The following is a 72089-nucleotide window of genomic DNA, read 5'->3' on the forward strand; positions in this document are numbered from 1 at the left end:
CTGTCATGCTTATATTCTTTCCATTTGTACATTAGGCTGTTTGTCTGTAGTTGGTGAGGAGGTATGGCTCAGGAGATAGAGTGCTATCCTTGAGCAAGAAACATATATATATATATATATATATATATATATATATATATATTCCAGATACTGTTGTGCTTTTCAGCTCCCAATAGCTTTACTGATTTACAAAATTACTACATTATGGTTAGAAAAAAAGCATTTGATTGATTCTGGTTCCACTGTATTCATTTTTCTCTGACATCCAGTTCACTCACATTAAGTACTATGTCCTACACATGTCCTATACATTTTTCCTAAAATAAGCTTTTATTGTAGTACCCAAAACATATACAGCCATAATTTACCCAATCAATGTAACTGACAATAGTGTATTATAATTTTGAAAACGTTTATACGTTAGTCAAGTTTTCACTAGAACTTGTACATTTTTGTCTAATGTATGTTGAAGTTATAATGCTAGATTGCTATTGATAAACATTTAGATTGTTTTAATAATTTTTATATTGTAAATCATCCTGAGGTGAATATTCTTGCACTTCAATTCTCAAACGCACCTGTGCATGTGACATTGGGCTACAATTCAGAAAGTTTTTGTTAAAGGCATTTTCAATAATCAGAAAGAACTTTACAAACACTATCTATCTTGGAGTTAAACTAAGAAACTGATGAGAATCACTTGATTTGTTAAACATTCCACCACCACTAATGACTATCTTTGAGGAATAAGGACTTGTGTCAAGCTTGATAAAAAATTTTTTTCAAAACTTTTTGCCTTCTACTTAACCAACTCCAATTCTTGGCATCCAGATAAGATGGCTGTTCCTGTCTTCACAAAAGGACTCTAAAATAGATCTATTTCCATTTTCACAAAACTTTGATTATTTTTCTGATACATATATATTTTTTCACCTGTTCTTTTGACATTCATGGTTGTCAGTATAATATTGTTGGATAAAAAGACTGAAAAGTCATATCTGCTATCTCACAAATCAGAGTGTACTTCTTGAAATGAGAGCATTAGAGATAAACTGCCCTTTTTACCAGTCACTGTGAAAAACACATAACAAGAAAAAGATCCTGAAGTCTTTGAAGAATATCCTCAATAAATTTCCGCAAGTTCCAATTTTCATCTTCTTGAGAAATATTACCAAGTTCTTTCTGAATCACCAGTATAACTTGCTACCCGTAAGTTCAAGCAGCCATTTGATCTACTCTAGGGCAAAGGTTAAAATGAAGGCATCCATATTGTACAAAATGACTGGTATCCTTCTGGGGGCTGGTAGCTGAACTTTTCTTGTTAAAGAAGGATGGTGCTTATCCTCAAGGCAAACAGTGCTTTCTGGGGAGTGCATCCATAGATTGAAGAGAACTGACTGAGTTAAGTAGGCTCAGTTAACTGACTGATTGAAGTGGAACTGAGTTAAAATTCTTAGGGCTGAAAGTTTGTGTGCCATCTTTCACTTATTTCTCTGTTTTTCCCATCTATAGAAATAAGACAAAAGGTTCACTTCCATGGTCTATGTGGACTTGGCTTATATAAAAACTCTGATTTTTGTTTACTGCTGTTAGTAGTGGAGTCTCAGCACCAAGGATAATGGTGGTAATATGGCCATTGAGACTTACTGTATCATCTGACCTATGAGACAAAGAAGCCATTACTGTGCTGCTTCAGTGGAAGTGTCCACTAAGATCCAGAAACACTAAGAAATATGCCTAAAACCCACTATTGGGTAGGTAGATCTAAAGACTGTAACCTAAGTGTGCTAACACCTTAGATATAACTCAAAAGTGTTAAAATACATAAAGTTAACTCAATTATGGATCTATGTGAGTGTCTAGATTATAGAAATCATAAAGCAGTTTTTTTAATCATTATGGGTGTTAAATATGGCCAACCTAGACACCAGTGACTCATGCCTGTAATCCTAGCTACCAAGAATGTTGAGATCTGAGGACAGCAATTCGAAGCCAGCCCAGGCAGGAAAGTCCATGAGGCTTTATCCTTTAAGAAAGCAACAAAAAATTAAGAAGAGGAGGTATGGCTCAGGTGATAGAGTGCTATCCTTGAGCAAGAAACTTCAAGAACAGCCAAAACAGTCATCACCAGCACTCTTTCTGGACTGTCACCTATGCTTGTCTCTGCTCTCCTAAATTCTTTTTTTTTCAAATTAAAGTTCTACACCATGTATTCATTTTAGCCTATGATATGTATGATGACCCTTCATAATTTTGCTTCTTTTCTCCCACAAGAAAAGTCCATCTTGACTCATACTTGTGAAGGTCAGAGCTGGCCAGCAACATTACTGGCCACATGCGAGTTGTATTATCTGTCATCATGTCTTGATGTGTGTGCCTGAATTCCTAGAGGAAGGGAAGTCCCAACCCCAGGTGATGGGTATTCCTGAATCCCTGGAGACAGAGGTAGGCCCTTGGCCTATGGGTTACTGAACCTGTCAAGTGCCTGGGACTGGGAGTTACCCAGCCCCTGACCTGATCCTATTTAGGGTCAGGCCAGTTCAGGCACCATGCCACCATGCCACATTTCTCCATGTTCGAGTCCTGTATCCTGTCTCCTGGCTCATCTACAGTCACCATTGCCAGGCTAGATTTACCTCCCCCGGTGCAGGGATGTTAAGCTTACTCCCTTATCAGTGCTCCCCTTTTCACCCTCTCCCTGGTGCACCTGACCAGCAGGCAGCCAAAGTGGAGTGAAGGGATACGGGCTAGCCTAAGGTGCAAGTGGCCTAACGAGATCCCCTTTTCCTCCCTCCTTACCCACCAAGGAAGCCAGGCACAGATGGATCTCGGAGATGCTTCGGAGAGCAATCCAATTTAATCGGGAGGGACTCACAGTAATATAGTAGTGATGACGAGGATTGAGCATGAGCTGGTGATAGGCTGGCGAGCTTGTCCATCCAAGAGCAGCTCCCAAGGACCTCCCTCATGGGCTAATGTCACTTCCCATAGTACCGCCCTGTGGGCAAAGCCCGCAGGAAAAGGGAGCACACGTGCTCACTGGCGCAAGGTGGGGGATGATCTCAAAGCTACCCCTTCTGGTTCCGGACCCAGAAGGAGATAGGTGTGGCTCACTTCCACACTGCCCCAGGGCTGGGGGAAAGGCGGCGTCTCAGGAGCACTCTCCTCGCCCTTCCCCCCTTAAGGCCAAGATGAATCCCCAACACACCATGGCACACCAAGGCAGCTCTCCATAGGAGCTGAATTGGTTTGTTGGTATTGTTTTTATTCTTTCTTTCCTCTCTGGCCTGTTTCCTAACAGTGTTAAGTGTATTTGTGGGCTGCAGGCCTTTGTAACAACTGGCTGCCTGCAGACTACTAATGCTCTAATAAGGACAACAAGGTTTGATCGTTCAAAATGTGGCTGCTTGGATGATCTCCTATATAACATATGGGCACTCATCTGGGACCCCAGTGCCAAGGAGGGCATCTGGGTTCCTTGAAGCCACTGGCCAATGGCCTCAGCTGGCCGGCTGCCAGGGGATGAAAACCCCTACAGGGGAGGTCCCCCCCTGAGAAGTTCCAGGGCTCTGTGGTCTTTCCACAGCTTGTTGACACTAGACATGCCATCCAAAAAATCTTTTCGGAGTTACTTGGAATTGATTTAAGTTATTTCTAATTGGCAGTTGTGATTTTCTAATTACAATTTTCTATTAAAAATCACTTTTTATCATTGATTGCCTATTACAGTAGGTAAACTCTCCTTAACAAGAGAAGATATATCAGATAGTAAACATTCAATATGGCCTTGCCTAATTTCATTAAATTTTATTTATTTTTTTAATTTTTATTGTCAAACTGATGTACAGAGAGGTTACAGTTTCATATGTTAGGCATTGGATACATTTCTTGTACTGTTTGTTACATCCTCCCTCATTCCCCCCTTCCCCTCCCCCTTTCCCTTTCCCCCCATGAGGTGTTCAGTTCATTTACACCAAACGGTTTTGCAAGTATTGCTTTTGTAGTTGTTTGTCTTTTTTACCCTGTGTCTCTCAATTTTGGTATTCCCTTTCACTTTCCTAGTTCTAATACCAGTATACATGGTTTCCAATGTACTCAGATGAGATACAGTGATAGTGAGGGTACAACCACAGGAAGGGGATACAAGAGGATCATCAAAAATAGAAGCTACGGTCTCACATGGCACATTGAAAGTGATTACAGCAGTGATATAACAGCCGTTTCCATAACATGGAGTTCATTTCACTTAGCATCATCTTATGCGTTCATAGGGGCATAGCTATTGGGCTCTTGTGATCCTCTGCTGTGACTTGCCTAAACCTGTACTAATTATTCCCTATGAGGGAGACCATACAGTCCATGAGCAATGTCTTCTTATAACTAAGCATATGAGAATTAAAGTCGAGATGGGGTTCCATCTCTAACCAAGGGAATCTGGCTTATTCTCTTGTTTTTTAGTTTTTCATTCTTGTTCCAATAGAAAACACACATGATAATAGTAATGAAACCGATCTCATAAAATTGTAGAACTTTTTTAGGACAATGAAAACTAATACACCTTAGCACACTAACTGGCCTGCACTGAGAATTTAATTTGTATTTACAGTTTTGTTCATTTGATCACGTGACATTTAAAACAATTCTTTGAAGGATTCCTTTCAGAAATATCACATTAAGTATCCCAAACAGTAATTCCTTGTCACTTTAACTCATTCCTGATGCTGAGAGGCTGTTAACCTGAACTTTTCTAGAGAGCACCTGAGAGTTAGCCAGGTCCTGAGCCTTCTGGTTCTTTAACATGTTCATGCACAATGAACTAGGTAAAATATCAAAGTAGGACCTTCTCATTGCCATAAAAAAGCCACCAGATCTATATAAGAATAGTCAATAGTTTGCTCACTTTCTAAAAGAAAAATGAACTGGAAAAAAAACTCTCATGCCTGGGGAAAAAATAAAAATGAAAAACATCACTACTGAGAACATCTATATGTAAGTGACCTCATCACCTTAATATAAACTATTTTCCTTGATTCTCATAGAGATTCTGTCTATGAAATATATGGGCATTTTTCAGATCCCCTTGAGAAGTTGATCAAATCTTTACAAGAAATGTACCCAAGGCCTAACGTATGAAACTGTAACCTCTCTGTACGTCACTTTGACAACAAATAAGAAAATATATATATACCCATCATGTAAAGAAATTCAGAAATCACATATACTAGATGAGAAACCTTTCTAAATTTCAACTTCTTTAACTAAAAGGATGACAGAAGTCATATTTCCCTCAGAGCATTAGAAGGATTACCAGTAATAATATGGAAAATGGCACATTCCCTTTTGTTGGAGAGATAGCACGTATAGTGCAGAGAACTGACTGACCAAAATGCTTATACACACCCAAGTACAATAAACCACCAGTGCATGGAAACAGACTGTGGCAATCTTCTACCTGTGCTAGCAAAAATGTTGGTTACCAAAGATCTTTCATTACATTAACATTTTCAGCTGTAAGGAAAGCAAAACTTACTTGTAGTTTTTCTTTGATCTACATCCGTGCCTACACATGTGGTCCATATATTGAATGTGGAGTTGCTCCACTTTGAGAATAACAGCAAAGGTCTTCAATTTTTACTTATTTCTATGATCTCCTAAATCAGGCTTTTCTCTCCTATAGTAAAATAAGATAAGTGGAACTATATCTAGACTTTTTCTGTTTAACATATAGCCAATGTTAATACTGAGACCTCTCTGTTATACATCCAACCTGAACTTTCCTCTCCCTGTCACAATAAAATTATTTAAAATGAACATTCATAGTATTTGTTTCCTAGAACCAAGAATATGGTTTATATCCTTCACATGGTGTAATATATCAAAATTCTTAGACCTTCCTATGACTTTAAAACACATTTGTGAAATAGAACATTGAGTGCTTATATTGGCCATTATCTCTGAAGCATTTTCCCATTTTCCCCTTTGTCTAAACCAGTTTACTGAGGTAGAACTGATTCACAAAAAGCTGTCCATATGTAATATGTGCAACACAATGAAGATAAGAACACATCCATGAAGCCACCAACATAATCAACATCTCAACTATTTATCTCTTCCACCCTGCTCAACTTACCTCAACTATTATTTATGTGTGTGTGGGGTGTGTGTGTGTGTGTGTGTGTGTGTGTGTGTGTGTGTGTGTGTGTGTGTGTGTGATAACCCTTGGCTTAGGATCACCATACTAACAAATCTTAAGCCTGCAGAATATTGTTAACTGTAGGCATGATACTTCAGTAATACTATTTATTGAGCATAAATGGAAATTTTGATATTGACCAGCATCTTTCTTTCTCAGCCCCTGACAATTCCCATTCTACTCTCCATCTATGAGTTTCACCACTTTAAGATACTCCCACAAGAGATATCATTTGTAGCTGTCTTCTGTGTCAGGTTTATTTCACTTAACATAATGCCCTCTGGCTCCATCCTTATTATTTCAAATAGAAAACTTTCCTTCCTTTTTTAGGCCGAATAGTATAATATTGTGTTCATGTTCCACATTTTCTTTACCAATCTGCTGATGGATATTTAGGTTTAGTCAATGTTCTGTCACTATGTACTGCTACTGAAAATAATGCTATAATAAATATGGAATGTAAATATCTTTACAGTATATTGTCCCATTTGGAAAAGCATAGAAGATACAAAGGCTGCATTCAGAAGTTCTTACTACTCTCAGCTACAAAAGAATTTATAACACATAAGTTAAGTAATTGCTGGATAAAGTATAACATTTCTTGAAGATTTTTTAAAATAGCAAGTTGAACACAACAATGTACATAAAATTTATGTGAGTATACATAAAATTATATAAGTATATAATTTAACTAATAACATATGGTCAAGTGATATTTTTCTCAAAAATGGAATATTTACTTTTTATGTGAAAATAAATGCATCTGTCATATTCCCAATAAAATAGAAAAAGGATTATGCCAGTAAGTACAAAATAAAAATTTGACAAAAATCAACACTAATGCATTCTCAGCATTTTAAGAACCCAGAAGAACAATTTAAAAAGCTAATGGAGAGCTTCTATTGGGAAACTTGTAATTACAATAATTCTCTTTTTAAAAAAGATGAAGCACTTTCCTTCATAGATAAGAAAGTAAGCAAAGTTTCTCACATGACTTCAGGATTCTTTTCCTGATATTATACACCACATGTTCATTATCGGTATATAGAGAAGACATTGGATTTCATATGATGATTTTTTTTTCTTGTTGTTTTGCTAATCACACCTGAGAGTTTTCTGACGGTATCTTTAGGGACTTTTAAATAGCAGATTTGGAGATATAAAAAGAGAGAACGTTGAAAGGGGTGGCACTGAACAAGATGTATCCATAAACTGCTCTGTTAAACAGTTAGCTTCTTTGTATAACTACTTAGAGATAATAATAAATTAAAAATCCACTGTCTGAAAAGTTTGACTGTAAGATGTTTACTAAGATAAACCCCTCCATATTTGAAATAGAATACAAATTAAAATTAGCAATACCTAACCTGCTAGCTTAAAAATTCTTAGCCTGTAGTCTGTGCTACCTCAAAAACCAAAGATTTCATGAAATCTGTATTTTATTTTTATTTTAGGTAGCACACTTTGGTTTCCTTATTCTTTTAAAAAAAAGTTTTGAGATAATAATAAAGTTGATATTACCAAAAACGTCACACAACACTCTTACAATGAAAGAATCAATAATCAAGGGAATCAAGCCTTTGTTATATCAGCATCCCAACTGACGGGAAAAAAAAAGTGTGCATGCATTGTCTTTAACAAGACAAGTGTGTTTGTGGTATGTATGATAATTTAACTCTTTCCATAAAATAATTTTATTCTAAAAGTTGAATAAGGAAGACTATATCAACTACCAGAAAACTATTGCTTATGCTCCAATTTCAGCTAGCCATGTGTATTCATACATAGTCTTTGGAAATACAGATATATGCTTTGTTGATATGTCATTTTTGGCTACTTCAAAGTTGAATAGTCACCACTCTGAGCATATGACCTATAAAGCCAAAAACATTCACAGAAGTTTAACAACCTCTGAGTTGGGTAGTAACAAATATAAATTTATTTTGTGTCCAACTACTATGTGTTACACACTATGTCAACAACCTTATTCAATGGACTTAATTTCTATTTGTAAAACTGTGTAAGATTGGTATTCAACTTACATTGAAACTCACACACGGATAACTAACCTAAAGATACCAGGTATGACATGTTTAAAGTCTCCTTTCTTAAACAATAAGTCTCCATCTGACTCTAGATATATTTGTGGAATGTTTATAAGAGAAGACATGAGAAACTGGAGAGTTGGAAACATAAGTGAAATGCAGAAGAGTTAAATAGGCTATTTGACGATGATATAATGTCTCTTTTACTTCCCCAGTAACAATCACAGAACTGTCATATAGTTGGCACCTACTAAAAAATGTATGAATGCATCATCTCTGGGCTTAAAGAACCTTAATATTGTATGAGATGGGAAAGATAATATATAACCATGATAGGAGTCAGACATATTATGTAGTACTCCTATAAATGACATAAGAAAAAGAAAATGTGTTCAAGGAGGAAGCAAAGTTGAGTCGCCTATAATGCCTTAGACTAAAGGAATATAGGTAGAAATGAAGTGAAGCTTGCCCTATCTAAAGAAGTTGTCTTCTAAAATGCAGCTCAAGCAATCAAGTTTATTCATCAAGGCATATAAACTTATTGTCACAAATCTAGAAAGAGCTAGAAAGATAAATTCTCAGTATTCTCCTTCTGTAGTACATTGTAAGGGAAATTATAAACAGGAAATTTACTTTCTAACTTAAAAATATAATTGTTGTCTCTCTGCTTTCATCTCCTTTAAAACACAAGCTTGAATATTCCCAATTTCTTATAGTATGTCTCTTGGTCTCTAAGAAAGGTGAGATCAAAATCTAATCAACAGGTATTCTAAATGATGTATGCATACAAATGTATTAGTATAAAAAGTACCCCCAAACAAGTAAGAGAATCCAGTGACTACTGGTGCTTGCTGTTTTGTTATTTTTTAAACATTCATTAGCATGAATTAATCATACAAAGTTTTGTTGCCACATATATATGTACATATATAATATTCTTTGATCAAATTCACTCTTTCCCCATACTACTCCTTCACAACTCTCCTCTCTCCCTATTCTCTAACCATTTTTTGTGAGTTTAATTTTGCTATTTTGAAATACATATACACAGTGTAGTCCTGTTACCACTGGTTTTCTGTTTTACCTTACATCTTATTATTAGTTACTTTTTAGGTCTATATTCTATGTATGAGTGAAAAGGTGTGATATTTTGGTTTCTGAGCATGGCTTATCACTTTTATTACAATGGTCTGTAATTCTATCCATTTACCAATGTAAATCCCTTTGTTACCATACTCTTACTAGCATTGGGAAGCTTCTCAGATTTTATAATAATAACTAACATGAACAAGTCAAAAAATGCAACAGCAAATACACTGAAGAAAACAAAGCCAACCTGATCTAAACTTGGAATTCAGATGCACTGACACATGTAAACAACCATGTAAACCCTGCTCTCTCTTGAAAGTTCCTTTTGATACCCTTAATGTCATTGTCTGCATCAGGTCTGCTGTCAACATGTGTTGACAGATGAGTGCTAGGTAAACCTAATGCTCCTTTGCTTTCCTTGACAAAGTCAAAAATGGTGATTATGACTCACTTTATTTTATTTATGCTAAAACAGTTCCACAGAGACTTAATAAGTCTACACCTAACTGTAATCAGAAAAACATATGTCTAAATGGCTTTTTTAATGTATTTATTGTCAAAGTAATGTACAGATAGGTTACAATTTCATACGTAAGTCAGTGAGTACATTTCTTACCAAAATTGTTACCTCCGCCCTCATTTTTCTCCCACCTTCCCTCCTCCCTAATTCCCTCCCCTACCCCTCGAGTTGTACAGTTGGTTTACAGAATACTGTCTTGTATGTATTGCTGTTCCACTGGTTTACCTTTTACCCTTTGTCTCTCCATGTTGGTGTTCCCCTTCCCTTTCCTAGTTCCCATAAATGTATATACAATACCCAGGGTACCAAAATGAGTTACAGTGACATCAGGGGTAAAAGCATAAGGGAGAAAAACAAGAGAAAAAGGCATAATTTCACATAGTACATTGAAAATAACAACAACAATGAGAAACCACATATTTCCATAAATTGGAAATCATTTTGCTTAGCATCGTCTTATGTGATCACATGAGCATAGCTATTAAGCGATTGTGATTTTCTGCTAACACTATCCTAGACATATATTAATTATTATCAATGAGGGAAACCATAGAGTCTATGTTTCTTTGGGTTTGGCTCACTTCACTTAGTATGACTTTTTCCAAGTCTTTCCATTTCCTTATAAATGAGTCAATGTCATTCTTTCTGATAGAAGCATAAAATTCCATTGTGTATAAGTACCACATTTTCTTTATCCATTCATCTACTGAAGGGCATCTAGGTTGGTTCCATATTGTAGCAATAGTAAATTGTACTGCGATGAACATGGTTGTGCTGGTAGTTTTAGTGTGGTCTTGCTTGTGATCCTTTTGTTAGATGCCCAAAAGTGGGGTCCTGGGTCATAGAGAAACTCTATGTTTAGGCTTCTGAGGAACCTCCACACTGCTTTCCAGAGTAGTTGAACAAGTTTACGCTTCCACCAACAGTGTAGTAGGGTTCCCTTTTGGCCAATTCCTACCAGCCTCAATTGTTATTAGTTTTCTTTCTAGTGGCCATTCTTACTGGAGGTGAAGTGGAATCTCAATGTTGTTTTGATTTGCATTTCTTTTATGGCCAGGGATGTTGAGCACTTCCTCATGTGCCTCTTAGCCATTGTCATTTCCTATTCTGTCTCTCTTTAAGTCTTTAGCCCATTTATTAAGAAGTGCAGTTGTTTCTTTGAGGACTTGTTTAAGGGGAGTTTAATTTAAATTGCTTTTTATATCTAAGGAAAGTGAAAAGGTAAGAACATCCAAAAGAAAGAGAATGATAAGGTGTGTTGGGTTTTTTTCTTAAATAGGACTTGAGAGTTATGCACTCATCCAAACCAAAGAATGATTCTCAGTGTTAAGTTTTGCCTGAAGTTCAGATGTAATTATTTTTACTTTTGAATTCTAAGTATTTGAGAAGGACTAATTATAGTTGTTAAAAAGAATCCTCTAAAGAAACTATATTGTGGCTGTTTTCCCATAACATTTCATTCTTTAATAAGCATATACTGAACACCTATTTGTTCTCAAGTACCATAAATTTAAATTTTAAAAAACTGTGTTATCCTTCTATTACAATATGGTAACCAGTATTTCAGCTTGCTGTAGAGTCTATTATACTTCAGTTAATACTTGTATACAGCTCAACAAGTTTACTTATAGATTTATAGGTACATTATATTCACCACAAATGAAAATCATTCAGTCTTTGCTTCTCTGGGTCTGGTTTACTTCACTTAATATAATTTTTCCAAATCTTTTTATTCCCTTATGAATGGTACAATATCATTGTTTTCTAATAGAAGAATAAAATCCCAAAATAAAGGAGGGTGTAATAAATATGGCAAGAAATGTAAAATAATTAAATAAAAATAATAAAATTCCATAAATAAAGTTCCCTTGGGCCACATCCTCACCAGTATCTGTTATTGTGTGTTTTCTTATTAACAACCATTCTAACTAGGGTGAAATAAAATCTCAATGTTGTTTTTATTTGTATTTCTTTTATGGCCAGAGGTATTTAGCTTTTCTTCAGGTGTCTATTGGCCATTTTCATTTCTTCTTCTGAGAAGTCTCTCTTTAAATCACAGGCCAATTTATTAATTGGGTCATTGTTTCTTTGAGGGTTTAACTTTTGATCATCTAATTGAATTTTAAGTATATTCTGGATATTAGGTCCTTGCTTGATGTAAAGCTGGTAAAAAAAAAAATCTTAAAATCAGCACCCTAAAATGAGTACATTTAAGTGGAGTGTGGAAGATTTACATATACCTGAGGTTTGGCCTGCCGTCTGTATGTGCCGGGGGCAATAGGGTTGGGGAGAATGCTGAAGGGGGGGCAACACTGATTAAGATGCATTGTATTTGTAAGTTGTTTTGTTATATGGCACCTCCTTTGTACAACTACTTAAAGAAATTTTTAAAAATTAAAAAAACAACTAACATGGCAAACATGTCAAAACATTGACCAGAACAAGAATGGCATGTTATTAGAAGAAAAGTGAGAGAAAACACTATAACAAAGAAGGAAGGGGTGTTTCTTCCATAGACAGTTAAATAAAGAGACATCTGTATCTAAACAGATACATCTAAACACAACAAAGTGTTTCTTCTCTGTTGAGAAGCTACCTGACCAGCCTATGGTGCCATTGAGAGATCATGGAACCTTTAGGAGGTGGGGAGGAGGTTAGGTTACTGGGATATGCACTTGAACAAGATATTAGAATCCTCTCCCTTCCCCTTGCTCCCTCCCTCTCCTTCTGCCTCTCTCTCTCTCTCAGCTGCAATGTGTTGAACAGTTGTGAACCTACTGATATGCCCTACCATCATGGCCTGCCTGACTAAACCCCCCCAAAATACCAGAGGAAACTGACTTCAGACTAACAACTCTGAAACCATGGAGCCAAAATAAGTTATTTCTTTTCTTCTAAGAGGACTGCCATGGATAGTTAAGCAGCTCAACAGAGAACGCTGACTAAGACAAGGGAATAGGGAAACTATCAGATAATAATAATCTAGATTTTATTTTTTAGTCTTAAAAAGCCCAGAAAAAAAACATAAATGAGTCCTAAAAATCATTCAAACCACCTTGCATGCAAATCCCTCACTAAGACAAAAGTGAGAGGAACAACTACCATGAGCAGGTGTTTGCTCATTTATCGGTCTTCAAAAAACTAGAAGAGGCAAAAAAGAGATACTACCAGCAGATTCCTAAAACACTCCAAATGAAGAATCAAGGTGACCTTAGTGAGTTGTTTTCAGTAGAAGGACCCAAGAGAGTTAAAATCACCAAGAGTCCTCAATGCCTTCTTGAGTCTACTAGCATTAATGTATAAAACATAAGTCATTCCTAGTGGGCAACAGAGACCCAGCCGGAGCAGAAGGAAAATATCCAGGGATTCAGAGAGAATGTTTGGCCTGGCAGACTTTGATGTGGCTGACCCAGAGCCAAGGGACATAAAGTGTTCCAACTTTACTCTCTTTTCTGTGGATAAAGTTTATTTTAGCTTTTTCCATTGATGTGGTTTCTTCTTTTTAATGCCATTCCATGTAGGAATACAACATATTCTTCAAACAGACCAAGCCTTAGTTCACTCCACAATGTAATTCTCCTTCTTCAGGTGATTCTGAAACATTGTCAAACAGTACAAAAAGAGTTTTAATGTCTGGCACTCTTCTGCATTATCTTCTGAAGGTTCATCTTTACATTGCATAGGCATTTTCCTCTAGCAGAGAAAACATCATTTTTTATTCTTTTGCTTTTATGGCGCCCAAGGTAGGAAAAGAAGCACTTCTAAGGGATATTTTTTTATCTCCTTCAATTCTTTTCCAGTGAATATTCTGTTTTGTTCCTCCTTCCTCCTTTCACAATTAAATAGAAAACACAGCAAAAGCATTTTGTGTAAAGGCTCTGACTTCTTTTCATTGAGCACATGCTGCATCAACTTTAGGATATTGAGGTATATAAATTAGGACTTCTGTCAACCAGAGCTTCTGCTCCTACCATCAAAACATGACTGGATTTTTAACAGAGCATCATGGGTAAGATGGCATCTTGGTGTCTGTTAAGGTATAGAAGATGCTAGGTATCTGTTTTCTTAATCAAGGGCCAAAATTAGAAGCATCTTTAAATAAATACTGTTCTGTTAGGGATGATAAATTCAATAAGGACTCTGAACTACTCTTAAAGAATTAAAAAGGGAGACAGGGGGAAGACGGCAGAGGAGCAGCAGAGCCCTAGCTGAGTTCCCTCCAACATCGCAGTTTTCCCATCCCAGAGAAACTTTTACCCATAGAAAGACAGCAAAAGTAAGTCATAACAGTACAGGGATTCTGACTAGGAAGGAAAAATGGACTTTGCTGGTCTGAAAACACAGATTTGAGCTCCTGGTGGCAACCCGCCGCCACGCCAGTGCTGGCACCATCACAGCGCCCCACACTCCATGCAGCTAAAGCACTCAACGGAGACCAGGGAGAAATCCTCCAGACGGTGACATACAGACAGATCGCAGGCTGAGCACGGACAGGCTGAAATCGCAGAAAAAGCATGAGTACCCCACGAAAGACATTTTCACTTGCACCCACAGAGCAGCTCCTTCCCCCACTGCCAGAGCAAAGTGCCATCTTTGACACTGGCATAGGGCCAGACCAGACTGGAACTAAAGTGGGCCTGGGGAAAGCGAGGACAAAGCAGCCATCTTTGAAAAGGGCAAGAGGGACCAATCAGTGAGAACCAGCTCCGCCAAGGAGAACGCCCCCTGCCCTGGCAGGAGGCTTGTTCTGGTCTGTGGCTCACACTCTCAGAGTTGCTGACTCCCACCCCCACGCCAGAATTTCTAAATTAAAACCCAAAGCCGCGAGCAGCTACCAACGGCACTGAATAACCAGACGAGAGAACAAACAGTTCCCAAGTCAGATAATCGGTCCTGTCACAGGGGAAGCCCAATTCCCAGCCCAAAACGGAGCTGAATTCCATAGCCAGCTCCACCCAGGTGGCCACCCAGCCCAGGAGAGAGGAACCTCCCCCAGGCAAGTGTCTCTAAGCCAGGTAAACAAGGCCAGAGGCGCACCGCCCTGCTGAGTCCACAGCGTATTCATAGCCAGGCATTAAAGGGAGCAGCCCCACAGCAGACTGAAGGAGCCACTGTTCCCAAGTCTGTTCATGTCCCCATCTACAAAGGACACCCAAGGCCTACCTGCAAGCTGTGCGAACCACAGAGACCCAGAATTTCACTAAAAGGGGAGAAGAGTCAGAACAGATCCACCCCCTGCAAACTGAAAGCAAGTCAAACCAGCCAAGCAGCAAAATAGACTGCAGATCATTGGAAGGAAACCAGAAACTGTGAGAAAGCCCACCCAAACAAGGAAGACTCCTTTCTTTTTTTTTTTTTAACATTTTTTAAGCTTTGTGTTTTGTTTTGTTTTGTTTTGTATTTCTCTCATTTCTGAAACATCATTGGTTTTTTGGTTCTCCATTTATACCTGTTTGTTTTATCAATTTTTTGTTTGTTTATTTTGTGTGTGTATGTGTGTGTGTTTTGGTTGTCCATTTTACCATTTTTTGTTTTCTCTCCTTTTTTAAATAACTTTTCTCTGTTTTGTGAACTTGTCTTCCAGTATTTTTTCTTTATTTCTCTCTTCTCATTCTTTTTCTATAAAAATTTACTTTCCACGATACCCAGTAGCAAAAAAGAAAAGACAAAAGAAAAATTTACTTTCCTATGAATAACTCCTCTACTCTTTTCTGCTAACACTCCATTGACTATCATTGTAACCTTGTTCTTTCTACTGATTCTACTCTTCTCCACATTTCCACGTCACTGAAACTAAACCAAATAATCACCCCACCCATACACTTCACTCTATTCTCTTTACTATCTCTAACTTACCCTCCTGATTTACTTCCAGGACCTCCAGATTCCATTGACCCCTGGTTATTGGTTAAAGGGTATCTCTGCTCAAACAGAGTGAATCAAAGGGTTCAAAGACAAAGCCATACAGTCCAAAAAGAACTTAATAGAAGAACAAAAATTGCCCATAGGGGTGTAACAGTAAATAAATATCTACTGAATACAGGGCTCAGGAGTGGTTGTTATATCAAAATTGTATTCTTTAGAAACACCAAATCTAACTTTATATACAGGTATACAAGGTATCTGAATGTAATTGTGAACTTCTAAGATTTAAAAAACAGTGCTCAGTAAGTTCTGCTTTGGGTCTTAAATGGTGCTCATGAGTGGTTGTAGATTGGTATTCCCAATCCAAATGGGCAGAAGAAACAAAAGAAAGATGGCAAACAATGAAGCCTCATCTCCCACTCAAAACAAGCAGGAAGCAGAGCAGTCAACCAGAGACATAGAAGAGAACCCTTAAAATGCTCTACAAAGTCTACTGATAAGAATGTTAAGTGAAAAGTCTGAATCTCTTCAGTCCACTATTCTAGAGCATGAGGCAAACCAAAAATTAATGGAGAATTTCATGGCCTCCACAAATAGAAAGAAAATTGAACTTCAAGAGTCAAACGAAAAGATAGTTACCCAGCTAAAAGATTTGAGAGATAACACTCAAAACCAAATCAATGAAGTAAATGAAGTAAAGAAGTCCATGCAGGACCAAACAGATAAGTATAGCAAGGACATGGAGATCATCAGGAAAGTCCAGTCAGAAGGAAAAGAGATTTGAAATCAATTAGCTAGCCTACAGTCCTGACTAACTGAAGCAGAAGATAGAATCTCAGGAGCTGAAGATTCCCTAGAATCTATGGAGAAAGATCAAAAATCAATACAAAACCAATTCAATCAACAAAACAGATCGCTCCAGGAGGTTCAAGATACAATCAGGAAGTCCAATGTAAGGATAATAGGTATTGAGGAAAACCTGGAGAAGGAAGTTAATGGAATAGGCAACCGATTTAACAGAATATTAGCCAAGAACTTCCCAAATATCCAGAAGGATAGGCTTATACAGATACAAGAAGCATTTAGAACCCCAAACTGACTAGACCAGAATAGGACATCCCACCAACACATTGTGATCAAAACAGGATCAGTAGAGTCCAAGGAAAGAATCCTTAAAGCTGTTAGGAGAGGAAAACAATCACATATAAAGGAAAAGAAATCAGAATTACCCCAGACTTCTCAGCAGAGACCATGAAAGCAAGGAGAGCCTGGATTGAGGTATACCAAACCCTAAATAAAAATAACTACCAACCAAGAATAGTGTACCCAGCTAAACTCTTATTCATAGCCGAAGGTCAAATAAACGTCTTCCACAGTAAGGAAAAACTGAAACAATATATCTCCACCAAACCAGCTTTACAAAAAAATCCTCAAAGATGTACTATACAGGGAAAACAATCAAGATCCCAATGCAGACAGAGAAATGAACCCTAAATAATAAACCAGAATATCAGATCAACAAATGGGAAGACTCAGCCTTTAACAAGATAGGAATAACGAAAAGAACAAATGATCAGCTCTCAATCCTAACTCTCAACATTAATGGACTTAATTTGCCAATCAAACGACATAGGCTCATAACTTGGATCAAAAATCAAGACCTATCTTTCTGCTGCCTCCAAGAGACTCATCTATCCAGCAAAAGTAAACATCTTCTAAAAGTGAAAGGCTTAGGGCTAGGGATATGGCCTAGTGGCAAGAGTGCCTGCCTGATATACATGAGGCCCTGGGTTCGATTCCCCAGCACCACATATACAGAAAATGGCCAGAAGTGGCGCTGTGGCTCAAGAGGCAGAGTGCTAGCCTTGAGCAAAAAGAAGCCAGGGACAGTGCACAGGCCCTGAGTCCAAGCCCCAGGACTGGCGCACACACACACACACACACACACACACACACACACACACACATAAAAGTGAAAGTCGGGAATCAAATCTATCAAGCAAATGGCCCCCATAAGCAGGCTGGAGTTGCAATTGTAGTATCAGACAAAATCGACTTCAAATTAAAAAAAGGTAACAAGAGACAAAGAAGGTTCCTACATACTACTAAAGGGATCTCTCCTACAGGAAGATATAACCATCCTAAATATCTACACACCAAATACAGGAGCACCCAACTTAATCAAACAAACATTACAGACTCTAAAAACACCCATAGCTCAAAACACATTGATAGTTGGGGACTTTAACACTCCACTATCACCTCTGGACAGAACAACACGCCAAAAACTGAACAAAGAAACCACAGAACTAAACAATTGCATAGACCAACTAGACTTAATCGACATCTACAGAATATTCCACCCTGCAACAACAGAACATACATTCTTCTCAGCGGCACATGGAACATTCTTCAAAATAGATCACATCTTAGGGCACAAAGAAAATCTGTACAAATTCACAGTATCAAAACTACTCCCTGTATTCTCTCAGACAACAATAGAATAAAATTGGAGCTCAACTCAAACAGCCTCCACAGAAAATCCTACTGTTCATGGAGACTAAACAACACACTGCTGAACCATCAGTGGATCATTGAAGAAATTAAAATGGAAATTCAAATGTTTATGGAATTCAACCAAGATGAGGACACAAAGTACCAGCTACTTTGGGACAAAGCAAAGGCAGTACTCAGGGGAAAATTTATATCTCTGAATACATACACCAACAAACTGGAAAAACAGCAACTCAAACACTTAAGGAAGCACCTTAATTTCCTTGAAAGAGAACAACAAGCCAAACCCCAAGTCAATCGATGGAAGCAAATAATTAAAATCAAATCAGAATTAAATCAATTAGAGACCAAAAAAAATCAAAAGAATCAACAAAACTAAGAGTTGGTTCTTTGAAAAATTCAACAAGATAGACAGACCCCTGGTAAACCTGACCAAAAAATGAAGGCAGCACACTCAAATAAACAAGATAAGAGATGAAACAGGTAACATCATCATAGAAACAACCAAAATTCAGACCATACTAAAGGACTATTTTGCATACCTTTATGCCAACAAATTCGAGAACCTGGAAGAAATGGATGATTTCCTAGAAAAAGTTCATATCCCCAAAATCAACCATGAAGATTTAAACTTTCTAAACAGACCCATATCCAGTATTGAAATAGAAATGGCAATAAGTGATCTCCCATCCAAGAAAAGCCCAGGTCCAGACAGATTCACAGCAGAATTCTACAAGGCCTTCAAAAGAGAACTCACATCAATATTTCTCAAACTCTTCAATGAAATTGAAAGAGAACATTCACTACCAGACATATTCTATGAAGCCAGTATAATCCTCATCCAGAAATGAACCCACAGAACTACACCTACTTAATCCTTGATAAAGGAGCTAAAACAATAGTTTGGAAGAAATATAGCCTCTTTAACAAATGGTGCTGGCAAAACTGGTTCAACACATGCAACAAACTAAAACTAGATCCTTATATATCACCCTGCACCAAAATCAATTCCACATGGATCAAAGACCTCAAAATCAAATCAGACACCCTGAAAACACTAAAGGAAGGAGTAGGAGAAATACTTGGGCTCATTGGCACAGGACAGAACTTCCTTAACAAAGACTCAGAAAGGCTACAAATCAAAGAAAGGTTGGACAAATGGGACTACATCAAACTGCAGAGCTTCTGCAGGGCAAAGGACATGGCACGCGCAAGATAAACAGAAAGCCCACAGATTGGAAGAAGATCTTTACTGGCCATTCAATGGACAAAGGCCTCATATCTAAAATATATGCAGAACTAAAAAAACTACCTTCATCCAAAACAAAACCACAAAGAACCAATAGCCCCCTCATCAAGTGGGCTAAAGACTTAAAAAGAGGCTTCTCTGATGAGGAAATGAGGATGGCAGAGAGACATATGAAAAAGTGCTTTACATCACTGGCCATAAAAGAAATGCAAATCAAAACAACATTGAGATTCCATCTCACCCCAGTAAGAATGTCCTATATCAAGAAAACTAACAATTACAAATGTTGGAGGGGATGTGGCCAAAAGGGAATCCTACTTCATTGCTGGTGGGAATGTAAACTGGTTCAGCCACTCTGGCAAGTGGTATGGAGATTCCTCAGAAGGCTAAACATAGAACTCTCCTATGACCCAGCAGCCCCACTTTTGGGTATCTATCCAAAAGACTACAAACAAAATCACAGTAATGCCACCAGCACAACAATGTTCATCGCAGCACAATTTGTACTTGCTAGAATCTGGAACCAACCCAGATGCCCCTCAGTAGACGAATGGATCAGGAAAATGTGGTACATATACACAATGGAATTTTATGCCTCTATCAGAAAGAATGACATTTCCCCATTCATAAGGAAATGGAAGGACTTGGAAAAAATTATACTAAGTGAAGTGAGCCAGACCCAAAGAAACATGGACTCTATGGTCTCCCTTATAGGGAACAATTAGCACAGGTTTAGGCAAGTCAGAGCAGAGGATCACAGAAGCCCAATAGCTATACCCTTATGATCACATAAGATGATGCTAAGTGAAATGAACTCCATGTTGTGGAAACAATTGTTATATCACAGTTGTAACTACTTTCAATGTGCTATGTGTAACTGTAGTTTCTATTACTGATGATCTTCTTATATCTGCTTCCTGTGGCTGTACCCACACATCTCTGTATCTTATCTGAGTATATTGGAAACTGTGTATACTGGTATTAGAACTAAGAAATTGAAAGGGAATACCAAATTTGAGAGACACAGGGTAAAAAAAAGACAAACAACTACAAAAGCAATACTTGCAAAACTGTTTGTTGTAAATGAACTGAACAACTCATGGCAGGGGGGGAAGGGAAAGGGGGAGTGGGGAGGGGGAACGAGGGACGAGGTAACAAACAGTGCAAGAAAGGTAACCAATGCCTAAGGTATGAAACTGTAACCTCCCTGTAATTCAGTTTGATAATTTTTTTAAAAAAGAATTAAAAATACATGTCAGAGAATACAAAAAATATATATTGCCTACTTTACAAAAATGTGTATCTTAAGGATGTAAAAATTATTTTATTTCTCTTCTGTTCACAGTTTAGAGGGTTGGATATATAGAAGCTATAGATAGTAAAAGAATCAGATATCTATGTATATCAGTAGGTACATCCAGTTATGAGATGAACTATGATTCCCTCAAAATTCACATTTTGAAGTCCTAAGTCCAGTGCCTCAGACTTTGACAGTATTTAGACATAAGTTCTTTAAAAAGATAATCACGGTCTTTAAAAAGATAATTGTGAAAAGTGAGAACTAGATTAGTCAAGGCATAAAGCTTCACTTCCAAAACAACTTCACTCACATACCTGCCATCTGGCTGAGATAACATAAAGGCTGGACACATTTTAGAATTTTCACAGGTACATGGCCTTTCCAAAGAGCAATATAGATTATTGGCAGCATGATGGCCAGTTTCCATAAGAGTATTTTAAGAGAGAATGTTCCAGAAAAACCTGATAGAAGTTGATAAACCCACCTCTCAGAATCCATACATACCCCAAGATTCAGAATAAGGGAACAAAGTCATTGTGCATTGAAGAAAATCACAATAGTCCAATAGCCATGCCTTTATGAACATGTAAGATGATGCTAAGTGAAATGAACTCCACGTTTTGGAAACAAGTGATATATCATAGTTGTAATTATTTTCAACATGCCATGTGAAACCATACCTTTTTTCCTCCTGTATTCCCTTCCTGTGGTTTTCCCCGCTATCACTGTATCTCATCTTAGTACCCTGGATACTGTATATACGTGTATTAGAACTAGGGAAGGGAAAGGGAGTACCAAAATCGAGAGACAAAGGGTAAAAAGACAAATGATTCCAAAAGCAATACTTACAAAAACCACTTGGTATAAACCAACTGTACAACTCATTGGCGGGGAATGGTGGGGGAAAATGAGGGAGGAGGTAACAAGTTGAACAAGAAATGTACTCGCTGCCTCACATATGAAACTATAACCCCTATGTACTTCACTTTAACAATAAAGGGGGAAAAGAGAAATACTGTCAAAGAATTTGGTAGCATAGTTTACAACCTCCATATTCTTCTTTCTGGTTACAAATTATTTACATTTCTTCCATGTGAAAAAATATATACTCACTCTCTCGAGGCTCTGTCTATGATGACATGAATCTTGGTCTCAAAATCAGAATGTGGATAACATAAATAAATAATGATTTGGATAATGTAAGCAAGGTAATTGACAATCCCAAAGTTTCTCAGTTCAAGAAACCAGCTGCCTTCCATCCACTGCCTTATTCATAGTGGGGAGCACAGAGAGACAAACATTATAAATTCCTTTCGGATGAGAGGTAATGAGTGACACATGGACATTTCCATAATAATTCAGAAGTTCAAGTGCCCCTATTGCCATTTCCTAGATTGTTAATTCTGCCCTATTTAATGGAAGTTCTTCTCTTTTGATCTCACCTCCAGCCTTTAGATGCAATTTTTACCTTTAATAACCCTTCTTTTGCTACTAACTGACTTTGTTTGCTGGGAAGTTTCCTTAGTCTTCTGCATGGCCCACTGAAATAAAAGAGCCCAGGAGTATATATCTCTTTGTCTCTTTTTGTTGTCTCTCTTTTTTCTATTTCTCTCTGTCTCTCTCTCTTTCCTTTTCTTTCTTCTGCACATCTCTATCTCTACAGGTTGATGCTGTTTCCTAATATAGTTCCTTCACATCTCCATCAGTTTCTTCTCTACCAATTTATATATAATCCATCGCATTGCATATAAGTCAATCCCACACACCTGTTTAAAAGATAATTTCCACCTGGAGTCCTGTCTAAGGGTGCAACATTCTTAAAATTCCTAGAAGCCTATTAATAAACATAGGTCTTTCAGATGAATCTATAAAAATGCTTTCTTGACTGAGAAGAATTATGACACGGAACCTTTAAGTATTTTTGAGGTCCTAACAAAATATTTTATAGTCCCTCTCTGACTTCTTTACTGACAACCACATTTTCCTGACAGTGCCCTGGACTTATTTTATCTGTGCTAGGAGAGACTGAGGGTGAAAAACAGTTGTATTTTAAAACATAAAGGTTTGGGGGTTTTATGCTTGCTTTAAACACTGCTCAAAAATGAATCCCCTTTTCTTTTCATAGTTTATTTCCCTGTGTGCTATCTTCTAATATGAAAATAAAGGAACCAGCTAACATGATTAACATGTATTTGAAAAAACACAAAAACAGATGAATCGTTTCATTAAAATATAATTTTATTTTTTAATTCCTACTTTCTGTTAGCTCTTTTTTGCCACAAAGAAGAATGCCTGATGTAAACAATTTAAATGAGTATAGGTTGGCTACAACACAGCATCAGACCATGGCCGATGGTCCCATGTACTTGGGCAAAGCAAAGTGGAAGCCTATGGGAAAAGAAGTTCTTATCTTCATGGTCAACAGGAAGCAGAGAACAGAAATATAAGAAATTAAGGAAAGGCATCCATTTCATAGACACACCCTCATCAACATTAAAAATAAAAAAGGATATATACAGATACACTAACCTATACATTTGTGATGTGTAAGCCTCATGGCTTTGTTCTTCACCTTGAGGAAATCATATTTATGACATATGCCCATTTTAATAGAGTGACTTGTTTCCTTGCTACTGTTTGAGTTTTTATTTAGTTCAGATGTTAATTGATCTTTCTCAGATGTAGTTTGCAAATGTCTGCACATATTCTGCAGATTGACTCTTCGCTGTTAGTTCCTCTGCTGTGCAGAAGAGGCCTCCAAGTGTTAATGCAATTCTATTTGTCTGTTCTTGCTTTTCAAGTGCAAATGGATAGGTGAATAGGAAGGTAGGTGAACAGACAGACAAATAGATATGAAGAAGTGATTGCTTAAAGCTAGACGTGCAGGGAGAGGATTAGGGAAAGTGAAGCTGAAGGAACTAACGATGGTTATAGAATTCTTTTATGAAGTGATGGGTTTTTTGTGGAATTGATGGTGGTGATGGCTGAAAATCTAAACAACCTAAACAAGCCATTGCACTGTACATTTAAATGAATTGTTACAATGTGTGAATTATACCCAGTAAGGTGTTTTTAAGCTAAAAAGAATTGAAATGATCATAATTATTTTAATAGCTAAGGATGTAATACAAAGAAAGGACAGGGAGGTATGCAATTGTCATAATGAGCATTTTGGGTAGAAAGACAGAATGAAGGCAGAAAAATGATATAATTGAAAATAGATTGTTTCTAATGTCCTAGCCTGTTTGACATGGCATGCATTAAACATGTTTTCCCGTGTATATAATAAAATATTAAAACTTAGTATAATAAATAAGGAGTATGCATCTACAAAATACTTACTAGAATCTTCCTTTGAGTATGATGTGACTAGGCAGAGCTATAACATTACACAAATAACCATCACCAGCCACTGATCATGATCTAGATCAGGCAACAAGTGATTTCAGTTTTGAGAAAAGTTCATCCGTCTGCCTTGATGTAGCAGCTTCCATTGCTGCATGTACTTCAAAGGAACAATTAGAGTCCATGTTTCTTTGGGTCTGGCTCACTTCGCTTAGTATAATTTTTTCCAAGTCCTTCCATTTCCTTACGAATGGGGCAATGTCATTCTTTTTGATAGAGGCATAAAATTCCATTGTGTATATGTATCACATTTTCCTCATCCATTCGTCAACTGAGGGGCATCTGGATTGATTCCATATTCTAGCTATGACAAATTGTGCTGCGATGAACATTGTTGTGCTGGTGGCTTTAGTGTGTTCTTGTTTGTGGTCTTCTGGGTAGATGCCCAAAAGTGGGGCTGCTGGGTCATAGAGTAGCACTATGTTTAGCCTTCTGGGGAATCTCCATACCACTTTCCAGAATGGCTGACCCGTTTACATTCCCACCAACAATGAAGTAGGGTTTTCTTTTGGCCACATCCCCTCCAACATTTGTTATTGTTAGTTTTCTTGATACAGGACATTCTTACTGGGGTGAGATGGAATCTCAATGTTGTTTTGATTTGCATTTCTTTTATGGCCAGTGATGTAAAGCACGTTTTCATACGTCTCTTGGCCATTCTCATTTCCTCATCAGAGAAGTCTCTTTTTAAGTCTTTAGCCCACTTGATGAGGGGGCTATTGGTTCTTTGCATTTTGGGGGGGGGGGGAAGGGAAGGGGGGATGGGGAGGGGGGAATGAGGGAAGAGGTAACAAACAGTACAAGAAATGTATCCAATGCCTAATGTATGAAAATGTATCCTCTCTGTACATCAGTTTGACAATTAAAAAAAAACAAAGGAACAATTAAATAATTTTTACCCATAAAGAAAAGCAAGGCATGAAAATTTTAAGGCACCTCACATCATTCTTAAGGTTGCATAAGCCTAATAAAATAATTGAAGAATTATGTGACACCATGGAGGTGCATGAAATCCAGCTAATGAATTATGATTCTCATATCCTTTCTTCATTCTCTGTGGCTGAGGCTGCATTTTAGCAAGTTAAGTACAGAAGCATTTAAACTGAGAGCTCAGTCATGTTCTCTTGTCTGGCAGAGGGGATGGCTCCTGCATAGATGCCCAACATGAAACAAAAAAGGGAAATTGGATTTTGGAAGACATAGAAGGATTTTCTTGTTTTCACTTAGAGAGAAAATGTCCCTGTTTATTTTATCAAGTTCATCAGCACCTAAGAATGTTTTATGGAGTGAGAACAAGGCTGTCACCTGGTACATAATTCTACTCAATTTACTTCAGATGATTCCACCAACCATGTAATCTTCTCCAAGGGAAGGAAATTGCAGTACCACAGGTGCCCAGGAAGAAGGTGGAGAGGGAGGGCAATTATTTCAGTGAAGAAGCAAACCTGCTTAGGTGGGTCAGAAAGCCACTTCTGGGCTCCTTTTTATTACACTATATTGGTAAAAGGTAAGTGTCAACTGTCTTAAAAAATTAACAAGTAACAAATAATATTTAAATATGCACCAGGTAGAAAAAGGGGCCCTAGTCTTTATCAGTGCTCAGACTTAGTCAAAGACACAAATTGATGGCCTTAAACTATACATTCTCCATGGATGGAGAGGAAAAGTAACTTAGTATACTTCTCCCAGGATAAATAAAAGAACCACAACCTGATAGAGAAGCAAGATGCCAATGGCTATAAACTGATGGACTTGGCAATGAAGAGTCAGAATAAGTAGCACGATTTAAGTCAAGAGCAGCCATCCAAATATATTCTTAAAGTGGTTGCATTTGTTTCCCGAGGCTGCTGTAGCAAATGACTGTAAACTAGATGGCTTGAAATAACAGAAATGTATTCTTTCCCTGTTCTGGAAACAAAAAGTCCAAAATAAAGGTGTTGGTTGACTTGATTTCTTCTGCAAGTCTGAGGGAGAGTCTGTGGCTGGATCTGCTCTTCATTTCTGATGGTTGTCAGCAACCCTTCTCACCCTCTGGATTATAATATACTCCTGACTCTATTTTCTGTTTGCATCTTCACATCCAGTGCTCTCCTAAGTTCCATCACATCTCATTATCTTTGTGGTGTTTATCTGGGCATTTTCTCCTCTTCTCACAAGAACACAAGTTAATGGACGAATCTCTCCTCCAACCCAATATGACCTCGCCTTCACTTGACTACTGTATGCAAGGACTCTATTTCCAAATCAGGTCATGGTCACTTGTCCTTGGTTCACATGTGGGCATATGTTTTGGAGAACAAAATTGAATCCATAATATTGATCCATGGGAAATTTTAGAGAGATAAAATGAGAATTATTATAAGAAACTAAAATCCCTACTGAGAAAGTGTGATCTAATCTGGGAATTAGAATGCCTCCACACACCTGACAAGATGCCCAATTGTGTGGAAGTCCATTCTTAAGAAGCTAAAAGAACAGCAGAAGTATACCTAAAGAATTGGAAAACACTAAGTTCTCACTTTCTTAATTTCTTCAAGGCCAAGTATAAGCATAATGTCTCAAATTCCCTTTTAGACACACCAACTCAGACTTTCTTAGGATAACAAAACACTGAATCTATGTAAGACGTTTTTCTTGTGAGGATGCCAGATGAGAGCATCCTCACACAGGTGCACCTTGCAGAGGCACAGGGACAACAATGGCTCCAGTTGCAATGCATAGTGTGCAGCATCTCAGTCTTGGTAGTACCAGCAGGGATGTCTAGTACAATGGGTAATGTTCAGTGGCAGTACCCAGCAGGACTTTTTTGTTCCATAACATAATCTCAAGTATTGTTGCTACTGTAGCACTTCCTAATGCTAATACTCTACCTATCCAGAACTTTACAAGAACTTTTCTGTATGTACAGAAATTCTTATTCTGTTTCAAATAATGAAACTTGGGGTCTGCTTCTGGAATCAAGGTTCTTGACTTAAAAAAGGACAACTAAGTAAATATGCTGACAGTTTCAGTATTTATCACATGTTTGAAAGCATAAGTCCCAGCCATCCCAGAGGACCATGCGGAAATAATCACAGGAGAAGAAGGTTCATAAGGAGGTTTATTAGTGGGGCCATATTTCCCACAGGAGAGGGAGCTACATGGCGACTGCTTCTGTCTAGGGAGGTGAAGGGGAAGTAGTTAGGTAGTGAGTAGGAGTGGCTCATTAGGTATGGGTGGATCTGGGGGCTAGTAGGAGGAGCTGAGGACCTGAGGTTAGGGAAATGCTAACATCCCCCCATTTGTTGTTTATTAATAACAGAGGAGGGGTACCAGGCTGGGAGTATGGGCAGAGGTTGTTTCTTCTGGAGCTACTTCCTGCTGTTATGGGGTGAGGTAGTCAGGGGTCCCTGATTCGTCATTTGACCTGGTACTGTCCAGTTTGGCTGGTAAAAGTCCTCATCATTTCCACAAGAATGGTTATCAGGGCCAATGGGTGTCATGGTCTCCACTGGCTACCTCCTGCAGCTTGGGCACATCAAGGAGTCACTGGGTCTGGGGTCTTCAGGGCCCAGATCTGCACTGGGCAGAGCAGTGTAGTAAGAGGATGGCCTTGAACTGCAAGTTCCCAGGTGGCATCCTGAGTGAGGGATGTTATACTGTTAAAAGAGACTTGAAAAGGGTCAGGCAAAAGGCTGACAAGTTCACAGGACCAGTTAACATGAGCGACATGGGAGAACACACCCTGGGCACAAGCCAGAAAAGTTCCATTTGGAACATAAATCCAATTGTGGCCCATTACAAGGAAGGAGGAATAACTGGACTGGGGGCAGGAAGGAAGGAAGTATTTAGGGATAGTGTCCTGGTTGGCAGTAAACAGTCAGAGGCACATATATATACACACACACACATATATACATAGCAAGTAACAAAGGCAAGAGTGCAAGTTTCTGTCCAGATGGAAAATGGACAGGTATGGACATTAGGTGGGTAAACAACTATTCCTCTTGATCTCCCGGCTCTGATTAATTTGGGAAGGGCAAGTTTAAATTGACTCCATTTAAGACGAGACTTCATCTCCTCTTACTCCGCTCCATGGTTCCTCATTGTCAGGATTGACCTCATCCTGAAGGTCTAGGTGCTCATTGCTTAGCTTGTCCCAGTTGGCATTCATGGGGTTTGAACTCAAGGCCTGGGCACTGTCCCTGAGCATTTCTGCTCGAGGTTAGCGCTCTACCACTTGAGCCACGGTGCCGCTTTCAGCATTTCAGTGGTTCTCTTGAGCCAAGCTTACAGTCTGGCTCTTTGCTGGTTAGTTGGGAGATGGAGTTTTAGAGGGATATTTTTTCTGACCGGCTGGCTTCGAACTGTAATCCAAGGAGTCTTAGCCATAAAAGCCCTTTTTATTTCCAATTACAGCAACAGGAGAACAATAGGAGTAGAGCTTACCTGTAACTTGTTGAGAATTGACCAACAAATACTTGCCAGAGTTCTGCTGTAACACTTAGAGAACAGCAGACTGAATGAGATCCATGTGCCACCAAATCAAATCATATCATTTAACCTTGCTGGCAGGTAGAAGAGAGCACAAATGAATAACAATCAAGAGGGCAAAGGGTTGGGACAATGTAAAAGTCTCAGCTTCAGCAGATCCAAAGTGGCTGTGTTTTCCATCCCGAATCAGTAGGCCTTGTTAATCATGTGAGATGGAGGCAGGCAGGAGAGATGGGTTGGATTTGGGTGAGGCTGTACTGGCATCTCAGAGTTCCCTGGATAGATTGTCTCACTTCCTGCTGGGTTGCCTGCAAATTTCTACACAAGACTGGTTAAAGACATTTGAAATCTCCCAGTATTCCCTGGTTGCTTACTCTGAGTACTCTGGCTATTGTAGCCTGGTGCCCTACTGGTTTAAGCAGGGTGACAACTTTAAACAGATTTTAGAAATCCACACAGACCAAGGGCCAACCAAGTCTGCTCTCTGCAGCAGCCACGACAGTTTCTGAGACATAGAGGGGGAAGACACCAATGCTACCCCAAGGCAACCCTGTGGCCACCAAACACAACTCGGATCGAGGTTAACAGCCACATTTGCACACTCATTCCAAAATGACTCTGGTACCTTGATCTTAAAGAGTTTATGAGAGCACAGGAGAGAAAAAATGGAGAAGCAAAATCTTAGTCTATACCAAAGAATTGTCAGGATCAGATGTCTATACCAAAGAATTTTCAGGATCAGATGTACACTTGACTTTTAGCATAGATGGACATAAAGAATAACATGCTGGTTTTACATCTTAGACACATTTGCTTACACCATTTGCTTGTATCAGTTTGGGTTTAAAACCTGTTGGTTGTTTTTTTTTTTTTTGGCTTGGAGTCTGGTGATAAGAGTCAGGATTGCCTCCAGGCTGTTTACTGTGGCTCTACCCACAGGCTGCAAAGAACAGTTTAAGACAAGAATTAAAGTAAGTTAAAATAGTAGTCAAAAAGCAAGTAATTTTGAAACCATGATGCCAGTTTTTACATATTTTACCAACAGACATACAGACAGTTGTGCATAAGCTTTGGGGTGTGCTTAGAATTTTTTTTTTAATTGGCCATGTAAGTTTTCTGGAATTCCAGTGGCAAAATGATATTATTTTGCTCATATTTTAGAACCACGTGGCCAGTTAGAAAACAAAAAAAAACTTTTCTTAGGAAACAAAAATTTTCACAGATTATCTGGTGCGGAAATGAAGAAGCCACATTTTGAGAAACCAGTTTAGCTCCAATAGGGAGCTGAAGTGGTATGCTAAGACCAGAGAAGGTCCAGGAGATGGGAGACAGAACACAAACAGAACACAGACACCTGACAAGGCATAATGGCAGCTGAGCTGGTCAGAGCCTTAGCAGGCTCACAGCAAGACACCTTCACCTCTGAGCATTTGAATTGCAAGGCACATTTGAATTGCAAGGCCACAGTTACAGAGTTTATGGTGGTGGGGCAGGTTTACCTGGAGCTTGAGTCTCCAAGTCCCTGCCCTGCCTCGAGGAATTCAAGGAATTTTGCATGCCCATTACCTGGGGGATGGGTGGGCTCCACCTCCAAGAGTTTTTGGAACCTTGATGGAACCAAGATGGCACTTGCTAAAACCAATTCTATTGTCCACCACGTGGTTAATGCTAGAGAAAACAGGATTTAGCCAACAACAAGCAGAACTTAACCAAATCTCCAAGCTTAACAAACATCAATCAAAGCAGATGTTAAGCAAATATTGGTACCTTTGGAAGCCAGTACCAGCCCATCCTATCACAGCCAGGCTGGCAGAGTTTAGAGAGGCAGAAAGCGAGAGAGAGAGAGAGAGAGAGAGAGAGAGAGAGAGAGAGAGAGCTTATAGAATTTATGTAAGTCCAAATTTGTAAGATTGGGCTCATACTTGAGCAGCTTTAGACTGTTCCCCACTTGATGCGTGACCAGCGGAGCTGAACTAGAGAAAATCCAAGCTCCCGGCTAATGGTCCCTCACCCTGGTTGGAGTTTCAAATCTGTTGTGGTGGATGATTGTGCCCCTCCCATGGTAAGTGATTAGCAGAGCTGAAGAGTTAATACCAAGGGTCCTCGGTATTACTCTGGTCAGCTGAAATATGAGAGACAATCAGCGATGGAATCATCACCCCAATCACTGTGTCTCAGACTGAGGGCGGAGTGTGGCTCTGAAGCCATGGCCCTGTGGCCCTATGCTACGGTCATTGAGTGGGGCTCAGAACTTGGCGCCAAGATTTTTGGTGTGGCCCTGAAGCCACGGCCCGGTGGCCCTACGGTAAATCAGAAAATTGAATCTGAGCCCTCGTTTATATGATCACTTACTCTGGGTGTGAGGGCAAATTTGTAGATTGTTATGGTGGATGAAAGTAGAGCGCTCGATCAGGAGAAGTTACCTCGGTGGTCATCTGGGTGGGCTTAGGACAGCAGAATAGGTCCCAGGGGCAGCTTGGACCCCCCAGAAATGGGGGAGCAAATCCACCGGAGAACCTATCCCAGGTTCGGCACCAATGAAAGCATAAGTCTCAGCCATCCCAGAGGACCATGCGGAAATAATCACAGGAGAAGAAGGTTTATAAGGAGGTTTATTAGTGGGGCCATAGTTCCACTGGAGAAGAAGTTACATGGCAACTGCACCTTATCCAGGTCGCAGCTTCTCTCTAGGGAGGTGAAAGGGAAGCAGTTAGGTAGTGAGTAGGAGTGGCTCATTAGGTATGGGTGGATCTGGGGCAGGCGGGAGGAGCTGAGGACCTGAGGCTAGGGAAATGCTAACAATGTGGTCCAAACATTTTTTCTCATGAACCAGTTTTAGACCATTGCTCCAAGAACTATCAATGTTAGTACTTAAAATTATGGATCCTGGTTCAAATCCATTGACCCCAATATTTCCTACTTACATGACTATATGCAAATGATTTCACTTTTAAGAGCTCTATGTCTCAGTTCCTCCATCTATACAAAAGGCAAATAACAATTAGCCTCCAGCTCATAGGATTCTTTGAGAATTATGTTGGGACAAACTGAACACTAAATAAATGCTGCCCATTGACTTTATTTTACCCATGAGCTATGTCAGAGAGGAAATAAGTCCACACTATGACACAGTAATTGCTCTTGGCATACCATTCCATTTGCATGACAAAGAAAAAGAGTCAGAAAGGAATCTCAAGACTCTGAGGCTGCAGTACCAGATCTCAATCTCTAATCAAACAATGCTAGAGTTGGATTTGCCAAAAATCCTAAGAGAGATTCTACAGTTCAGATCGCTTTGAATCTTAAGCGCCATGAACACTTGTAAGACCGTCCCCACTTCCATTGAAACAAGATTCTCAAGTCTACTGTCCTCCCAAGTGAATAAAATGGAAAGATTCTTTTTCTCTCATAGCTTCTAGAATAGACTCAAAATATATAAGTGAATTAATGATAATATGAGAGATCAGTAAACTGTATAGTTTGTGATATGGAAAGATGAGTGCGCTCTGGTGTGCCTAGTGGGGGCTCCAGCATGTTAAAATAGGCAGATCCTTTAGTAAAGGTGATATTTGATAGGATTAAGGGAAATCATAAAGTTGGCCACATGACAATCTACAGGAAGAGCACCCAAGCAGAGGGAACAGCCATTGCAAAAGCTCTAAGAAAGGACTCTAGCAAGTACTTAAAAGCGGTCTTTTTTTTTTTTTTTGAAAAGCATTAACTTCTCACTTGGTAACTAAAAGCAGAATAAAGTCTGATATTTCTGCTTTCATTTTATATCTGTTTCCTCTATTTGGGGTGAGATTTCTGCCTAACTCTATACACAGGCATATGAATCGCTCCAGGAGGACTGGCTGCCTGAAAACTAGTGACCTTAGACCATCTCATACTTCTTTAAGGCAGAAGAGGAAAAACAGCAGAGGCATCTTGCCACCAGTTTTGATAGTGTTCTAACTTAGACCCCTTTACAAAGTACCTGAGAGTCTCCAGGCATTGTCCTACATCTACAGGTATGGATTCTAAGAACAACAGAGCCTCACAGATAGATCTCATCACACCATGATCAGATCATCCCCAAACAGAATCCATCATCTCATAGGGAACAGATTGTCACATCAAGTGATAAGGATTTCCTTGAAACCACCTTGCAGAACTTACATTATTCACATCACCCTTTGACCTAGACTACATAATTATGCATACTTCTTGCCCCTTCCCCAATTCTTCCTCTATTTAAATCTTAAGTTCACACCTGTACTCCCAAAGGTGGGATGAAATACTCGCTCCCTATCTTCTTATAATAAATAATTTAAATAAAATCATTTCTTCTCTTTTCATCATCATTTTAATTTGCTTTCTTTAAATGCTGGACCTGATTTCTTACAACACCCAGTGTCGGGCCTCTGGCCTACAACTTTGTTTAATCTGGGAATAGTGTATGCCCAACATTTTGAAAAATAACCCATAGGTGGTAAAGTTGAAGGAGAATGAGCAGAGAGAATTTATCAGGGACTATCACAGTTTGCAAGAAATTATTTTGTCTAGGGCTTTCCCACGTAAATCCTTAGGTACTTCATTGACTTGTTCAAACCAATATCTGTTCCGGGTGGTTATAACATATAACATTATGTCCTGTTAACCAAAGTAAACATTTCCCCAACTTCTGAAACTTTTCTACCTTGTACCTTCACTAGACAGGAGTTAAACTTACTACCAGGGCCTGCCATCTTCTAATATGCCCAGTCACTAACAAAACTTTGGTCAATCTATACTTTTAACATTCTTAACACTAAAAGAAAGAAGGAATCTAGTGATCAAAAGAACAGAAATTATCTATGAATGCTTTCTAAATCTATATAATGATCAAAATAACTTGTTCAAAGTACAAATCCCCAAATGTACCCAAGACCCACTGTTTTAGATCTCTCCAAGAGAAAAACAGAAACCTATGCTCTTACTTTTATTTTGTAACAAGTTCCACCCCCCAAGCTATCACAAAGTTTTAGGCAATACTTCCTTATCCCCACCACAAAGAAGGGAATAAAAAGCCCAAAGTAATTAAATAATTCCCCCAAATGAAGCATTTCTCCTCCTTCAACTGAGAAGGAATTTTTTTCTCTTTATTTCTTCCATTAAGTGCTCTCATTTCTTTCTAATATATAGGAGTTGTCTGCTTTTGATCAGTGTCTAAGAGGGCTCTGGTAATGCTTTCTAATCATGTCTCCTAGGACAACTGACTTTGGAAACCTAAAATCATCTTGGGGACGACTCTATGCTTTTCCTCATGAAAAGCTCACCTTGAAACAGTAGCGACTCAATGCCTGGAAGATTATTATATCTTCTTAATTGGGACCATCTAGAGAGGCCTGGATCCATAGAGGCTCTCTTTGCCGAGTTTAAATAAAAATGGTGTCCCTTTGTCCTTATTATTTTCAAGATGATACATGTGATCTAAAGGCTCTCACACACTGAGGTGCTCCAGATGACATCAATAGGCATTAGGCAAGTGATGGGGCAGCAGGAATGGGCTCATTATCTCCAGCCCAAGCCGAGAGAAAGGCAATAATAATCATTCTCTGCTTTCCTCCAAGCTTTTAACTGGTGTTGGAAATATAAGTAACCTTCCTGCTTTCAGTTACAGTGAGTAATACCTTTTCCAATTGGTGGATAGACCTGAATTCTTACTGGATAGACCACAGGGATCAGGGAAAGGGAATACTGAATGACAGACATTATATCTCTACATCTGATATGGTTGATTTACCTACCAGAGAGCAGTGACTCTCCAATAATACCTTCTACTTCACCCCAACTCTTTCATAAATGAGGGATGTATGTATTCATAGGAGCCAAAGTGACTAGGTCAAAAGAAATGGCCAGAGACTATGCAGTACCAACTCCATGAGCCATTTTGTTTCCCAAAAGACTTTGCTCTTCTTCCTACCAGGGACATTGCATTGATGCACCTGTGCATTAAAATCCTATGAATCAACTGAGTACTAAGATATAAGGATCTTGGTTAAAGGCCAGAGTAGGCAGAAAATTCCATGAGACTCTTATCTCCAATTAAACAAACAAACAGTAAAAAGGACAGAAGGAAAGTTGTGGCTCAAGTGGTAGAGTACTAGTCTTGAAGAAATAAAACTCAGCAACAGTGCCCAGGCCCTGATTTCAAGCCCCATGATGGGCATAAAAAAAGAACAATAAATCCACTGACATCATTTTTTTTTTACCAAACAGTTTGTAAGTATTGCTTTTTTAGTTGTTTGTCAACTGAACAACTCATGGGGGGGGGAAGGGAAAGAGGGAGGGGGGAGTGGGGAATGAGGGACGAGGTAACAAACAATACAAGAAATGTATCCAACACCTAACGTATGAAACTGTAACCTCTCTGTACATCAGTTTGATAATAAAAATTTGGAAAAAAAAAAAAGAAATGTATACAATGCCTAATGTATGAAACTGTAACCTCTGTAATTCAGTTTGATAATAAATATATATATATATCCATTGACATAAAAGGATCCAGAGAATCTAGAAATATGTTTTTGCAATCAACAGAAAAAACACACACATTCATACTGAATGGCAATATGACAATCATTCTAAATCTCTCTCTTTTCCAGTTTCTTTTCTGATGCCACCGACAAGGGAGCCATTCATCAAACATAGTATTTTTAACTATAGTCATAACCTCCTATGGTAGACCTCTAGAATTGACCCATCTTCTATATCTAAAACTGTTACAGCAGTGCAGACCAGCAAAGATCAAGGCCATCTTTTAGAGAGGATAAAGAAATTTATTGCCAGCAATAGGAACCAGACTAGTGCCAGGAAGAAGTTCTGGAAGGAGGAAGAAACCTTGGGTTTTACACAAGCTGGATACACACAAAATACGTATTAATCAGATAAAATTCAGGCATGCTGAGGTCAACTTCTGAGCATGTGGGAAATTCCTTCATAATTGTGCAGAAATAATGACATCCTGTTACTACCCTCTCTGTATTGTTATTTTAAAAAAATGCTTTGTGGGCTTTAGAATCACATAGCCCATTTGCCCCTGACCCACATTCCAGCAACAGCCCTAAGACCACTTTCCAGCAACTGGGTGGGGGCCATATTACAACAACCAGATGCTGGTCCCTTCATCAGGAGGAGTAACTAATGTTGTCTACTTCAAAACTATACAGATATTGAATAGTAGTGACTCCCAGCTTTCTCTCTAACCGTAGAATCCACCATGCTACTCTATGTCCCCGAGTTTGACTACGTTACATGGCTCATGTAATAGAATTAGACAGCCATTATACTGTGCCTGGGTTATATTATTTAGCATGATATTATTAAGGTTTATTCATGTTGTCACATGGAAAAGGATTTCATTCTTTTTTAAAGACAGCATAATATTCTACTTTTTGTACATATACCTTGTTTTCTTTCTATGTTCTCCCGCAAAACTTTTGATTGATTCTGAGATCTTGTCTCATGTGAATCATGTTGCAATAAAAAAATGAGTAAGATCTTGATTTAATTTTATACAGCCAAGTACACAGATTGCTAAACCATGTGGCTGTCCATTTTTTATTTTTTAGGATGTTTATTCTGTTTTCCATCAAAAGCTGGGTCTCTTTTCCTTACTACCAAGAGAGAACAAGACTTCCAATTTCTTTTCATCCTAACTAGTACTTTTTAATTTACTTTAATTGTCGAGGTAATGTACAGAGAGGTTACAGTTGCATACATAACATAGTGAGTACATTTCTTATCAAACTAAAACTGGTATTTCACATTTGAGGTTTTCATACATATGGTCAGCCTTGCAAATGTAAAGTGATACTTCACTGTGATTTTGATTTGCATTTTCCTAAGGAATAGTGATATGGAGTGTCTCTTCCTGTGCCTGCTTAACATTTCTCCGTGTCTTTGGAGAACTGTCTTTTCAAAACATTTCCAATGATTTGATTACATGTTTGAGAGCTAGATTTGAGAAGCAGATTTATTGTGAATACTGATAAAGCCCTGTTGCGGTAACCCAACCACTTATGACCACAACACACCTTCCACAATAAGGTAGATCTACCAACCACTTCACCAACCACAATAAGGCACAGGATCTATATTAAGAAAGTAGAGATTCCATTGTGTATATATACCACATTTTGTTGATCCATTCATCCAATGAGGGGCATCTGGGATGATTCTAAATCTTGGCTATGGTAAAAAAAATAATACTGCAGTGAACATGATAGTGCTGGTAGCTTTAGTGTGGCCTGGTTTGTACTTTATTGGATAAATGCCCAGGAGTTGAATTACTGTGTCATAGGGAAGCTCTATGTTTAGTCTTTTGGGGAACCTCCATACTACTTTCCACAGTGGTTGATTAAGCTTACATTCCCACAGTAATGTAATAGAGATCAAGATATATTGTACAGGGGCTGGGAATATGGCCTAGTGGCAAGAGTGCTTGCCTCATATACGTGAGGCCCTGGGTTCGATTCCTCAGCTCCACATATATAGAAAACAGCCAGAAGTGGCACTGTGGCTCAAGTGGCAGAATGCTAGCCTTGAGAAAAAAAAAAAAAAAAGAAGCCAGGGACAGTGAGTTCAAGCTCCAGGACTAGAAAAAAAAGATACATTGTACACATAAAATGCTTTATTAAATGGCAAAAAATTCAATACATAACTTAAAATTAAGATAAATAAGAGAGTGGTGGGTAGGGAAGGGTGAGGGAGAAAGTTGAAAGGAGTGGAATTGATCAGGATGCACTGTATTCATGAACTATTTTGGTGAACAATAACTCCTTTGTACAGCTACTTAAAGATTTTTTTTATCAAAAGACATAAAGACAAAAAAAAGCACATGGCGATTACAAAAATTGCTATTTGTCTAAGCTTTGCATTGAGAATGGACCTTCAATTTTTTGCCTTTGTATTCTAAACCTCAGTTGCTTGTACACTGTTTTATTTTGGTTTCATTTCAGGTTTCTGAAATACATTTTGGCTACAGCCTTTTCAAATTTGATGAAAAATGAGAGCAGAGTCTGGCTGATCCTTGCTTGCTCTGCTCTGGCTATTTCTAGAATGCTGACTCAGCACTGACCCACCACCTTCCAGGCTAGTTTCTCTATGAGAAGTATAAACCATTCAGCTACATACCCATCCCAGGTCTCACAGCTGGCATCTGTCGTGCCCTGCTGAAACAGGCCTTTAACCCATCCTGATTTAAGACTCACACCTGTGCATGAAAAGAGAGCTAAAAGTTAAGGATCCTGCTCTCTCTTGTAGCTGGTAGAGCTGAGAAAATAAAAGCCAAAAGATGGTGAGGATTCTTTCCAGATTCAAGTTGTACTTCAAACCTATGATGGCTACTGAAACTCCTCTTTTTCTTTTCCAAACTGTACTGGTCTGAGCTGGATTATTGCCCATGGTCAAGAACTGATTAATGCTTCTGTTCATCATTCTCAGCCCCTTGCTCGGTGCCAGTGGTGCAGTAATGTTCAACTAATTCTTTTTTTATGGACAGAAAACTTGATAGAGTTCTGAGAGCCATATAATTCACACCCTCATTTGCAAATAGTCAAACTGTCTTCTGACAATGAAATGTATTCTCTAATATTTTGTACATAACCAACTGGTGATCAAAGTTGGATAAAACCTACTGAACCCAGACATTTCTCTCCGTCATACTTTGGCTTTTCTAATGGGATCTTTGTGCCTAAATTATATGCATAGATGTGGCTCTGATTCCACTTCAATTTAAATATCTTCAGCATTGATCCATCTGGGAGTACTCTCCTGTCAGACATATCTCTCATTTCTCACTCATGGAACTGATTTTGAGTATCTCATTGTCCTGAAAGATGTTGCTCGGATGTCTCCATTTCAGTAGATGTGAGTGTGTGTGTGTGTGTGTGTGTGTGTGTGTGTGTGTGTGTGTGTGTGTGCAGGCCTGGGGTTTGAATTCAAGGAACAGGTTCTGTCCCTAAGCTATTTTACTTAAGGCTAGTGCTTTACCATTTGAGCCACACCACCACTTCTGGTTGGTGGTTAATTGGAGATAAGAGTTTCATGAACTTTCCTGCCCAGGCTGCATTTGAACCTTGATCCTCAGATCTCAGCCCCCTGAGTACCTAGGACTACAGACAGGAACCACCGGCTCCTGGCTTCAGTGGATTTTTCCTAATAAATTACAAAGGATTTTGAATGTTATCCTCTAAACAATGGAAATCACTGAAAGATATTTTAGCATAGGAAGGACTTGATTGGATTAGTGGAGAATTAGGGCAATGTGGCAAAGTGAGGATATTCATAGCCATTTTTGTTCTTGTTTTTATTATAGGTGCTGGGTCTCAAAATCTGGGACTTGGTACTGACATTGAGCTCCTTTTTGCTCAATGCTATCCCTCTATCACTTGAGCCATAGCTGCACTTCCAGCATTTCAAACTGTGAATAACTGGGGATAAGAGTCTTAAGATGTTCCTGCCCCAGCTGGTTTCTAACCATCATTCTCAGATCTCAGTCACCTGTGTAGCTAGGATCACAATTGTGAGCTACCAGTGCCTGGTGCCTGTAACTGTTTACTAGAAGAAACAGGCCTGGATATATATCGTAGAGATTTGATATAAGGATAAGATACAGTTTACAGAATCTGGTACCCAATTAGATTTGATACTTTTGGGTAGGTAGAATAATGGTTCCCCAAAGATAACCACACCCTAATGACCAGAATCTGTGAATATATTACCTTATATGGAAAAAGACCTGCAGATGTAAAGAGGATTATGACCTTACAATGAAGAGAGTATACTCTATTGCCCAGATGAGTCTAATCAGATCACAGGAGACTATAAGAGCAAAGGACCTTCCCAGCTTTCCATTTATAGTCAGAGAGATGGGGTAGAAGCAATAGACATTCAGGGTGTGAGAGAGATCCATTGGTAGATTTGAAGAGGGAGGAAGGAGCCCATGGGCCACAGATTCTGGGTGACACCTAAGAGTTAGGCTCAGCCTTCAGCCTGTAGCCAGCAAGAAAGCAGGAATTTCAGATCTACAATCATGAGACTGGATTTTGTCAAAACACAGATGACTAGAGAAATACTTCTTTTTCTAGAACCTTCAAGAAGGAACCAAATCCTGTTAACACCTTGACATTAACCTAGTGAGACTCATATCAACTTCAACTTAAAGAGCTACAACATAAATCCATTGTTTAAAGCATAAATTCTGGCAATGTGTTATGGCAACAATAGAATCTAATATAGATTTGAAAGCAAAGACAGGAGTAGATCACTCCAGTGTAAGAAGTAGAAGGATGAGGACTGGGAGTATGGCCTAGTGGCAAGAGTACTTGCCTCCTACACATGAAGCTCTCAGTTCGATTCCCCAGCACCACATATATGGGAAACGGCCAGAGGGGGTGCTGTGGCTCAGAGTGCTAGCCTTGAGCAAGAAGAGGCCAGGGACAGTGCTCAGGCCCTGAGTCCAAGGCCCAGGACTGGCCAAAAAGAAAAAAAAAAAAAGAAGTAGAAGGATGAAGAAGAATCTTCCATAGAAATTGAAAAGGATCAGGAAGTTTATTTTTTTTAAGTGATACAATTTAACACTGCAAGGGACCAAGTACTGAAACTTAGGTTCTCTTAGAAGGAGGAAAGCAATATGGTCCCTAGAGCTTATGTGCAGGTGGAATGATGTCCTATAAACTAAATCTCTCCTTTCTTACAAATAATCTCTACATTTTTTTGGTGCTACTCCTGGGGCTTGAACTCAGGGCCTGAACACTGTCTGTGAACTGCTTTTGCTCAAGGCTAGCATTCTACCACTTGGGCCACAGTTATACTTTCACCTTTTTGGTAGTTTATTTTGTTAGGGCTGACCTGAAAACTGGAGTAACTAAATATAAATTTTAGTGTTAAAATTAACAGCTTCTAAATCCTGGTGATGACTCCATGATAGAAAGCTGCACCCCCACCCATGAGACTAGTTTCTTGTAGTTTGACATTTAAAAATGTAGGAAGCACTTGTTCCCCTCTGTACCTGGGTAGCAACCATGGTAACAGACAGTAAAATGATCATAGTCATAGACTATAGAAATAACCATAATAGTGGTAGAAATGCCATGGTAACTGTCAGGTTGGTTTGCTTATGATTGAGTACTGGATTGTTTTAGCCCGCTCAAGCTTGCTTAGTGGTAATGGGAAAACATGGTCACAATTGTTAAAATAAAGTTGGTACTAGGTCAGCCTGACCGCAATATTCTGCTTCTATAAACGGCTTGCTTAACTCATTTGTGACTTGCTGTACCCCCTGCACAAACCCCCTGCATCAGTGCTACATGACCACCTGTTGTCAATTCCTGATATGGAGGCCAGTTCCCAATATCAAAGCCAAAATAGATAACTGAAAGGGTAGATAGCCAATAGAAATAGGACAAGACTTGCTTGCTAAATGCCATCCAATCAAGCATCTGCCAAGTTGGAAATACCCTGCCCCTGTTGTAATCACAATAAAAACCCTGCCTATCTGAGGGTCGGGCCTTTCAATCCATATCCGATGCATCAGTGACGGGAGTCCAGGCTCGAGTTTACAATAAAAACTCTTGTGCGTTTGCATAGGAATCGGTTCCTTGGTGGTCTTTGGGGACCGGAAATCTAGGCATAACAATTTCAGGTAACAATCTTGCAAATTTTCCTGCTTTTTTCCTTTCTGGGCTGGCTTCGAACCAGGATCCTCAGTTTTCAGCCTTCTCGGTAGCTAGAGTTGCAAGGGAGCCACCAGCACCCCTTTTTTGTTTTGCTTTGTTTTTTGCCAGTCCTGGGACTTCAACTCAGGGACTGAACACTGTTCCTGGCTTCTTTTTGCTCAAGGCTAGCACTCTACCACTTGTGCCACAGCGCCCCTTCTTGGCTTTTTCTGTTTGTGTGGTGCTGAGGAATTGAACCCAGGGCTTCATATATACGAGGCTACCACTTTACCACTAGGGCAAATTCCCAGCCCTCCAGCATCCCCTTTTAAGTAAAAAAGAGAACCGTGCACATAGTAACTATGGACAGGTAGCATGGTTGCTTTCCCTTCTGACTTAAAGACTTTATGTTTTGTGAATGTGTATGCTGGTAGGTGAAACTAGTTAAAATTTCAAAGCACTTTAAATACTAGCTACAGAGCCAAAAGAAGTAATACGTTTCTTTCCTCCAGAGAGTCCAGTAGCAGTAAGTGTGGCTGCCAACAGAGTTCAAAAGATTATGTTAATCGACTCACTTCTGAAAGCATGTACACGTTTAAGTGACCAATAGCCTTTGAATTTGCACAGGTGTTCTTGTGGGAAGCTGAGTGGTTCATCTTTGTCACCCAGCACCTAATGCAAATGCATTATTTCAGAGGTATTTATTTCCTAAGCATATTGAGGAATAAATGAGATTTGTAATAAATTGGTAAAGTCACTATAATATCCAAAACACAATTTCTTACATGACTTTCAAAGACTCCCACTGCTATGCATAATGTTCATAACATGGAAACTTAATTCTTTAAAACTTGTAACAAAAATATCCATTTACATTTGCATAGAGATAATATTCAAAGTACTACATACTCCCCCCCACACCTCTCAGAGCTTTGTTCTAGGAAAGAATTGTTCCCAGAAAGTACCTTATCCTGACAAGGCTGGTTTGGCATGCAATTATGATGTATGTCCTTGACTCTACTCAAGTTCACAGAACAGTACATATTTTCTTTTCTTAAATAACAGAACATTGTCTTGTTCCAAGCATCTCTGGGAATACTTAGGTGTTATTTGAAAATCACTTTTAGCTTCATCATGCAGCTTTTTGTAATATTTCCCCAAGTAGGTCTTCGATTATCTCCTTTGTGCCCATGATCCCACTACTGCTTCTTTCTTTATATCACACCCCACTCAAGTCTCCAGAGATCGCCCCCCAACCCACGCTGGCAAGAGTCTAAAATCATCAATCTCGCTTTTTGGAGTTTCTGGGCTGAGACATAACTCAGAAACCAATTCAGCTAAGACTCTAGAAGACAGGATAAAAATAAACGGTGACCAGAGGTGAAGAAAGTAAATCTGGGAATAAGTCTGGTTAATGGCAGAGTGAGACCCCCACATACTTGTTTTGAGGTGACAGCACTTCCCACAGTGGCAGTGCCACATTTCTGATAGGAAGCAACCAAGTTAGGTAATGCTTATATTCCTGGCCACCTCCCACCCTCCAAACAATGGCTCCTTGTGTCCTCAAAGAAACAGGCTGTGATTTGTAGGTTATGAAATCAAATACATTATGCACTTGGAACTCAATCCAGGACTTCTTCCAATTTTTGAGTTTAAAACTTTATTAATTTGTTGTATTATCTTCAGGTAGGTGTACAAATGAATTGCCATTTAGCAAAGAAGTTTATGAATACAGTGCATCTTTTTTTAATCAGTGTCACCCTTTTCAACATTCTCACCCATTCCTCTCTATTGTTTCCTTACTTTCTTCAGTTTGTAGTATATATATTGAATTCTTGACTGCATTCTCTTCCTTCTTCTTCTTTCCACTTGTCTATTCTTCTCCTCTGGGCCCCACCCACCTCTGGCAAGTACTCATTTCCTGGTGCATCTTTTGTTGGGTTTGACAGTTTTTCTAAGGAATTATACTATTTGAGTTATCCCTTGAATCTACCACATTTCAGTTAATACATTTGTATATACTTGCATATCACCCAATGTATTTACTTATAGATTTATAGGCTAGTTCTATATGCAACCTTTGTCTCTCTGTGCCTGACTTACTTTACTTAATTCCCTTTCTTTCAAGTCTTTCTGTTTCTTTACAAATGGTACAATATCATTCTTTCTAGTGGATGAGTAAAATTTGGTTGTGTATATATACACCATGTTTTCTTGATCCATTTGTTCATGGACAGTCATGTAGTCTGATTCTTTATCTTGGCAATGGTGAATAGTGCTCCAGTGAGCATGATTGTGTGATGGTAGCTTTACTGTGATCTGGTTTGTGCTCTTTTTGGATAAATGTTCAGGGGTGGAATTGGCAGGTCAAAGGATAGTTCAACATTTAGTTTTTTGAGGAATCTCCATACTACTGTCTAGAGTGGTTGAACAAGCTCACATTCCCATCAGTAGTGTAATAGGATTCACATTTGACCACATCTTTGACAGCATCTGTTATTGTTTGCTTTCTTGATAATGGCCATTCTAACTGGGATGAGATAGAATCCCATTTTCAAAATTATTGTCCTTTCCTCATTCATGCCTTTCCACCTATACCAAAATATGCCATTAGGCACTGATTTTTTTATTCCTCCTTTATTTTATTTATTTCCTCTTCTTTGGTTCCTTCACTTACATAAGCATTTGTGCACCATTTTATATCTATCAATTTATGTATGCTGTTATCGTTTTACAGTGGTATGAATCATGGGTTCTACCACTGAGCTACAACCCCAACTTCTTTGCACTGCTGTTTTCAATGATGAAATTGATATCTCTTGTCTGGTAAGTTTGGAGGCCTTCATGTATAAAGAGTAGGGAGAGTTCTGGTATTGCAATCCCAAGATGCAGAGCAAACAAGAGAAGTCTCTGCCTGGACATAGAGCACTAGGTGATAAGTAGACCTCAGCAGCTCATGCTCGGGCTTCAGTTTCTCCACAGGAATTAGGTGATTTAACTAAACTGTCTCATATTCCTTTAGCAACAATATCCCCTGGCTTTGCAGCTTATTTGAGTTTATCAAGGAAATAAGTTAAAAAAAAAAAGTTATGACTATCATGTTTTCATTTCATCACTCATCAACTTTGTTTCCTGAGGACATTTATGAATGCAGAGTTTTTTGTTTGTTTCTTGTTTTACACTTTCAGCTCTGTTTCCCTGGGGAATTGTATCCTTTCAAAGAAGGAAGCATAAATACACCTAGACTATTCATGAGTCCAATACTTGTGTCTTTACAGATACTTCCTCCTTACAAATTCAATTTAAATAAAAGCACAGTGGCAAGGAGCCCAGCACACTGACACACAGCCAGACACAGAGCACTGGTACTCACCTCCTCCCACCCCCAGCGTTCATGGACCTCTTCCCAAAGGCAACAGACAGACACATAACATGGTACAGCACAGTTCGGGAATATGTCACCAGCGAACATGATTTTTGCAAACTGGATGCCTGATTGGAGCCTGCTCTGGGGACAAGAGCAGTAGCACTGCGCCTCTGGCTTTTCCACCTGCTAGCTGCTAGCTTTCCTCTGCAGCCACTCCACGTCCCACTTGCCTTCTCTTCACCACTTCCAATCATCCTCAGGCTTTCAAGCCATCCTATTCATCATCTAGTTCTTTGTTTCCTCTTTTACTGGCAGGCCTCAACCTTATCTGCTCTTTGGTTTGATGACACCTGTATGACAAGCGGAGTGACACAACCTTTCTCTGCTCTGATTGGCTCACAAAAGACCTAGGGTATCAGCTTACTCCTGGGATAAATGAAGGAGTTGCCATCACATCTCATAATGGGACATATAATGTATGGTTAAAAATATGCACTTTGACTACATACAGGCATGAAAACATGAAAATAAGAAATGAAGAGCTGCTCCTCCCCCTTGCCCCAACTGGATCTTCAGCTTCACTCCCACACAGACGCTAACTTGATTCTTGCACATCCTGAGGTTATAGAGAACCTGATTCCCAACACTTTTATGTACAGAGCCTGAAGATGGGACTTATGTGAAGGTATTTTGAGTAATCCTATTGTCTTAAAGTCCATTGGGGTGCCATTGGGTCTAAAGACACTGGCTTTTGGAAGCAATTTTTTTTTGTGGAAAATGTGTTTTTGGAGTACTGAACTATATATGGCTTTAACTCTAGTAGTTTCAAGCTATATGTGCTATTATTTATTCTCTGTGTTAAAAATCTTAAAATATTCTGTATAGACCCTCCCCCAAAGTAGATAAAATGGAGTATAGGTAGAGCCTAAATAAATAAGATAAAATACATAACTTTAATATGCCTAAATAAATAAGCTGAATGCCTAAATAAAACTACCAAAAGAAAAGAAAGAGAGAGAGAGAAAGAATGTGTACTTTGTGCCTGGCACTGGTGCTTTATGCCTGTAATCTTAGGTACTCAGAAGTCTGAGATCAGAAGATCATGGATTCAAAGCCAGCCTGGACAAGTAGCTCCATGAGACTCTTACCTCCAATAAACCATCAAAAAAATAAAGAAAGAATATGCACTCTGGAATCGATAGACATAAGTTCAAATTGTGACTCTGCCACCTACTAAAGAGATGGGCCTGACACGGTTTTATAACTTGTCTTCATCCTTGCTTTTTTTTTTCTTTCTTTCTCTCTTTATGCGCATGTACTCATAATCACACATGGGAGGGTGGTTGAACTTGGGGCCAGAGCACTGTCTCTTAGCTTTTTTCACTCAAGGTTTACAATCTACCACTTGAGCCACACAGCCACTTCCAGCTTTTTGCTGGTTAATTGGAGATAAGAGACTTTCCAATTTGTCTGCCTAAACTGGCTTCAAAAAGTTATATTTACATCTCAGCTCCCTGAGTAGCAATCAGCTACTCAGACTGAGCCACCAGCTTCAGCCTTACCCTTGGTTTTGATCAGTGAAGTAAGGTTGTCATTAGCTGACTTAGATCATTTTTTAGTATAATGTTTGTGAGACATCTGCCACACATTAAAACTTCAATAAATTAGCAATATTATTATTATTATTTTATCATGATTGTCAGCTAACTATAACACATCTAGCAGTAAGGCAACCAGAATGGCCAGAGTCAAAATTACATCATAAAAGTGGCTATATCACTGGTGTTATTTAGCATGGAGAGAGAAGCAAGCAGGGGAACGGATAGCTATTTCAAATTTATGCTCCTCCTACCACCACCACCACCCCAAAAAAGATTGGCAGTTGTTTGGTGTACCCAGTAAAAACAGAACAAAAGTCAACCAGGGAATTTTTTTCTCACGATAACAAATAATTTTCTACCATAGCGCTGTGGGGAAGTAAAATAAACTCCTTTGAAAGGTAATGAGAATCCCATGGCTGAAAGGATCCAAAGGGAGCCCGCCTTGTAGCCTTTGGGTGGAAATAATATATAAGTGATTCAGGCAATGGATGAACTATTGAATTTTTATGACTTTAAAAATCTCTTACAAGTTCAAAGACGATGGCTCTATAATCATTTTCAGCCCCCAACTCAGAAGCAGGCAGATATTTTTAAAAGGTGAAAGAGATCCAATCAATTTGGCTCCCTGCTAGCAATACTTGAGAGAGATAGATGTGCTGAAGATGTTTACGGCATTAGTAAAACTAAGGATTGGGGACTACAACATTCTGTGTTTTCTCATTTACCATGGCTCTGAAAGGCACTTTTCTCAACTACAATCCTGTGATGCCAGATTTATTATGTAAAATTGAGTGGATGGCTACATTGTGAGAGACTTTTGAAAATGTAAAACGCAATGGCAAAGCCTCTTACATGGAACTGTGTTTACTTAATTAGCTCAATGTTTAGAGGTAGTTAAAACAGGCAAACCATCTTTTCTCCAGCTGAGATCATAAAATAAGGTGAAGGATGATTTCACAAAAGTGTGCAAGGATTTGTAAAATGTCAGGAACACAGAGAGGTATTGAGTTTTAAGAAGTAGATATTTTTGAAGTCTTAATAAAGATTCCTTCTCCTCAGAATGGTTCAAAATATCTCATAGACAAAGGAAATTACCAGTCTCATAATTTAAAAGTAGTTGCAGTAAGAACTTTGGAAAACATCTAGGAAAATCTGACAGTTGTTTAAAACAACTGGTTTATTTTGTATATGTATGTATAGAGACACGTCATAGACTAATCTCTTATATCAAAACTTGCTAGGCACAGATGGCTCACATCTGTAATCATAACTGCTCAGAATACTGAGAAATATGAGATCTGGTGGATCAGGGTTCAAGGTAAGCCCACTTAGAAAAGACTGTGAGAACTCATTTCATCTCCACGTAATCAGCAAAAGGCCAGGATGGAGTTGGTGGGGGGGAAGAGGGGGGATCTCGGTAGGATGTCAACCAAGCAAGAAAGCCAAGTGAGAGCATGAGGCTCTTAGTCCTGAGTTCAAATCTCAGTGCTAAATTTATTTTTTTTATTAATTAAATTTTGTTGACAAGGTGTTGTGTGAAAGGGGTACAGTTACATAATAAGGCAGTGAATACATTTCTTGTGATATCTTACACCCTCATTTTTCTTTCCCTTCCCTAGATCAGCTAGGCATATATACAATATCCAGTGTACCAAAATCATATACAGTAACCATGTAGCGTACACCAAAGGAAATTCACCTAGAACTTTAAATGTAATGTCAACAATAGAACGCTCCTGTGTCCTTCTTTTGGAGTTGTTTTTGCTTATACATATTGTAAGGTCACTGAACCAAACTTGTGGAAATACCATTTGAAAAGAAGTTTTTTGTTTTGCAGACCTGGTCTCTACAGTGCCCCCCACCACCACCCTAACAGTCATATATCAAGGAGATCATGCCCCTTTGTTCACTCAACATTATTTGTTCAAGTTCTGACCATTTCCCTGCGAATACCAATATTTTATCATTTCTAATTGCTATGTAGTATTCCATTGTGTACCACATTTTTTGGATCCATTCATCTATAGTAGGGCATCTGGGTTGTTTCCATATTTTGGCTATTGTGATTTGTGCAGCAATAAACATAGATGTGAAGATGTCTTTTTGATATCCTGAGACCTGTTGTTCAGGATAGATGCCTAGGAGTGGTATGGCTGGGTCATAGGGTATGTCTATGCTGAGCTTTTTGAGGAACCTCCATACTGTTCTTAAAAGTGGTTGTACTAATTTGTACTCCCACCAACAATGGAGAAGGGTTCCTTTTTCCCTGCATCCCCCTCCAGCATTTGTTGTTGCCTGAGTTCAGAGTATAGGCCATTCTAACTGGAGTGAGGTGGTATCTCAGGGTTGTTTTTATTTGCATTTCCTTTACTGCCAGGGATGTTGAACATTTACTCATATGTTTCTTTGCCATTTTTATCTCTTCTCCTGTGAAGTCTCTCTTTAGCTCCTTTGCCCATTTAATAATTGGTTCACTGGGTTGGAGGGGGTTAGTTTTTTGAGTTCTCTGCAGATGACGGATATTAGGCCTTTGTCTGTTGCTGTGCTGGTGAAGATCCTTTCCCATATGGTTGGCTGTCTTTCTAGTTTGGTGGCTATGTCTTCAGCTGTGCAGAAACTTTTTATTTTGTAGTAGTCCCATTTGTCGAGACTCTCCCCTATCTGTTATACCCCTGGGACTATATTCAGCAAGTTCCTATCTGTGCCTATGAGTTCTAGCATCTCTCCTACTCTGTCCTTCAGTAGTTTCAAGGATTCAGGCCTGATGTTGAGGTCCTTAATCCATTTTGAGTTGATCTTGGTGCATGGTGATACGCTAGGGTCTACTTTGAGTTTTCTACATATGGCTGCCCAGTTTTCCCAGCACCAGTAGTTGAAGAGGCTATGTTTTTTCCATTGTATGTCTTTAGCTCCTTTGTCGAATATCAGCTGACTGTAAGAATGGGCTTTATTTCTGGGTCTTCTATTCTATTCCATTGGTCTTCAGGTCTGTTTTTATACCAGTACCAGGCTGTACTAAATTTAAAAGAAGACTATCAACACTAGATGTTATTCTCAGACCCTGAAATCCGTGCTGGAATAGACTTCCTTCCACAGCTCAGGACCTATGATAGAAGAATGCAGAGCAATAACAAAACATTCGAAGTCTAATCATCCACAGACACGGATAAATTCTTATTGTGTCAGACAATGATGTGGAAAGTGCATTTGAAACATTGAAAGATGTCAGAGGGGCCACGAATCCAGAGAATTTAATAGCCTTTCGGGGATGATTCTACCAATAAACATGTATACTTTTGGAAGGAAAAAGAAATGTCTTTGCGTATGATAATTAAGTGGAGGGAAAATGTTTTCCACTAAACACAAGTTACACAGTGAGCATTTTTAACAAAACCTTTACAAAGAACTTGTATGTAATAATCCACATACAATAAAAATCGACCCCTTTGAGCAAGGCACAGTGGTAATCTTAGGAACTTAGGAGGCTGAGGCAGAAGGATGGAGAGTTCTAATCAGGGCTACATAGTGAGACCTTATGTCAATAAAACAACATGGAAAAATGCAAATCAAAACCTATCCATTATCCCATGGCTATTAGTAAATGCTACTATAAAGAGACCTGACCAACATCCTCTGACTGAGAAATCATGGAGCTGGACACCAGATCCTTTGAATTTCATTTAAGAGATCAGACTGAAACCAATTTAGTCCTTAAACAGAGACTAACATTGGATTGCTAAAATAAAATGATGACTGGTAATAGTGCTGAGGAAAACTGGAAGAGTGTAGGCACCATGCTGAGTTCTGCATATATAAGTCCTTGAGATGGACAACTCATCTACAAGATTAGTCTGATTTGACTCGTGGCTGAATTTTGGGGATGAACAGCATAATTCATGGAATCTAGAAAGGCCTGAACTTCACCCAAACCTTCAGACTAATTACTAACGGCATTTGTCAGGTAATGAGCTAGAATCTAAACCTTCTGCTTTCTTCAAAAATGCCTTCCTTTTAAACTAGCATGTTGTGTCACACTACAACAAGCCTTTACTACCACCACTAACAATAATAATAATGTTTAGCCATGATTAAGCATACACCATATTTAAGGATCATGAAAAGACAAAAGGCTGAGACCTAAGCCACTGTTCCAGGTTGTCAAAAAGCAAACATGGCAAGGCATGAACAACAAAAGAAATTCAAGTGTCTACATATATCGGATTAAAACCAAACTAGCAATGAAAGCAGCCCCACATTCAGAGAGCTGTGAGAAACAGTTGTTTGTCCACAGCAGCTGAAGGCATGGGTGAAATTAGGATGAAACAAGGCAGGCAACATGCTTAGTTGTAACACTCCAGGATGGTGTGTGTGTGTGTGTGTGTGTGTGTGTGTGTGTGTGTGTGTGTGTGTGTGTGCAGGAATTTACAACCTAGTGATTCACACTGCCAAGCTTATACTTAGCTCTTTGCAATATGTGCCAGCTCCTGGTGTTTTCCCATCAGCTAACTCAGATGTCATGAGAAAGGAAGAATAAAGGCCCAATAATAAGAACTTGAAGACAGCCCACTATATTTAGATACAGATATAACCCTCTGTCTATAGATGTAGTGTCCGTGAGGCACAAAGCTGCTTAATCTTTCTCTCTTTGCAGGCTTTCAAATCCCTTCTCATTTTGCATCCCGTGTGCTTTGTACAAGTGCCAATCCCTTCTAATTCAGCCCTGATGTCAAGTGACAAAAGGAAAAACTCCCACTTGAACTCTCTGCCTTTCAGCCTTTTTGCCTCAAGTCTCCTTCAAACAAAGACTTTGCCTCTGATTCCCGGCTTGAGACCACTTTCTTAGATGACATACAGCCTGTTGTGGCCAAGCAGTTTGCTTTTGCTTTTTTTTTTTTTTTTTTTTAATAGAAAAGGCAATGCCTAGATTCCCCAAGGATGTAAATTAGAGTGTTGTGGCTCAGTGGAGGTCTCCAATGACGCCTCCCACTGGGTGAGGGACTATTGGATTTCCATCTGTGTGTCTCATACCATTGGTGGCTATTGTTTAAATAAACATTACTTTGTATAGCTTCTCTTTTGAAAAAAAAATTCAATACGTGTTGATGCCTGGTTAAGAGGAAAGAAAATTGCAGTATTAAAAGACTAGTATTTTCAGAGTCTTGTGATGTAAATTGCTAATTTGAAACCCAAAATATTGTTCAAGTGTCTTTATTTAATAGCAGGTGATTGCAAGCTGTAATTTGCAAGCTGTAGATGCAGATGGTGATGTTTTGCTCCCTTTTCAGCAGTGCAGTACAGTATTTACTGCAGATCTATGCAGACACAGTACAGCCAACTGTGAAAGAAAACACTCTAGAGGAAGACCTAGCACAAAGTTTGCAAGTCAAAGACAAGTTTCAAGATCTGTTCATGCCTCAGCCAGAGCAGGCTGTTCCCTCCAGAGCCCTAAGCCTGCTTGTTTATTTTTTTAAAAAATGGAAGGAGTCATCCATTGGTCTGCCAAAAGCTTGCATATGAAAACATCTATGTGAGGAAGAGGTATTGAATTTAGCTTGATTTGTTCATTAGTTGACTGCAGAGAACCTGGGGAAGAGAGAAGATGTAGGAGGGCATTGTCAAATAAATTGTAGGGTATCTAAATGTGAAGTTCCTATAAATATGAATGACAGGCTAGTGTAAGTATGCCCAGTGCAATTTGGGATAGACTGAGCTGCATTAGCCATACTTTACTAACCAAGTACTCATTATTCACCTGAACTTCACATGTAACTGGAATTTGTGTACTTCTATTTGCAAACCCAGGTGGGGAGAAAGGGTAAAGTCACCTATAGGCAAAGGATAGTCATGTACAGCCACCATGCTAGGAATTTGCCTTCTGCTCTCCCGTGAGATTATGACAATTTACCACTTCCATTTTTGTTGTGAGTTACATTTCAAAGAAAGGAAAGTCATAGTTCCAAGATCTTAGGTGGATGTCGTTCACTGTGGCAGGTGATGGCAAGCTGTGATTTGCAAGCTGTAGATTTAGAGACCTAGTTTCGAAGACCTGACTTGGAAGACTCGGTGCTTTCCACAAAATGATGCTGATACCTCAGCTGTGTTCATTTTCCCCCATGCCACTTAGGGAACAAAAAAGAAATCCAGTGTTGTTCTCTAATTCCAGTGGCCTCCCAGCTCCCCTACTCCTGTAAAACAGCAAATCAACAAGCAAACACTTCCGACTTTACTGCATCCTACCCAATCCAACTGGACTTACCAAGGAATAACGATAGACATCCCCAATTCATGCTGTTGTACCAAAACTCAGTCACAAGAAACAGAGAAGCCACGTTTGAAGAGGTCATATTGGGAGTCTTTATTGGAAAGCCAGTGACTGCTGATGGATTCTTGTCAAAAAGACCTGCAGCCCCTGGAATACACTTAATACTGTTAGAAAACTGAGCCATGACAGTAATAAAGCAAAGAAAAACAGAAGCAGGAAGACAATACCATCAAAGCAGATCAACTCCCAACAGAGAGCTGAAGTGGGACACCATGGTGACCTGGGGAGAGCCAGGAGACAGAGACATGAGTCATGGCATTAAGGCACCTGGGCTGGCCTGGACCTAAATAGGGTCAGAGTCAGGATGTAAGGTCACAGAAAACTTGAGAGTCTTGTCAGTAGGAGGCCCAGGACTGACAGGTCCAGTAACCTATCATCCAAGTCTCCACCATGCATCTAGTAATTCAGGAACTCGTATCACCTGGGAATGGAACTTCCTTGCCTCTACCATGAAGATAAGATGGCAAAAGTTAAACGCAATTCCCTATCATCCACGACAGCAAGATAGTGCCAGTTAGACCCAGTCTCTTTATTTCAGTGTTACCGAAACAAATCTTCATAATTTTCATATTCTCTTTGTATCTTATTATAGCCTGTTACCAGAAAATCTACGAGGTTAGACTTCTTTGAGCATTCAGCCTTTCACTGAAGTGCAACATTCTGAGATATGGTAAAAACAGGACCACAGGGGTCCTTTTAATTGTTCCTCTATTTCCTGTTTTCAAGTCCTAATTGGTTCCATGGTCCATCTTGTACCCTGTGACTTCATAGAAAGTCCTGCTTGCTCTTCAGTGTGTCTTATTAGGTAGAGTACTGGTGTTTGGGTAAAATGATTCCTCATCATAAGAGACTGACTGAGTGTTGCAGGACACCTGTCATTCCCATTTCCTCTTCTTAAATATTGTAGTCAAAAACATCCCTGAATAGTACCAAATGCATCTGTTATTGGGGATGGAGGATCTCCTCCATAGTTGAGAGTTATCAAGGAGTCTGTTGAGATGGGCAAAATGACTCAGTCCTGACCAGTTAGACGTAAGAAAAGGTGTGCCGGGGTTCCTGAGGAAAGTTTCCCTATTCTATAAAAGAGGCCCAAGGAAGGAACAACTGGATAGAGTCTTGTGGGCACATGATATCTGAGTTGTTAAAAGTATTTTGTCACTCATGAGGACAAAAACAGAATAAAATATAGCTAAGTAAGAATGTTGAAAATCTCTGGGCCTGGGATGAGATCATGAACCTACCTTTCTTGTTAGGAAGGAATTGAACTCTTTTTTGTGTAATCCTCCGAAATGGGAATTCTCAAGGCACCGGCAGCTTAGAGCATCCAAGCTCTCATGTCATTGAACTTCTTAAGGAAGAAAAAACAAAGAGCTCCAAGGAGACCAGAGGAGTGTGAGATGCTAAAGACAGGGTTGGTACACTGTGTTGTTGTTAAGAAGAGGGGACTAGAGTCAGAGAAACTGAATTCGAGCCTTAATTTTAATTAACTAGCTTTGTGACCTTGGGTAAGACATTCTCTCATGCTCAGATTTTTTTTTTTACTGAAAGATTATGAGAATTAGATTTATGAAAGTTGTCAAACCACACTAGAATTCCAGATGTGCCATTCGCCACATGTGTTACCACATCCCATGGTCTCTTGTCTCAGCTGCCATTTCCTGCCCCAATTAAGGCACTGTGTCCTCCCGTTCTATTGACCCCAATGCCATGATATGCTATTCTTATATAAATGTCATCTCGGCCAATGATCGGTCTCAAGATCTGTATTATGTTTATGTCTTTTTATGCACACAAAATGAATCTCATTCTAATTGAAATATCTAAAAGCAATTGGGAGACATCCACTGTTAACATTACCTGCTTTCTTTCTCAAAGCAATCTAGTATACCTCTCAAATTAAGAGTGGGTAAAAGCTAACCTTGCACATTACATTACATCCTGTTCAATGTCTTATGAATGTTTACTTTCAGAAAAATAAAAACCACTTGCCCTCATCTACTGAAGGGTATTACATAAGCCACTTAGATGCCATATTCTCCAGTGCCATCTAGAGGATCCCAGACTAAAGAGGAACCAAAAAACTTTAGCTGGGAGAGAAAAAGAAGCAGGGAGAAAGCAACTGTGACTGGCAAAGTAATTTCTTAGACATATCAAATTGTATTTTGGTGATCTATTAGTTTAGATTGAATAGCTAAGCAAAGTCATACATGGTATTGTATATAGAGAAAGTGTATGGAAATTTTCCTCACTGAAATCAATGCCTATTTTAAAACCCAATCAATCCATATTTGTTAATATTTTTAAATATGTTCAGAAGATACAGACTACTTATATTAAGTGCCTATTGACATTCAAGAAAAATAAAAGTTAGCGACATGTTCAAAGCCTTTGTGCCTCCATCCCCAGCCCGTAATCTAATGCCTAGAAGATAGAATACACTACAAGTTCCTTTAATTGGACAGAGTTCAATGGGTCATGTTTAGATAGTCATTTTTGGTGATAGATAATTTGTGTCTAATTAAATAACACATCACTGTTAAGCTAAATAAGCACATGTCTAAAAAGTTTCAAATGCTATTTTCATGGTAGTTCTGTGCTGGGTACTTTTCTCATAGATTATTGCAATCATCCATCCCCCAAAGCCTCTGATATCTATTGATGTTTAATTCTCATTTTACAGATAAGAAAACTGAGTTGTAGATAGGTAGAATGTCTTTTCCAAGGTAACACATAGGAAATATCTAAACAGGGTTTTAAGTGTAAATTTACTCCAGTGTCCAACAGTGTGCAATGAAACCAGTTAAATGCAATGTCAATCACAGCAATTAAATATAACCACTGAATGTCACAGGGACTATGTCCATCCAGGAGGAAGAGATTATTAGGCTCTATCACATGCAGTCCTGATGTTTAACCATTTTTATCTATAAAAAGAAATTATCTATAAAAATGAAATTCTGGCTTGGAATCAGTGACTCACACCTGTAAATCCTAGCTACTCGGGAGGCTGAGATCTGAGAATTATAGTTCAAAGCCAGCATGGACAGAAAAGTCTCAAGGCTCTTATTTCCAATTAACCACCCCAAAGCTGGAAGTGCAGCTGAGCTGTGGCTCAAGTGGCAGAGCACTAGTCATGAACAAAAAAGCTCAGGGAAAGCATTAAGACCCTAAGTTCAAGCCTCAGGCTGGCACAAAAAAAAAAAAAAAAAAGAAGAAGAAGAAGAAAGGGAAAAGAAAAAGGAAAGGAAATTCTGTGTGATTCAATGCATTAGTTTCCAATTCAAGTCAGTTTCCCTTTAAGGCTGATAAAAAGAGTCTTTTGTTAGGTACCATTTCATTTACCTTGAGTTTTTCATGGTCTCTTAGCTACTGCAAGCACCAACTAATTAAACTGGATTACCACCAAGGAGAACACAATTTCCTCATGTATACTTATGTGCTTGTCAAGGCCAGGACTCCTCAACATCACCTCCAGGTTGTATTGATCTCTCTTATCCCACAAGTACTTTGTGACAGTAAGCACTAGAAAGGCAACTCCAGCGCCATTTGTTCAGAGACACTTTGTTTAATGTCTGGCTTGAATAAATGTTCTTTCTTCGTTGGTTCATTTGGCTAGACCAAGTCTCCATGCTAGGGTGAGTAGAGGAGGGCTATGCAGTGGTCAGGAATAGATAATGAGTTACAGGATATATCTAAAAATGAATTAAAGATAAAAAGCACTGAGTGTTTTACAACTACTCTCAAGCAACTGGGTACCACTTTCAGCAAACCATGCAAAGACCATGTACCCGAAACTAAAGACGATCAGGGCTTATTGGCTTCTGATGTAATAAAGCTAATGACTTTTGCTTAATATTCAAAGGGCACTTGATTAAAAACCAAGGCTTTATAATCTACTTCTACCTTGCACTAAAATATTTCTCTCCTTTACTTCTTTTTCTACTGCTGTAGGGAAAAAAGGATTGTGTGTACCCAGATACACAGCCTCTTCTCTTTTTTAATGCACAGCCACCTGCTCACTAAAAAAATACACTACAGAGTAGACTAAAAGGAAAGAGATGAGAAATGAAAAAAAGACGCCACAGAAATGAATGTGAAAATGCACTTCATAGAAAACCAAAAGGTATGAAAAAACAGCTTTTAAAAATTGGAAAGCCTAGGGAGATTCTGGGGCAGGCAAGAACAAGAATGAGAGGAATAAAGTCCGCCTCCTTTGACATACTCAACAAACTGAAATAAAATTACAATTACTTATTATTCTAGAAGACTGGATTTTCTAATCATTCGATGATGACTCTGTAGAATGCTGGGGCCCAAGCTCTTCATATTATGCTAAAAAAATTAAGCACCTTATTATGGACAAAAAGAGAGGCAATCTTTCTGTGGAATGAGCTGGAATATTTCTGCCCTATCTTCTCAGAAACTTGACAGTTAATGTATTATTTGTCTCTGATTCTTTTTTTTTAACTGTATTTTTTTTTGTCCTTTCTTTTTTGGTACTAGGGATCGAACCCAGGACGTTGCATTTGCTAGGCAAGCGCTTTGCCACTGAGCTACATCCCATCCCTGTATCTGATTCTTATTCCCAACTCAGTATAGAATTCTGGCAATGTATGTTGGCACGACTTTCCTACTACCGTCTGTTTTCAATTACTCTTTATTCCCCAACATATCCTCAATTCTGAGCTTCTTCACCATGCACTACATGGAAATGTTGTCAAGTAATGGTAAAGATGGCAGTTTTACAGAGATTCTACTCAATGGAAAACACCCACTACCTAGTGCCATACAAAGCACCTACAAATCAAATCCCAGAAATCCCTCTTCACAGATGGTAAAAGCCAGACACTCAACAGGTGAGGGCACCATGATCCTCTTGCAGCAGCATTCTTACTCTATAACAGTTTTCTTTGTAACAATCATACTTCCTGCCTCCCAGATTTCTGTGTCGCAAACAAAGGCACTCAAAAGAATTTGAAGACTTGATTTTAATTTTTACAATACCATAACATGTTATGATAATGAATATTCAAGTTTGGGGAAGTGAGCAATCCAACAGTCCTTGAATCAGGATTTTCCAGGTCCCGTAGCATATTTGAGGAAAACATTACTCCTACCAGAAAGATTCAGTAGGTGCTAGACATGAAGTGCCATGTTCAGTTTGTTGTATTGTGTCTTATGGTCACTGGGATTAAAATACTTGGGTTGGTTCAAAAATACCTGGGTTAGTTCAATTTCTAGTTTGTCTACCACTACTGTTTTCTGTGTGTCTGATTCTATAAACATAAGTAAGTACAAACTTCTCTGGGCTTTGTAAACCTATGAGTAAATTAAATACAGTAAGAGTAATAACTAAAACAAACACATTAAACTTTTGTTGCCTAAATAACAGAATGTCATTTCCTACTCATATAACTGTTATTATGAGTCATTTGCCTACAATCTTCTACATAATGATTCAGAGACCCAGGAGCCCTCTACTTTGTGTATTTATCATTCCTTTTACTTTCCATAAAAGACTAAAGAACACAGTTTTATGCTTTTCAAAATACATGCTATAGATAACTCAACATAGCCATTCCAGTGTAAAAGCCATCACTGATAACATATAAACAGATCAAGTGCTCTTCAATTAAACTTTGTTTTCAGAACTTACAATGTGCTGTACCACTTAAGCCATGCCTCTAAATTGGCATTTTGCTAGTAAGTTGTCGATGGAGTTGTACAGACATTTTTCCCTGTTTGATGTTAACTGAGACCCACCCCCCCCCCCAGATCTCAGCCTACTGAGTAGTTAGGATTAAAACACGAGCTACTGGCACTCCAGTTTATAGTAGAATTATTTGGATAGAAACCCATTGTAAACTGAAGAGAATCTATGAACATAAACAGATGGCAGGTGAAATTCAACTTGCTCACCATAGCTTTTCAACTTCTACCTTAGGGTTTATTTGTAACTCCTAACCTAGGTCTTCATTAGAAGTCCCTTTCTGAGTCATTTTCAATCAACTGGTTAAGAAGAGGAAATCGGGATGTGAGAAACAAGGAAATAAGAGTTTCTGGATTTCTTCAGTGGTTGTAAAGAGGGTTATGGGAGATACTGAGTATACAAAGCTACCTTGTATTTTGTAGTCTGCTATGCAAATGTGGAACTCCATTTTTATTTGTAATTAACTACTACCTACGATATCTCCATGAATCCCTTTTCACCAGAGAGTACTAGCCCTTATAGAAATAAGCTAAGTTGTGGGCCTTCATGGTACTTAGAATTTGGGGATTAAAGCTGAACGTACAAACTGTAGTTTAAAAGCTAGAGAATCATAAGCCCTTTGTCTGACTTAGGTGCCTTGAAGTGACCCACAGTCTCTGCTCCCTCCATGGTAGAGACAAGTTTCGTATGCATAAAAGCAATTACAGGGATTGGAGGCATGCTCAGTTGATGCCTGCCAATGAATGATAAACATCAGATACTGAATTCAAGTCCCAATCTTGGATAAAAAGAGAAAAGAAAAATCAATGACTAAAGCACTTTGCAGGTTATCTCAATACTCAGTTTATGTGTTGTAAATGTGGCATTTATTTAGAATATTCTTCAATGCCAGAGACAATAAGATGGACATATAAAAATGAAGTTTTTCTTAGTATTAACTAATTAGCTAGCGATCCATGATTAATATTCTCCAAGAGCAAAGCTCTGTGCTAGAGAGATAGGACACATCAGAAAGCATATAAACCAAGATAAAAAAAAATCAGTTCTCAATGTGATCCCCTCAATCAGATTTTGAAGGTCTCACTTCTAAACCATTTAATGTTTGAGATAGGGTCGTGGTATTTTTCTTGACAGCCTTTTCACAGAGTAGCATGAGCAGCACAATTATTTCAGTAATTTTAAAAGGTTTCTCTTCTGTTTGTGTCTTTTAAATGATGGAATTAAACATGGAGAAAATGAAAAATGCAAAAGATTAGAATTAATTATATTAAGTCAGGGATAAAGCAGAGATGATTCATTTATTTATCTAATTTTTTTAGCAAAGTGACAAATTGAAGGGGCTTCCTGTGAGGCAATTAGCCATCCATCATTTGTTATTTCAAACAAAGCAAGTGAATCAGACACTTAAAGTGGTTTGTAAAGGCTCAGGGAGCACAAATAGTGAGATGTAGGGCATTCACCGAAAGCTAAGTTTGCAAGTTGGGATGATGTTGCCTTAACTGAAGTTGTGGTCAGGACAGATACCTGTATCTCTCTCTCTCTTATACATAGTCTCTCTCTATTTCTAAACACTAGTGATCAGTTAATAAGGTATATATAAGACCCAGTCTGTGCTAGGAGGTCCCAGTTTATCTGTGTTCTTCAATACAGTTATTAGTGGTCTCTTTATTCACTCTCCAGAGTGTCCCTCTTTTAGATAATACATTGTATAGACATGTCTACAGATATATGTTCAAGATTTCATGCATAGAATATAGAGGGAGTTATACTGCCACATAACAGCCATGTCCAAGATGGTGGAAACATAAAAATGAGCAAAGCAAGTGGTAGGATCCATGGGTGGTAACTTAAGAACTGGTCATGTCAATTCTCTCCCCAAAACCTAGTGCAAACATTGGCTGACAGGCTCTGACATGTAAGCTGTCTTTTCCTGAGTGAAGCTAAAGTACATAGTGATTTAAGAATCTGTGTGAGCTTCAGTCATTATTGAAAAAAAAAAAAAAAAAACCTGTCCTTTGTCACCTGGCATATTTACTCACATTTATAAAGTACAGACTTCCTCATCTTTGATGAGTAAAATATTATCTTCATTTTTCATCTAAATAATTGACCTGTGTTTTCCAAAATTGAATGGGGGGGGGGATCTTATTTTTTGGTATTTTACTCATCTTGGTAAGCAAAATAATGTATTAATCAACTAAATCATTAACTTGCATTTGTCAAGAGTAAATTTTTGGAGAGAATTTGTTGTCTTCTGATGGATTCTGAAGTTAATAATCATAATGATAAAATCTCAGATGGCAGGTCAGGATAAACTAAAGCAACATTCAGTCTTAGTGTCCTGAAGACAAGAATGTATGGCTTGCTCAACAGCATTAGCCAGTCAGAAGCCCATGAGAAAGAACATTATTCCAGTTCTGAACTCATTCACTTAGTATTGCTGTATCCCATGTTCAAGTCAGCACCAACACATATTCCTGCTGTTTCCCACTATCTCTGCTTCCAGGGTAATGTAGATGCTTGGACTGGGGCTTCCCTCTGCAGGACACTTAGGAAAGAGGTTGTTGGTTCAACCTTCAGCTAGAAAAGAGGGACTGCTCATCTAAGCCATTCTCTCTAACTTTAAAGGTAATGAGAAAATTCCTGGTCTTCATATTGCTGCCATACCAGGCCAAAGCAAAAGATATGCTCCTTTCCTCCCATAACGTATCCTCCTCTTGACTTAGCCAGGAAAAATAAAACCCTCTCTACACTCCAAGAAATGAACCTTCCATTTATCTATTCTCATATCTTCAGAATGTGACACAGTGGCTACTCTTATAGTTGTCTCATATACACATATGTAAATTAATAAGTGAATGAAGAAATTCACATGTAGCTAAAAGAAGAATCTGTTGGATATCATATAACTGTGTGTGCCCATTGCCAGCGCCTCTATGAGCTGGGAGTCCCTGCGGAAGTAGGTGCTTTGTTAAGTCCAAGAACTGCCTTAGAAACAGATCCAAACTAAACCAAAGGCCAAAGAGATTTTCAGGAAGTTGATGACGTTCAAAGAGACCTCTATTTGTGTGAGAAATCAGTATTGTAGAAAAATAACCAACATATGCAAGAAGCAAATGATTTATTGGGGAAGATAATTGTGCTTTGGGTACATAAGAGGAAGGAAGGATAAACAGCTGAAGATAACAGAGAGGTTAATTCAATGCAGCTTAAACAATAAGACAATGTATTAGCTGATATAACTGGCAACCCAGGGTATGTAAGCTTCTGGGTTTGGTCATTTCGAGACCCCCAAACATTTTCATCATAACTGCAGTTTCCCTCTGGTGACCTTCCTGTGATAGGGCAGTGATAAAGCATGCCCAGGGAAAGAGGGAGATGATCCCTCTCTGTGACTTTCTTCCTATTTTATTTATGCATGTATTGTTCATCTATTTTTGAAGAATGCATGCTCTGTATTACTATTAATGAGGCTTGTAATCCCTTGACTATTGTTTTCTCCTAGAACCTGAGCAAACATAATTCTCATAGCCACAGTTTGCGCCTCTCCTTCACTGGCAAAGAAACCTGCCAAAGAGCCTGAGAAGCTTTCTTCTCACATCTCCTGACCCAGAATCAGACCTGACAAGTCCTTGAACATGTCAAGAGGTCATGCCCTTACTACCTTACAGGAGCCATAAGCCATTTCTACAGAGACAGATGGCTGTGTGGTGAAAGGTGGGCACCTAAAAACAAAATTATTCTATGGTAAACTGGTCAGCTCTGTGATGTCAGATTATTGTAATCTTGAGAAAACTGTCTTCCCTGGTAATAAGGCTTGACAGTTTATAAATTCTTCCAAATCTCTGATAAACAAATAGACACCATTATCCCATGTTTATAGATAAGGGAACCAAGATTCCACCACAGACTTAAATGATTTGCCAGTGACAAGTGCCAGTGGAAAGGCTCTGAGCTATTAAAGATGCTTGGTCTGTTGTCCCGACATTAAAAACCCCAGTTACAAAGTTTGAAAAGGAAATGTCCAAGCAAATGTCTCATATGCTATAAAGTTATTTGTGGAACAATTTCCTCTATTATCATGTGCTTTTTGGTACATCATTTCCTCAATAGGTTTTTACATGCCTGACAACACCAACACACACACACACACACACACACACACACACACACACACACACACACTTTTTCTACCTATGCCTGCATTTCTGAGATTGCAACATCCCCAGCAAAATTAAAAGGTAAACACAGACACGATTCCTAATTCAGAGATTCTTCTATCAGGAAACATGGAAAAAAGGAAATGTGTGTGTGCACGATAAAGTACACATACGCTGTAGACTTTTTCTAAGCAAAAAGGAGAGGTCAACGAGAAGAAGTGGGGTCTGTAGACACACCACCACAAAACAATCCATTCTCCAAAGCCACATGGGAACCCTGTGGGAGAGAAGGTGATACTTCAATTTTGAGCACTAAAAACTAAGCCAAACTTTCCAGATGGGGTGAGGAGAATCCACAAAAACACGAAAGATCTGTCCATGGGGAAGGAGACTAGGAGACTGTAACAATGAGTTGTCAGGAAGAGGAAGATGATCTGGGTAAAGAAACAATCTAGTGCTTTTCCTCACAAGATAGTCAGCTGCCTAATTATTTGCTGGGCCATTAGAGGTGAATCCCAAGGAAGAGGGAGGATCTTAGTCCAACCATTGAAGAACGTAAGCATGTCATTTGTCTTTGCTAAGCCTCATCTTCATCACATGGACAACAACAACAACACCATGCCCACCTCTGAGGAGGTGTTCTTAATAGTTCATGTGGTACAATCTATGAAGAGCAGAGCTCAGTCAGTGGTGTGTGGTCATGAATGGCACCAGACCACCAAAAAAAAAAACAAAGTGACTTCTTTGGTCTCTCACCTACCCCCATCATTACTGGGGCTTGAACTTAGGACCTGGGTGCTGTCTCTTAGCTTTTTCCCTCAAGGCTGGCTGCAAACCACATTCCTCAGATCTCAGTCTCCTGAGTAGCTAGGATTCAAGGAGTGAGTCACCCATCACCTGGCTAAATTTAATCAACTAACATTGAAAGTAACTATTGTCATGTTTCACGCTTGACAGCTGAACATTTTCTATTAGATTCAAGAAGAGCCTGTTAAGACACAGAAGTAACTGAGGGGTTAAATTACACATCAGGGTTTAACCTGGCCACTTTTATTTCCTCTTTTAAGGCACTGAGATTCTAACAAGACCTCTATCATCCTCCCTGATGAAATGAATTAGACATTTTTAAAATATCTTCTTTGTTAAATAATGATCAGCAACATCAGCTTCCAGAAGCTTCTCTCTTCCCATCACGATTAGCCTTTTCTAATGATTCTGCTCAGCTAAGATTTTTAGTGTTTTTTAATTGCATATTTTATGATATTTTAATTTTATGTTTATTCATTATTAATCATCTTTATTATGCTTTAATTGTCAATGCAGCATCCTAAGCAGGGAGAAGGAACACTTCACAAATAAGAATATTAATTTATATGCCTTAAAATAATAATTAGGATTTTAATAAAATTACTTCCCTTAATAGGTCTCTATGGAATGTAAATCCCCCACCCTTTAATGCACTAATGAGATATGACTTAAATATCATCAAGCACTGTGCTCACTTCTAACTGAAAGCTTTTAAGCAACAGCAATAAACCTTCGAAGTATTTACCTAAAGGCAAGCTGCAGATTGCCCTACAAAGAACTTCACAAAAGAAGGCTTAAGCCTGTCTCCTCATTCTGGTACCTCATGGGAGATGAACACGCCAGAATTGCCCGATCTCACGGTCGTCTCTTCAACTATTTCCTACCAGTCTCTCTCTTCTTAGGAAGGGGGCTGTCTGTCAGCACAAAGTTTTGCAAAGCATCCTGGGTCTCAGGACCACCCCAGATGCAGAAAGTCCTCATGCTGGACCCATGGACAAGGCTACCTTTCATCCGGGGATAGCATTGCACTCTGAAAACTTCAGCTTACCCCACAGCCTCAGTACACAAGGAAAATACTGGGGGAATTGTGGGGCATGAATGAAAGGAACTTGTGTCCTGTGTCATGGCTGCCCTAGAGAAGCAGGTAGTGAAACAAAGGAGGGTGGCCTCCACAAAATACAGACTGCTTTAGAGGCTCCTGGATTTGCCACTGATTTCTCCTACTGCACTATTATGAGCGCAGGAAAGAAACAGGGTGTGTTCTTTTGAACAAATACACCTCTTCGGGTTGCGTCCAGGGTTCACACTTAATACCACCCCTGATGTATAGCTTTCTTGTCACTTGACAGTTTTAATATTCTACTCCCATTTTGTAATCAGAGGCAGCAAGTTTTACTGATGGCGTGTCTCCTTCTAGGCAGAGGATGCTATGGCCATTCTGGAATTAACCTAATATTCTCCCGGCATCATTTCCAAGAGTGCTATTCTAATGGCTTTGTGGGCAGATCTATTCCTGGTAGACTTCAATGGGTTCCTGTAAATAGCATTAATTTTTTAATGTAAAGTACATATCTTTTAAATCCCTTAACAGAAAGGAAATACAAAAGTCAGTAAATCTTCCCATGTAGAGGCTTTTGAGGTGTATCTATATGTGTGTGTGTACTGGGATTTTTCTCGTGGGCTTCTTTAAAAAAAAAACTATTTTTTAGCATAATTAGTTGAATAAAGGGGGGGGGAACTCATTGAAGCATTTCCTTCATGAACACAATGTATCCCAATGAAACCCATCACCTCTGTCACTCCCTTCTCACCCTCCTCCCTTCTAAAAGTGTCAATAGGTTTCACTGTTCTGTTTTTATGTATACAAATAAAGTATTTCAGCCATATTCACCCCCCATTTACCCTATGCCTTGGTCCTCCCCTTCCCCAGTGACTGTTTTACTTTGCTCTTAGTAATTTTTTTAGTATATTAATTTGGACCAAGGGGTATTTCAGATGTGCATATATTTTATTTTTAAATTAACTGTTACCACAATTTCATCAACAATACCTGAGTTCACGGAAAAACAAAAAGTTATTTTTCAACAAAAATCACTGTCATCATTCTGTGTATTAGTGCAAAAGTTGTTGTAGCCTAATTACCAACAACAACTAGCCAAAGGGTGCCAAATGTTCACACCTGTAATCCTAACTACTCTACTTGGGAGGTTGAGATCTAACAGTGAAGGTCTGAAGCCAGCCCAAGCAGACAAATCCACAAGATTCTTATCTCCAACTAACCAGCAAGAAATCAGAACTGGAAGTATGGTTCAAATGGTAGAGTGTCAGCCATGAGAGAAAAAGCCAAGTGAGAGTGTGGGGCCCCAAGCATGGATCTTTCACATTTTGTCAGAAATGCTGTTAGAATTTCATTGCATAAACTTTAGAAATTCAATCTCTAAAAGGTCATAAAACTCAGCCCAATGAGGACGATAAAATGATAACATGTGGAAACTCAAAGGAAACTCCTCATAACCTTGGCTTCAAGTTTTCACATGACCTATCAAGAAGCAATGGTCTGTGTGAGACATCAGGTTTACAAGCTCACTGCAATATCTTAACATATGGCACAAAGCTGGAGACACAAGATTGCAGGAAGTAAAATTCCCTTCTAAGAGAATTCCAGCAGGGGGAGGGAGGCAGGGTGAAAAATGGAGGGGTCAAAACACAAAGACATTCATTTTTTTTTTTCTTAAAAAAAAATGTGGATTTGTCATTAACTCTCAGAGGAAGCTGGGTGACCAAAATGTCTTTACAGTGACAGAAACAGAGTAGCAGCAATATGTAACCTCAATTCTGAGAATTACAGTAGAAAATCTACACAATTTAAGATATAGAAATAAAAATCATTTGGAGTATACAATAAAAGGCATTATCTACACAATGGGTAAACCAGAGAAAAAGGACAAGGAGAGGAATACTTCAGAAGTTAGGAAAATAGAGCAAGAGAGCCCCCTGTTGGTCAGACAGAAAACCCAGCTCATTACTTTGAGCCTTCAATCAATTCCCTCTTGTCTCTCTTGTGCAAATTTCCCAAACTATCTTAGCCATCCACCATTATGCATTTATGTTCTGACACTAATGTTGTTCCATTTCTGTACTCACGCAACAGTCTCTTCATTTCAATTCACTTCCAGAAAGCAATCTCAAATTTATGGGTATATACCTATAAATACACACACACACACACACACACACACACACACACACACACACACACACACACAATGTACCTCAATCAGAAAAGACCCTCCATCACCCACCTCTTCCTAAACCCATTTCAATAAGCTTCATTTCACACATGTACGTACAATATTTTGGCCATATTCACCTTCTTTTACCTCTTTATCCCTCCTTTCTGCCACTTGCACCCACACCCTAGGCAATAAGTATGTTACGTTCCTATCACTCTCATCTTTTTTTTTTTTTTTTTTTTGCCAGTCCTGGGCCTTGGACTCAGTGCCTGAGCACTGTCCCTGGCTTCTTTTTGCTCAAGGCTAGCACTCTGCCACTTGAGCCACAGCGCCACTTCTGGCTGTTTTCTGTATATGTGGTGCTGGGGAATCGAACCCAGGGCCTCATGTATACGAGGCAAGCACTCTTGCCACTAGGCCATATTCCCAGCCCTATCACTCATCTTTTTAAATGTATGTTCACACATACATTGTTCACACATTAATTGTTCACACATGCATATACAGTAGTGTACTTTCCTGTCTCTGGTTTCTCCTAATACTCTACAGCTTTCCATGACTTTGGTTTTGCCCCCTCCATTCACAGTATTTCAGTTTTGTTCACACTTGTTGTCTTTTCTTCATTTCTGCTTCATCTAGCACTTCAAGTCTTAATTTCATCAGCAGCCAATAGAAGTATTGAACTTAGAAAAGGATCTTGTAAAGCGAAACAATCTCAGGAGCCTTCCAGTATTAATGTTCTTCCCCTGTATCCATTGAACTCATGATAGACGCTATTAACTCTTTCTTTCTGCCTTCCTTCCTTCCTTCCTTCCTTCCTTCCTTCCTTTCTTTCTTTCTCCCTTCCTTCCTTCCTTCCTTCCTTCCTTCCTTCCTACCTTTCTTTCTTTCTTTCTTTCTTTCTTTCTTTCTTTCTTTCTTTCTTCTTCTTTCTTCTTCTTTCTTTCTTTCTTTCTTTCTCCCTTTCTTTCTTTCTTTCTTTGCGAGTCCTGGAGCTTAAACTCAGGGCCTGATCAGTGTCCCTGGCTTCTTTTTGTTCAAGTCTTGCACTCTGCCACTTCAGCCACAGCACCATGTCTGGCTTTTTCTATATATGTAGTGCTGAGGAATTGAACCCAGGTCTTCATGTATGCGAGACAAGCACTCTACCACTACGCCATATAGCCAGCCCAGCTATAACTATTGACTTCCACTTTCAGCAGGTTCCACAGACACTCCCCACTGGCCCCAGTGTTGTGATGAATGACATAATAATAGGGAAAACGAGTCCAACAGGAAAGAATGTGGACATCGGAGCTGGAAACAACATGCTGATCATGACCAGGGAAAATCCAACCACTGAGGCCTAGCTCTACACGTGAACATTTAAGTTTTATGAAATGAAAAACCAAGGTCTCACTTTTCCTTATAATAGACTGAATTATGTTTCCCACTTGAATCCAGAAGGCCTGACATAATGCCAAACTCTCTTTGCTGCCTATGGCGGAGCAATGGTGGAGGTCAAGACCAAGCATGACAGCTGCAAAGGATCAAAAACCTGGTTGACCTTCCAGAAAGTACGAGGGTGAAACTGAGACTTAGGAAGGAGGCAAATGTCTTCTCTATGGTCCAATATTCACATCCTGCACACAAAGAAAACCTTCCTCTATGGGCTAAAGTAGTTTCAGAATGCCTTGATATAATACTTTAAATATGTGTCTTTAAACATTAGACATTAACTAGGAATAAAAGCTAACTTATAATTTATGGCCCTAAGTGAAAATTCACTTAAGTTAGACTTTCAATTGCTCAGAGATCTCATTACTGCCAGCCAGCCACACCAGGGAATCCGGGGGAGACCCTGTAATGAGAATGAATTACAAGGGTCACTTTCTCTGCTCTGGGAGTCACATATAGACTTTAACCTTCCATGAGATAGGATGGCCTCCCTAGTATGTTTACCCTTCTGAGGATATCATAGATTTACTTTTAAGATTCTTGAAGAATTGAGATGTTATTTGATGCTGTAGTAATTAAAATTACAATAATGCCAATTCAGTTTTTCAACCTATGCCCCAAAATGATGATGACCTGTCTCTTAATTTCTAACACAACAATCTTGACATACTTCTGTTTTCTGAGGGAATCTCTTGCTTGTGTGACTTCAGGCAGAACACAAGTCAGGGGGGAAACCTAGTTAACAGAATCCTCTCCTTAAAAAAAAACTCATTTGTGTCAATGAATTTCCAAGATTCTTTGAACTCTCTATGTTTGTGATGTGACTAGGCCCTGCAATTAATTATAAGCATGAATAATAGATGACTTCGAGCTCAAGAAATAAGTCAGAGGCTCCAACAGTTTTATCCCCATTCTCACACATAGCTGTTCTTGCAAACACACATTCTATTTTCATCATGTCAGCACATTTGGGGATAGGAAGTTTGGGTCCTAGCCTTCTCAGTTGCCTCATTAGTGAACAGCTTGTGTAATCAATAAGTTACTGACCAAGATCCTAAGACTTCCTTATCTCAGCCTTTGCATGTTCAGATGTCTTAAAAATGATGAAACTGCACTCTCTATTCTCGTTCTTTCTTTCTCTCACTTCCTCCCTCCTTTCTCCTATCCCCCCCATTGTCCATCCCTCTTTCTTCCTCTACTCTCCTTTTCTCATCCTCACCAATATGTCACAATAATTACTTAGCACAGAGTAGAGTTATGTCAACTTTCCTTTCTAAGGCCAAAATGTGGCTCTGGGATACCAAACCTTTCCCTCCCATAACATCCTCAGCAAAAGGCTCTCATTTCAGTGACAGGCTTTTTAAATAATAGGTTGAGGCTTCTCAGCAGTCTGAAGATTTCTGGTAGGATGTCTGATATTTAAGACATGATAAACATCCAGCGACATTTCCAGATTCCAGGGATAAATTGGAAAAGGATTGGGTTGGACATTCTTTGTGACCACATTTTTGATAAGTTAAGTAGTGATGTTCACTTTTTTGGCATGCTTTCCAGGTATCCAATTTTTTTCCAATTTTTCTCATTAGTGATGGAAGAAGCCCTTGTCACAGATAGCCTGTTCAGACTAATTTGGTGACCAACTAAACCGCATGGATGGTTAGGGAAATACTAGCTGGCCTGTAGATATGTATGAATAATTTGGGCTAATCTCCATTACAGTCTGAGCAGTACCATGGCCAGTTTGTGTGGCATATGGGCAGAGTGGGCACATCTCTTCCTCTGGGCCATGCCTGCTCACTAGTAGTCTTGGCTTGCACTATTCAGCAGTCAAAGATCTCCCTCCTCTGAGCCTTGTGAAAGTAGGAGGAAAACCATTGTATTCTTGTACATTGCTTAGCCAAAGGAAAAGATAACAAAGATGTCACTTCCTCTCTTTTCACTACCTCTAAGTAAACATCTAACAGATAGCCCTCAACATCTGGATGCAAAGATTCCTGGGTAGCATTTACAACTTGACTGGGCAAGTGCTTCTGAGAACTTTCTAATGTCTTCATTCCTTCATCTACAGAACACAACTAATAAAGACAATCTTTGATGGTTCCTGGAAGAATTTTATGTCAATTGATTAATATAAAGTTGTGCCTAAATACAGTCTAGAATTAAACATAAATAAATAAATGCTAGCCTCAAGCCAGTGGCTCATACCTATAGTCCTAAACTACACCAGAGGGTGAGATCTGAGTATAAGGGTTTGAAGCCAGCCTGGACAGCAATGTCTATATGAGATTCTTCAATTAACCACCAGAAAACCAGAAGTGGCACTATGGCTCAAAGAGGTAGAGCCTTAGCTTTGAGCCCAAACACTCCTGGACAACACTCAGGCTCTGAGTTCAAGCCCTGTGACTGACAAAAATAAATAAATAGATAAATGAAATAAATAAATGTCTCAGGAAAAAAAATGAGAAGAAAAGCCTAAGAAACAGAGGCACTTGAGAGGAAACAATAAAATATCATTATCAAAGCAACGAAGCCACAATACTACTGTTGGTGTGAACCTAGGCTGAGTTGTAGTGGCCGTACGTGATTAATTCTGTGTGGTTATTGAAGTTAGATTGCTTTAAACTGAGTTTGGGGTTTCCTGAAGGGTCTGAACAATGAAGTGCCCACACAGTGGCCTACCCCTTCTTTTCTCAGCAAAAAGATCCCCATATAACTCTGCTTCCCTGGACTAGAGCTTCCCCACACCCCCCCACCCCCACCCCAGGTTGGGTTGTCATGGCTCTGAAGTCCCATGGGCTTCCTATACTGGCATCTCTTGGATATCTCACCCTTAACAAGGTCATTCCTCTATGCAGTGCCATAGGAAAGCACAGTAATAAGAGGATACAACTCTTGCCCTATGCCACTGGCTTGTCCAGTGGTAAACGCTAGCCTCTTGGGAGGGAAAGTGAAACCGCAGGACTCTGTACCTTCTATATTCATGGATGAATACAGAATCCATTTTCCACATGGAGATTATTCCTTTATCTGAGCTCTCTAACACTGTGGAACATGCCTGAAGTCTATGACACCCCTTTTTTAACATTCCAGAATTGTTTGGTCAATCAGTCAGAAAGATCTGTCCTTGAGTTCTCATCATATCATCTATCTTAAAAGTTCTTTCTGTAGAGAACTACTCTACTATCTCCAGGCAAGAAAATTAAACATTATCCCTGCCCTAAAAGGGCACTGTAACACTTTTGTTCCATATCTTCAGTAAGAAAGGAAAATGAATACAATAGATTTAGTAGAACAGAACATAAATTGATTCTCAATACTCTCTGTGTTATCCACTGATTGAGTATAAATTATAAAGCAGGCACTCTACTGTCTGGTTTATAGACTATTCCACAAAATCCTAGACTGATCCTCTGATAAGAGAATGGAAGTTCAGAGAGGTTAAATAACTTGCCTGAGGTCACACAGCTAGTGAGTGATGAAGAAGAGCTTTTGAACTCAGTTCTGCTCCCATAATAGTAAGTTATCCTGCTTCATAAACACCTTCAATAGCCAAAGGGAAATGCAGAGCAGATGAATTGGGCTGAGCCGAATGACAGAACAGTTAAGTCTATTTTTCTCTAGTCACTAAAACAGTGCCCCACGGGCCTGGCCAGCCTCTGTATGTCTCTGTAAGTGACTCATTTATTTCCAGGGAGTGACTTCAGTCATTAAGAAGGAAAATAAGCTGAATAGCACCAGACACACAAATCACATTTGAAAGTATCTTTGTCCACTCATCAGCACTACCAGGTTCACATTTAAAGCCCTGTCTTTTGCAAAAGTGCTGGAAGTGCAAATCCAGCCTTTTCCTAGAGAATCACAGAGGCAGACTTTCCCAAGTCATAGCCAAGTCTCCACAACATGTAAGCCACACAGACTGACTTCTTCCAAGAGTTGCATGCACTTGTTTTCAGTCTTTCAAATGTTTACTGTTTATGGAGTTTCTAAGGCACAGTTCCCCTTCCCCGCCCCCTAAAAAACAGCCCCAGAATGAGAAGAAAAAAAAAAAAAAGAAAGAACAAATAACTGGCATTTGTCACTTAATACTACTAATGTGGCCTAAATGTTGATAGCACTCCC

The sequence above is a fragment of the Perognathus longimembris genome, chromosome 16 (assembly GCF_023159225.1).
Source record: "Perognathus longimembris pacificus isolate PPM17 chromosome 16, ASM2315922v1, whole genome shotgun sequence".
NCBI classification, from domain to species: domain Eukaryota; kingdom Metazoa; phylum Chordata; class Mammalia; order Rodentia; family Heteromyidae; genus Perognathus; species Perognathus longimembris.